The sequence below is a fragment of the Chroicocephalus ridibundus genome, chromosome 20 (assembly GCF_963924245.1).
Source record: "Chroicocephalus ridibundus chromosome 20, bChrRid1.1, whole genome shotgun sequence".
Lineage (NCBI taxonomy): Eukaryota > Metazoa > Chordata > Aves > Charadriiformes > Laridae > Chroicocephalus > Chroicocephalus ridibundus.
The window spans coordinates 1,622,629-1,688,834 of record NC_086303.1 but is presented as its reverse complement, the minus strand read 5'-3'; the positions used below and the strand labels follow the sequence as shown (position 1 = coordinate 1,688,834).

General features: G+C 55.7%; 6 protein-coding genes across 14 annotated transcripts in view; 3 read left to right on the top strand and 3 right to left on the bottom strand.

The window, feature by feature from the left end:
* Positions 1–11,426, bottom strand: part of LMOD1 (leiomodin 1) — a 23,097-nt gene extending 11,671 nt beyond the window's left edge. Inside the window, exon 1 of the mRNA XM_063356709.1 lies at positions 10,854–11,426. Coding sequence (XP_063212779.1) covers positions 10,854–11,114 — 261 coding nt within the window. The 5' untranslated portion in view covers positions 11,115–11,426. The remainder of the gene's footprint in view (positions 1–10,853) is intronic.
* A 5,796-nt stretch (positions 11,427–17,222) lies between these two features.
* TIMM17A (translocase of inner mitochondrial membrane 17A) lies at positions 17,223–27,704 on the top strand. 3 transcript variants are annotated; one of them, XR_010073795.1, is made up of 7 exons: positions 17,223–17,307; positions 21,402–21,501; positions 23,299–23,362; positions 25,188–25,316; positions 25,719–25,829; positions 26,665–26,748; positions 27,139–27,704. XR_010073795.1 is itself a non-coding variant. In XM_063356402.1 (6 exons), the coding sequence occupies exons 1-6, from the start codon at positions 17,282–17,284 to the stop codon at positions 27,207–27,209; spliced, it is 501 nt and encodes a 166-aa protein (XP_063212472.1). In that variant the 5' UTR covers positions 17,223–17,281; the 3' UTR covers positions 27,210–27,704. The 3 variants fall into 3 exon arrangements, 1 of the variants encoding a protein (XP_063212472.1); XR_010073794.1 differs by having other exon boundaries at positions 26,662–26,748; XM_063356402.1 differs by lacking the exon at positions 26,665–26,748.
* Positions 27,705–29,497: 1,793 nt separating this feature from the next.
* On the bottom strand, positions 29,498–36,465 carry ADIPOR1 (adiponectin receptor 1). Its single transcript, XM_063356401.1, has 8 exons — positions 36,336–36,465; positions 35,943–36,146; positions 35,042–35,158; positions 34,139–34,310; positions 33,473–33,659; positions 32,175–32,362; positions 30,713–30,906; positions 29,498–30,383 (listed from the first exon to the last, which is right to left on the bottom strand). The coding sequence occupies exons 2-8, from the start codon at positions 36,081–36,083 to the stop codon at positions 30,255–30,257; spliced, it is 1,128 nt and encodes a 375-aa protein (XP_063212471.1). The 5' UTR covers positions 36,084–36,146; positions 36,336–36,465; the 3' UTR covers positions 29,498–30,254.
* A 711-nt stretch (positions 36,466–37,176) lies between these two features.
* Positions 37,177–41,839, top strand: LOC134525704 (tetraspanin-18-like). The gene is made up of 8 exons (XM_063356824.1): positions 37,177–37,287; positions 37,889–37,985; positions 38,133–38,327; positions 39,622–39,696; positions 39,997–40,095; positions 40,309–40,488; positions 40,744–40,827; positions 41,270–41,839. The coding sequence occupies exons 2-8, from the start codon at positions 37,929–37,931 to the stop codon at positions 41,315–41,317; spliced, it is 738 nt and encodes a 245-aa protein (XP_063212894.1). The 5' UTR covers positions 37,177–37,287; positions 37,889–37,928; the 3' UTR covers positions 41,318–41,839.
* A 129-nt stretch (positions 41,840–41,968) lies between these two features.
* On the bottom strand, positions 41,969–47,775 carry UBE2T (ubiquitin conjugating enzyme E2 T). 6 transcript variants are annotated; one of them, XM_063356826.1, is made up of 7 exons: positions 47,724–47,756; positions 46,104–46,395; positions 45,677–45,746; positions 44,975–45,080; positions 44,385–44,483; positions 43,879–43,962; positions 41,969–42,882 (listed from the first exon to the last, which is right to left on the bottom strand). In XM_063356826.1, the coding sequence occupies exons 2-7, from the start codon at positions 46,210–46,212 to the stop codon at positions 42,757–42,759; spliced, it is 594 nt and encodes a 197-aa protein (XP_063212896.1). In that variant the 5' UTR covers positions 46,213–46,395; positions 47,724–47,756; the 3' UTR covers positions 41,969–42,756. The 6 variants fall into 6 exon arrangements, 1 of the variants encoding a protein (XP_063212896.1); XR_010073835.1 differs by having other exon boundaries at positions 42,746–42,882; positions 43,879–44,483; positions 46,104–46,222; positions 46,320–46,395; positions 47,724–47,775; XR_010073837.1 differs by having other exon boundaries at positions 42,746–42,882; positions 43,879–44,483; positions 46,104–46,216; positions 46,320–46,395; positions 47,724–47,750.
* A 199-nt stretch (positions 47,776–47,974) lies between these two features.
* On the top strand, positions 47,975–65,514 carry LOC134525616 (cryptochrome-1-like). Of its 2 annotated transcripts, none has more exons than XM_063356622.1 (12): positions 47,975–48,162; positions 48,935–49,099; positions 52,481–52,915; positions 53,891–54,007; positions 55,724–55,871; positions 56,453–56,593; positions 57,436–57,606; positions 58,617–58,757; positions 59,247–59,398; positions 61,194–61,291; positions 61,850–61,960; positions 64,623–65,514. In XM_063356622.1, exons 3-12 carry the CDS (start codon positions 52,503–52,505, stop codon positions 64,784–64,786), a joined length of 1,656 nt encoding a protein of 551 aa, XP_063212692.1. In that variant the 5' UTR covers positions 47,975–48,162; positions 48,935–49,099; positions 52,481–52,502; the 3' UTR covers positions 64,787–65,514. The 2 variants fall into 2 exon arrangements, with proteins under 2 accessions (XP_063212692.1, XP_063212691.1); XM_063356621.1 differs by having other exon boundaries at positions 52,438–52,915.
* The last annotated feature ends 692 nt before the right edge of the window (positions 65,515–66,206 follow it).

The window sequence follows — 66,206 nt, the reverse complement described above, 5'->3', positions numbered from 1 at the left end:
AAGCCAACTGTGAAATACCATCCCCAGCTGGGAGACATCACCCCCTATGACAGCATCCAGAGCACGAGAGGGGAAGCCTGAGCCAGGATCAGGCCCACCCCAACCATCAGCACCGCTGGAAAATCCAGGGTTAGCTCTGAGGAGGCTGACGGCTCCAGCTGCTGCTCGCTGCGGGTGGCAATGGGGACACGGGCTTCACACACCCCCGAGCAGAGGGGCACGGTCCTCGCCGGCGCGCAGCTGCGGGGATGCCCGTTCTTGAGGAATACGAGGGGGAAACACGGAGAAAAGCAAGAGGCAAATGTCAGCGCCTTCAGAAACCGCCCGCACGCGGAAAGCGCGCCTATTTAGCCGAGTCAGTTGTGCTGCGGGTCCACTTGTAGGCACAAGTCTTGCGCCCACACTCTTGCAAGCACCAAGGGTTTATCACCGCTTGTCACCAAACTGCCCTGCACCCGTTCACGGCCCTCCTAAACCAAGATGCAGATGTGTGCTTAAGGACCCCTGGACCGGCTGAACTTAATTAATCCAGCAATTATTTCAGCCACACGGGGTAACTTCTGCATGTGCACTGGAACCCACCAGAGCCCAGGAGTCTTCTCCTTGCAACTCACCACCTCCCTCCTCTCCAGAAGCTCCACCAGCAGAGCCGTTTTGGCGTGCTGGCTGCTTGGCATGTGGCTTTTGCCACCAACAGAGACTCTCCACCCAGGGCCGTGCTCCTCGCAAACCAACCAGAATCCCTCCGGAGATGTAGTGCTGCGGGATAAAGCCCAGGCCAAGAGATTGTCCCTTTCTCCCAGCCTCTGCTGGGATAACAAATTTCTCTTGCAAGCCAAGAGGACGTTTTCTAGTTCGTCTCTTGGCAGGGCATGGCTTAGGCAACAGTTACCCACCAGCAAAGCTCCATCGGTCCCACACAAATCCTGAGTGACGGTGGGGCTTTTGGAGGTGGGAGAACAGGGAAATGGGGGAGCCCCAGGGGCAAGGGGAGACCTCTGAGAGACAGAGACAGCTCACCATGAAGTGTCGGTCAGCTGGGGGCTCCCAGACCAGACTGGTAAGGGAAGGAAGCTGGGTTTGGTTATTTGAAGTAGGGGGCTTAGGCATGATTACGCATCCATAACTAACGAGCCAATCTGGAATCACTGCCCGAGGGGTTTCAGTCTGTCCGACACATGCTACCAAGTCCTACAAAGGTCTCCAGAGCCACCACGAGACTTTGAGATACAACCCACAGCTCTAACCTTGGGCATCTGCATCTGCTCTGGAGACACCTACCTAGTTGCGTGGGCTCTAAAGGAGCCCCAGTGTCCCCTCGGTCCTGCACAGTCCCCCCAAATCCCAGCCAGAGACTGAGTGAGGCGCCAGCATCCCACCACCCCTCGGTGTGACCGCGGGTGAGGGGGGCTGAGGAGGCTGGGCACAAGCCACGTGAGAGCTCCCAGGGGACAGGGACATCCCCCAAGACTGTCCCACCGCACGGAGAAGTCCCTCGAGGTGGCCAGCAGGCAAAGGCAGGTTGTTCTGCACTTGGCGTTCCTGGGTATTTGGGTACCCGTTGCCATTATGCTCCAGGCATGCGAGAGGGTTGCTGGAGCCAAGCTAAACCACAACAAGCTGGCCAAGTTGCTCCTTCCCTCCGTTGCTCCGCCAGTTTTGAGTAACTCGGGGACAACTCAGAGCCAAGGACATTCCTGAAAAAAATGCTGTGTCCTTGGCCGAGTCCTGAGAGCTACTAAACCTGGATTTCCAGAGGCCACCGGAGGAAGCGGGACCGCGTGGCTTCTGCGGACCCTGCTTGCCCAGGACAGCCGAGTCCAGGTCTACATGACACCCACCCACTCACAAGGGGATCTGGCACGGTTTTACCTGCAGCAGCGCCAGGACAACCCTCCCGGTCCTGCGCAAAGAGCAAACACCGTGGGCCGGCGCCGTGAGATGCCCTGCTCGCAGCCCCCGCACGCCCCCGCAGAGCTCTGGTCCGGACGGGCTCCTGGTAGGACCATTCCCAGGCAGCACCGAGTTTCTCCCTTGGCACGTTTGGATTTTTTTGGCATGAAGCAAGGGTGAAAGGGCCTCGGCTTCCAGCACGGGGACACACGCAGACCTAGCGTGAACCCCCAGGCTCTATGTGCTAAAGCCCAGAGCGATGTAAACAACTTCTTGCCCTGTCCCGCCTCAGCTATAACTCTGTTATTTTAACGAGGAGCTCAGTTATTCCCCTTCCCTTCTGCTCGGACCCTTCTGACCCCAAATATCACTGTTTCTTTGCACTTCCCAGGCCAATGTTTTTGAAAACATCCTCCTCCTGAGATGCAGCGCTGCTCTCCAGAGACTGGACAACTTCTGGCCCTGACTTTTGTCTTGCTTTGCCTTCATTGCCGAATTAAGGCTGATAACAAACATTTCAACTGGGTTTCCTTTAATAGAATAGCTCCAGCCCTTCCACAGCGACACGCAGCCCTTTCCCAGCAAGCCCTTAAAGCGCTCGATGCTCTGCAAATGGAAACTTTTGCTTCTCTAACAAAATCTGGGTTTAGAAGTCGGGGGTTTTCGCCTCTATCCATCGTATTCCCAAGCCCCTTCTCCTGGCACTGCCATGGCTGAACTGCATATTCCCAAGACGAGACCTTTTCTCTGATGGCCTCCTCCTCGGCAGAGGTTGCCAAGGGCAGCGAGCCTCAGTGATTGACACCACGACCACCTCAAGGCTGGATTTCTGCCCGGCGCACTTTCTGTGGGCAGCCCACAAAGAGCGTTCCTCAGATTTTGAGGAACAGCAGAACTGCAATTCAGCCCTAGCGAGCCTTAAATCCTATCTCCCGTCCTCCTTGAGAAGCAGGACTCCGGTTCCCAGCCTCCTGGGACTACGCGGGAAACATCTCCAGGCCCCTTGCTCTCTCATGGGTCATCAGTCAGGCCATGGGACCACCACAGACAGCCCACGGCATCACCGGTGGCCGCGGGCACCCAGTGCGGGAGGATGAATCAAGGTCTTCGAAGCAGGTGAGATGAGCCGCAGCCCCAGGTGCCTACCTGCCCAAATCAGCGAGCTAGGTTGCCGCTCCAACCTCTTAAATAGCTCATGAGAAAGAGGAGCACTGGCTCCTTGGGCTCCTACACCACGTGGGAGCTGTAGCCAGACACAGCACTTGATGAGATAAAGCGGGGCGTGCCAGGAGTCACGATCTCTAGTTCGTAGAAACTGAAGATTTTCCCTGAAAGGAAGCAAACGGCAGCTCCCTTTCTGCTGCGGGCAGCTCTCCGTGGCTGTGCCGGGTGCCGGTTCCCACGCTGACCGTGCCCACCGTCTGCCGTGGTCCCCCCTGCCAGGAGGCAGGACCACTGGGAGCCCTTGGCAGCACCCGGCAGGTCTCGGCATAAAATCCGACCCAAATATCTCGGCCCTGGGCTGCACAACGGGCAGCAGACACCACAACACCTCCGTGACCCTGGGCTGTCACCTCTCCTCTCCCATTTCTGCAGCTCTTGTTCCTGTCTTCAACCTTGTTTGCACCACGCTCTGGGCAGAGGACAGGGCCGAGCAGGACTCGTGTCACCTCGCGGTGCGGCTGGTCCAACGCCGTCGCCGCCGTCTGCCTCACGGCTTCAAAACAAAGAGCCCTGGAGCCTCCCTCCCCTGCGCGGCTCGATCCTCTCGCTCCCATTCGTCCTGCCATTCCCACCACGGCAAAGGGTGGGCTGGAGTGACACCAACCCGCTAATCCCAGCGTCCTGCTGGGAGCTGAGTCACGGAGACCGTTTTAGCACGCAAGTGATGTCATAACGCTGCGAAAGAAAGCGATAACGTAAAGGACCCCCAGCTCTTTTTCCTCCTCCTGGTGACTATTATCAGCTCAACATAAAATAAACCTCCTGGGCAGCGCGGCCCATATAAGCTAAACACTCCAAGCATTTCCATGGATTTATCTGCATCCCAGTTGTGGTTTATGTAAATATAGAAGTCGGCTTTTTACTCTTTTTTTTTTTTTTTTCTCAGACTGACTAGAAATTCAGCTTTTTTTCCCCACTTGTGCCCTTAGAATGGACTGTGTATCTCCCAGACAGAGTGTGTGCCTTCGGCGCGACCGATGAGTCGCCCGGGAACGCTTTGTGCCGTCACTCGTCCCAGTCACAGCAAAACAAGGTTTCTGCCACGATCCCAACGGCGTTACAAAAGCACCGATCTGGCCGTGAGGTTCCTTCTTGCCCCCTTGGCTCGGAAACGCAGCTCCAACCTGGGTGCGTTGCCACCTCACTGGCTTCAGCCGTTCTCCACACTGCAGATCCTTCAGCTATCTGTCACGGGATGGGGTCCTGCTTCTCGTTCCGCCTTGGAGGTCTGTTTTATCGTCTGTTGCCAGCTGACAGCTCTCGCTTCTGATGCTCGTCCTCCTCGTTACAGGCTTGGGAGGTTTTCAGAAATGAAGAACGAAACATCGGAGGCGCAGGCAACGGCAATTTTCACTTCTGAACGAGGACAGGTGACAATAACAGGGCTCTCCTGGGCAGGCTGTTCTGCAGCAGGCTGGAGAGGCCACAAAGCAGAGACCATCCGCGGTCTTTTAGGACCAAACGGGAATTACTCGATACCTTCGGTTTCCTTCAAAATGTGGGGAGCGTTTTGGATACCCCTGGCTGTCGTAACGCAAAGACCGGGGAGCCGCCAGCTCCATTCCCAGCCTGTGTGCTGGTGGAAGGACCCACACCTTCGTCCTCTGCCCGCCCCAGTGTGGGCCGGGTGCTGCTGGAGAAGCACCAGGAGAAAGGATGCCCCAGTGAAACCCAGCACTTACACCTCTTTGGAGGCCAGGAGCTGGGCAGAACATGTAGAACATGAGGAGCGGCTGAGGGCGCTGGGGGTGTTCAGCCTGGAGAAAAGGAGGCTGAGGGGAGACCTTCTCGCTCCCTACAACTGCCTGAAAAGAGGGTGTCGCCAAGGGGGGCTTGGGCTCTTCTCCCAAGGAACTGGCCATGGGACAAAAGGAAACAGCCTCAAGTTGCACCAAGGGAGGTTTAGGATGGATATTAGGAAAAAATTCTTCACCCAAAGGGCTGTCAAGCATTGGAACAGGCTGCCCAGGGACATGGTGGAATCGCCATCCCTGGAGGGATTTAAAAGCCGGGCAGACGCGGTGCTGAGGGACATGGGGTAGTGGTAGTTTGGGTGGTGTTGGGTTGATGTTTGGACTCAATGATCTTAAATTTCCCTTTCAGTCTAGACAATTCTATGATTCTATGTTCTGCTGCGGGAAAAGCAGGCACCCAGACCTCTGAAGACCTGCCCAGAACATGGTTAAAAGAAAGGCAAGAGCTGGGAATTGGTGAAGATTCTTGGAAGAGAGAAGGAACAGTCTTGGCGTATCGACAGAACTGGTTGATAAACAGAACAGCAGAGTTTAAATACATACGTGTTAGTCACAGACTGGTAAGATGCTTCAGGAATGATACAACCGCTTCTTTTCCCTTGTTTGCAATTTCCCTTGAGTCTGTCCCAGCTATTTAAATGTGGAGCTTGTTTTTCCTCCAGGCACCTTCACGAAAAGATGACGGGCTTTGAGCACCGATAAGAAATTTAAATACCAACTCGTTTTTCCGTGGTGTTGTAAGAAGGGCTCGGTGGCAGGGATTGTCACTTTTCACGGTACGTCCCTCCACGTACAGCCACCAGTAAGTGGATTAAATACCACCCAGCAGCAAGTGCCAACCCCAGTAAGTTAAAAAGGAAGGCAGGACTTTTTACAAGACCTTTCCAAGGAGTTTTGTAATCCTCATCCGTGGCAATAAAACCTGCTGCCCTCTGGCATCAGCATCCTTCAAACATGCTGCATTTGGATGAAGTAAACTCCCTTCCGGGTCACTGCTTTTCCCACTGCATCAAAACCCGGCCATGAGGAACGTTGTCCCACCGCTCGCTGTCAGCTGTGTGCAGCCCACGGCCAAGAGCGCTTGGGGACACAAGGATGTCCCCAGGAGCTCTGGGCCAGGCAAAGCAGGGATAAGGACGCACGGACCTGGAACAGGAGGGTGTCCTGCCTGCGCGGGGGGAACGAGAAGAGGAAAGGTGTTGGAAGACACTTGTCTAAGCCAGCTCAGCTTCTCCTGCAGGAAGGGTGTTCAGCCGTCAGGAGACAAAAAGACAGGGAGCGTCTGCACTGCGCAGAGCTGGCCCTGGCTGTGCACATCTGCCCTGGCATCCAGTGTCTCCTACTCAGAGCCTTCTCCTCCACGGAGCTGCTCCCACGGCTTACGTGGAAAGAGGGATCCACTATGTGTTGCCAAAAGAAATGGTTTTGTGGCCCTGGAATGAATCCCCTCCAGTCGTAGGATAATATCCCCGCATGCAATTCCCCTGCGTTTTCCCAGCCATCCCCGCTTGAAGCAGCAGGAAATCAGTGCAGCCCTGTTGGGAGGCAGGACTGGGGACTCTGATGGGACCGGGACATCCATGTGGCCTTTCCTTACAGGCAACGTTGAGGGAAGACGGCTCCATCCACTCCCAGGGAAGGCGGTGGAGCTGGAGAAGGAGAGCACAAGGAGGAGCTGCCTCTGCCATTGGGTGCTCAGCATTTTGGAGCCACCAGGGGCCTTGCGGTGAGGGCAGGTGGGAATCCATGGAGAGCCAGGAACAGCAGCGGGTGGATTTTGTGGCATGCTTTGAAAAGCAAAACCTCCTGCTATGGATACGGCAACTGCTAAGGAGCCCTCGTTCGCCCAACCCCCTGGCCCCATGGCACGCGTGGTTCACAGGGAACGGGGGTCCTTCCCACGGGGCAGCTCTTCTCAGCCAGGTCCCTCCCAGCAAAAGTACCCCTGCGGGGGTTTAGAGTGACCAAACGCCAATGGGAAAGATGGGGGTATGTCCGGGATGTGTATCGTAGTGCTGTATGCATAGGTACGTGCTTTGTAAAGAAGATGTCACCAACAGCAGAGGCCAAAACCAGACTAGATCTCACAAACCCACCTCCTCATACGGCTCAGCTGCCACAGAAACCCGTCCACCAGAGACACGTGAGCCCCCGGCACAGACAGCTTTGCCTCTTCTGAAGAGAAATCCCAGGCACGGTACAAAGATTTCAAGCGATAGCTGCGCCCCCCTGCCCGTAAATCGTCCTTCGGCTAATGCCGCTGCTTCAACTTTACAGCACGTTTCTACCCTGAATTTCTCTCTCGTTATGTCTTTGCCCGCTGAAGAGCCACGAGCTATTGGAAACCGTCTCGTCATTTATCTGCTCGTGAATATTAGTTTACCTTTGGCTCCCGCGACAACATGGACCTACAAGAAGGCCTTGTTGAGCGCATCCGAAGAGACGCGCTGTCCCAAGCCCCACTGTTGAACCGGGGTATGCTTTCACTCGCTAGCAATACAAAATGAAGATGAATTAATTAATGCCTGCATCACCAAGACGTGAATTTGGCTCCCCGGCGCAGAGAAGTTAGGGCAAAGCTCACGGCTATTTTGGGCTGTTTATAAACTGCTTCCTAGTTACCCAAGTTTGCCCTTTTCATCACTAAGAAGACATGCTATTATGTAGTTACAATATTTCTAAATATACCCACTCCTCGCGAGATTGAGAAGGGAATGGGGGTGCCCGGAGCCAGTCCGAGAACAGAGCAACGTCTGCAAGAAGAGCCGTGAGGCGGGCACAAACTCAACCTTTCCCTTTAAAATACCTTATTTTGCGCTTCGGAGCAATTCCCGCACATCCCAGCTAACAGCCAACGTCCCACCAGCCGCTGCACAACGAGGGGGCAAAGGAGGGAGGGAAGAACAGGAGGGAAGAGGAAAAATAGGTGTGGAGAGAGGAGAGCAGCCGCGCGGGTCAGCGTGGCCCCGGTCCCGGCGGGCTGCGGGAGCTGGAGGGGCCGTGGCACGGCGGGGGCTGCCACCCAGCCACCTCCCAGCTTTGCAAAATGAGTTTTAGCAATAACGACACAGCCCGAGGCGCCGCTGCGGAGCTGGGCTGGCAAATCCCTCGTATTTTCTGTCCTCGGTGCCTTCATGCAAGGCAACTGCGGACCTGTAAGCTCTCTGCGGTTCAAGGACAAGAATCTAACCTCCTGTCCCTCCCCACGGAAGAGACATCACAGACGCAGCATAACATCTTCCAGATGTCCAGAGGGCCAGTCCCGCTGGAAGGACCTCCCATTCCTTCCCTGCCCTCGTGCCCGCGCTTCCCTTCCACGCTCACGAGTCTGCCTCTCGCTCGCAAAGGTTTTGCTCGATGGATTCAATGAGGGATGCCGGGCGCTGCGTGGGTTTGCGATGCACGATGCTGGGAGCCATCCAGGGAGAGGGGCAGGGAGGGACACGGCCGGGGCAATGCCACCCCCGTGGGTGTGCAGCCACAACGCCGGTGTTGGCAGGCACAAGTGCTTCGCTGCCTGCTGCGACGCGAAATCCACTGATAAGAGAGAGGGATTTGTCATCAGAGGCCTGAGTGCTCTGAGCAGACGGGTGAGCGCTCGGGAGGTGCCTGGGATGCTCCGGGTGGCTCCGTGTTCTCATTCCATCCTGCAGCAAAACACAGCCCTGTGGTTCCTTGGGTGGAGGGGATCATCGGCTTCCTGGGCTGGTTGCTGTGATTGCTTCTGTGGTCCAGTGATCCCGTCCCACCCTTTCCTATGCCATGCCATGCCATCCCACCCCATCCCATCCCATCCCGTCGTCGTGCCCCACGGTGGAGCAAAGGCCCTGCTCCACCACCGGCATGTGCTGACCTGCCAGCGCTGCGAGCTGGCATTTTCTCGGTGCTAATCCCAGGTCCTAACAATGCCAAGGAGGAAGGGGCGGAGGATATTTTTTTCTTGGCCTCCAGGGATTGAAATAGAAGAAGAAAGTCAGTTCTGCTATATCTAGTTACTGCAACGCAATCTAACCGGGCCGGTTTCACTGACAAATTTGACCGGCTGCCAACTTGCTTTGTCTTCCACGGCCCGACGCTACCGAGGTTCGAAGGAGAGCACAACGAGCGCTTTTCTCAGGACCTCCGTGTCCTCCATCGCTGCCCTCCCCGCCGGCCGGAGCTCTACACCCTCTCCCGAGCACCTCTCCTCCCCGTGCCATCCCCTGCCGCCATCCCGAGTCCTCTCCCGCAGCACAGACACGCACACACCCCCCCACACGCAGCTTCCAAATAACGTAGTGTTTAACCAGCCAATTTCCCAGTTTTCCAATTTCCTCCCTTTCTCCTGATCACGGACACTTCCCTGTCCCGATTCCCACTCGGCTCCTCATCTTCCCACGGCGAAAAACACAATAGCATCACTACCGATGCCGAACGCGAGTTCCCCCCTCCCCGGCCTGAAAAAAGCAGCTTTTTCAGTGCCAGCCGGGCACTGCGAGCCGGGACCACCTGCAAACCAGTGCAAACCCCTGCGGCGTCACTGGGATAACTGGTCCCACACGACACCACTTCTCTTTCCCGACGGGTTTGTCCTGCAGCGCCTGCAGTTCCCCACCGCGGGGGAGATTTTTCCGCCCGCTCGCTGGTGGGAAAACAAACCCAGCGCTCTGGCGGCGCGGGGCACGGCGCTTTCTGTCCCCCGGCCCACGCCAAACGCCACATATAGAAGGTGAAGGCTGTGAGTGCCTCGTCCTCCCAGCCAGACGAAAGCTCCCAGCTTGGAGAGGGGTGGGGGGAACTATTTAACCCCTTGTTCAGGTCTCCAGAATAAACCTTCATTTATTTCTCCTATAGCTGCGATTTTCATCTCTTTCTCTCTGTTTTCCCCCAGGACCCAGTCAGGAGAGGACCCTCCTGGAATACACATCCATAAAGAGCTGTTTCCAAGTGCTCACGGGCCAGTTAGAGCTCGGTTACTCAGCTGGGAGGTCCAGGTTCCTGCTGGGTGAGCTGGAATAGGTAAGGAATCGGAGCCGCAGGGGTATCCACATAATCCTCTGCTCTGCTTACGCTGCTGATCCTCCCCAGCCCCGTCCTGTCCCGGCAGACGCGAATCCAGCCTGGGCTATGAAATCTGCCCGCGACTCCACAGATAAATAGCCGAAGAGTCTCCTTCTTTCACCCTCTGGCTCAGCCTAGTGAAAAACTAGGGAAACCAAACGCTTCCCAGCCTCCCACGCACGGGGCACATACCAAATATTCTCAGTGCAGAGGTTAATAAACGTTAGAGAGAAGCGGGACTGGCTCCCACTGAGGCAAAAAGATGAGAGGGATGGGCATGAAGCTTTCTCGCTGAAAGCAAGCTATTAAAGGATTTGCCAGGGGCAAAGGAGGAGATAAATGTACTCAAATCAAAACAAAAGAATTAATTTTAACCGAGCAACAAATATGAAACAAACGGTTTGGGGCAAAACCTGCTTCTCGGGGTGATTTCCACAAAGCAGCGAACTTTTTTTTTGTTTGTTTTTTTTTTTTATTCCACAAGAACCAGAGAGAGTTGAAGCTTTTGCACAAGCGGAACTGAAGGGACTGACAGGCCGCAGCTCTTCAAAGGAAAAAAAAAAAAAAAAGAAAAAAAAAAGGCGGGGGGGGGGGGAAGGAAAAAGAAACGCAGCCTGTGGGATCGCTGTCACTGCACCGGCCCCTCCGGCCGCCTTTAGAGCAAAGGCAGAGAGAAAATCCCTGGCACTGGCACAGGATTTGGCTTTGCGCGTAACACCAGGATTTCAAGAAATACCCCGTTCCCTCCCGGAGTGCCTGGACGAGCTCCTGCCTGGCTCCTCCGGCCTCTACACGACAGCTATTCCTCTTTAACGGGCACGGCAGCCTTTTCTCGGGGTTCGTGTTTTCCATCTCGTCCCCCACAACAGCCCAGCGGGGTTCCCAGGTGTTGCCCCCGCATTCCTCACAAAACCAGCTCAAGCGCGGGGAGATGTGACTTACGTCTATCGACTGCTCCCTCTGAAGACGTTTCCTGGTCTCCTTTTCGCAGTGATTGAGCATGGCGTCGCAGTTTTGCGGGCCAGGCGGGGAATTTTCAGTTTGGTTCTTCTGACCGGGCTCCAGAGGGATGCTTCCATCCGTATCCACCACATCCAGCTCCTTTTCCAGCTCTTCCATCTCCTCCGGAGACAGAGTAGACAACAAACTGTCAATATCTGGATCTTCACTAACTTGTCGCCGATATTTGGCCACTTTGGACATCTTGGCTCGCTGGCGAGACACGGTTGCGGTTGTGTGTGGTACCCAAGGAAGGAGAAAAAACAGAAGCCGAAGCTCCACCACTGCTTCCCCCAGCGGCAGCAGGTGCTGAAGTGTTAAATCTCAGCAGCTCTCAATCCCTGCAGCCCGGGATATAGTAGTTATAAAGAGGGGACACCCCTCGGTCCAAGAGTTGGCCAATAACAGGATCCAGCCGCGATTCGGGTGCTGGGAAGCCAATGGAGCCCAGCGGGAGGCGGGGAATGGTGCTATCAGAGGAGCCTGAAACCCGAGGACATTCCAGGGAACCATGCAGAGCTGCATGACCAAATTTAGTCCGGAGCATTTAGCCTTTTAAAGGCAATGGGCCAACCTAGTGAGAAAACATGCAAAAATGCACAAGCTGGCAGGCTGGGGATCTGGGGGTGGGGAGGCAGAGCCCTAGCACGTGCCCATCGGTGCCGGAGGGCTACTAAAGAGGTCAGCGTGGCTCCGAAGATATGGGGTGTCTTCTCCGTTACAGGAGGGGAGAGTTTCTGCTGTGACAGTGACAGCTCTTGGCTGAAATCGGCAATGAAGGGCCCAACCAGGGGAAAGTTTTCATCTTTAACCCGCTGCCCTCCCGGATCCGTGCGGTTAGCCAAAGCGCACAGCCCTTCGGGAAAGAGGTGGCCGGTGGTTATGTTCCTGGTGCCGACCGGTTTCTTTACGAAGGATGTGCAAAGTCGGGCGCTTTTGAAGCGGGGAGGAAGGAGGCAGCGAGTGCCAGCCCAGCCCGGGGCCGGCTCCTCGCTCGGCAGAGCCTGACCCCAGCGCCGTCCCTGGGGCGCTTTATCAGAGCTGACACCCCATCCTCTGCAGGGCTGTTTCTGCAGCTGCTCTTCAGCACGACACCCCCATTTCCCCTCGCCAAGCCCCAGAGACGGCCCTCCTTCTGCACAAGACTAAATCCCTGAGTCTCTCCTCCTCCTTGTTCAGACGGCGCCCTAAGCCTGGGCTTTGGCTGGAGGCACCTACTTTCCATCAACCTTAATCCATAAAGAAGCTTACTGGCACCTGCAACTTCTCCCAGAGGGAGAGGGGCAGACGGGCCCTTCTCTCCAAGTCTGAAGGCAGCTTTACCCCGTGCACAGCACTTTGTACCCGTTCGTTATGCCGCCAGCTTCATCCTTTTTTCTTCATCCTTTATCATCCTCCTAAAATTTACTGTCTGCTCTCAGGCCTCACCCTTTGCTAGTCCAAGCAAGCAGCCCTTTGGCTCTCTTCCGTAAAATAAAGTCTCCTAAGACTTTCCTCGTCAGCCTAATTACCTTCTCTGCCCACCTCCTTAGCTCAGATCCCACCCGGAGCAGAGGCACAGGGTCTTCTAGGTGAGTTTCCCAATGCCTTGCATTACAAACTAGACATTCCCCATCTTGACGGGAAACGCACATTCTTGTCGCATTCTAGGATTTCACTTATCTCCAGCATCACAGCGCCTGGCTCCTGCTCATAGCCTTCCTGTGATTCACCAGCACCACTGAGATTTTTTTCCAGGCTGGAGAAAAAAAAAACCTGTTGATTTTAGTTTCCAAGTGCATAACCTTAAACATCGTCGCATTGAGTTTCATCCCACTTCACCCCATCACTTCTGTCGCCCCGATATCATGACCCTCGTCTCGGTGCTCACTTGCGCCAAGGACTAGGAGGGACACGGGCATCCCCTTCATCATCTTCTCTTGGTCTCAGCCCAGTCAGACTCTCCTCCGTTCCTCACCCCAAAACTGCCATGGCTGCAACAGCGCGGAAGGCAACAGGAACCAGAGTGAATTTAGCATATTGGTGTCCTTTTGGTGCCCTTTTTGCCTGAAGAAGCCAAATGAGTGTCTTGCTTGTTCCACCTTGCTACAGCCCTGGACCTCTCTAACGCACTCTCTGGTTGCTTTTCAGGATGCACAATTCAAAAAGGCTTTAACACCGCGTCTTCTGGAAGAGAAATTTGAGTTACCGGAGTCTGGCGATGGAAGAAATGGCCAAATGCCTGGTGTTTCTATGCAGTGTCGCTGCCCTCGGTCACCAAGTGTTTGTAAGCGGTAAGCAACAAACTGGAAGCTCAGTTCCCAACTGGAGAGGGCAGGGAAAAAAGGAAAGAAGGAATCATAGCTACGTGTCTCCCTCTTCCAGGAAAGATCGGAGCTTTGTCAGGTGTGCCACCCCTGGCCCCAGGGACAGGGTACGCGTGCAGCCCCAGGGACAATTTGCAATGCTAAAACAGAGAAAGAACTTTTTCCACCACTGAGTAAACCCTGGAATTGTCTTTCTGTCTCTCTGCCTTTCCTTCATGACTGTTTTGTGTGCTGCAAATTGGTTTTCAACAGAATAAAATCACGATCGACACCCCGATGAGGTCTCTGTTTTGTTGTTCCTGAATCTTGACTCCTGTGATGAGAAGCACCAGGCACCGAGTTCCATAAGAAACCGTAAACGCGACCTGGGAGGCTCCGAGTTTCTCCTGAAGCACCGCACATCCTTCCCCGATTTGGGAGCCCACGTCTGCCGGGCTCTGCTCCGCTGAGCTGCAGAGCTGGCTCCGCACAGATAACACAGAGTCAGAGTTTTGCAGAGAAATAAATATTCCTTCCTTAGCAGAAAAAGCGGGAGAGAACCAGGGGTCACTCTAAACTTGTCGTGGTTTATAGCGGATGGTCTTCCTGCGGTTTATCTTGGCTGTCACACGTCTCTCTTTAGACGGGGATATTAGCAGAGCTCTCACTGCACCGTATTCCACAGAGTTCTCGTTGCTGCATGAAAAAAAAAAAAACAAACGACCCAGAAAGAAAATCTAGTGTTTTCACCCCAGAATAAGAGGAGCTCTGGATACGTCTGCACTGGCGGCTCTTTCAAGGGCCACCAGCAACTGGGACCGGAGACGTGCGTGGGGATCCTTGAGCCTTCTCCGCAGCGGCTCCGGCCACCGCGGGACGATGCCGTCCCTTTGAAGCTGTGCCAGTCACTGGAGTGCGGTGCGGTGCGGCACGGTGCGGTTTGGCACAGAGCAGCTCCCAGCAGCTCCGAATTTCCACCGAGGCTCCGTCAGTCTCCGCATTTATCAGGATCCCCATCTCCATAGCAACTGAGCGCCTCGGAGGCACTAATGAATATTTCTGCACAACGCTCCTTCGAAACGCGGCAAAACGATTAGCCACGTCTTAGAGACGAGGAACTGAGACAGAGTCAGATTAAGTACGAGGCACATGTACAGGATCTATGGCAGAGCTGGGAAAGCCTTCCGTGTCCCCATCTCTTCTGCCACCACCGAGGACTGTCCATCTCCCTTTATTTTTTCCTATTAGCTGATAAAGGACAACTGCAAATTGAATGGATTCCTCTAATCTGTTTTATTTCCCTTTCCTTCAGAGCCTGCAGGAGGGAAGGTTAAACACACTGATCTTTTTATCATTTCAGAAGATGTTCCTTGAGAAAGCAAGTGACATCTGCCTGCCTGCTTGTGACACGTGGTTGCTCTGGAACATGTTGGTCTCTCCACCAGTGAGAGAAACCGCTCCCAAACCCAACTGCGACTTCACCCAAATCCTCCCTCTGCTAGCACGAGAGCGGAGGAAGTGTGGAAAAGACATTATAGATCAGGAAAGGAACCAGCTCTTGGCCACAGGGAAATTCTGAAAACCCCAGGAATGCGGCCCAGGGGTGCCACCAGTGCCCCCAGCTGATCTACTGGGGGTCACTTTGGCCACTGCAGCTCAACGACTACACGAGCTCCGCAGGGAGTTTCGCAAGCTCTCCCATGCCTTGTGGAAGGGATGAGTATCGTTGAGCCTGATGTAATTAACCTGCCACTCATTAGGGGGGGAAGGGCAAGGGCAACTGCAAGAAATTGCCACCCTAAGGAGGGTCAGACCAGTGTGAGCAGGAACAGAGGATGGGAGAGTGGAGAGACCAGTTGGGACCAGGCTGAGATTTTCCACTCTTCCCATCTCCCCTCCTTGGCCAAAGCAGAAGCCACAATACCACCTCCTGGTGATCTCCATTACTGCAGCCCTCTCCGCTCCCATTCTGCCCGAAGCACAAACCTGCCGCCGCTGCACGCAAACCACGAAGGCTCACATTCACAAGGAGTCTTTTAAAGCCTTCAAAACCAACAAATGAAAGCCGGGGGAGCATTTCAGCTCCTTCCCATTGCTTCAGCCCATGATTTATTAGAGCAATTAAGCGTCCCGGTGCGCAATCCACGTCGCCTGTTGCAACCGAATGATTTACCGCCCGTACAAGAGAGCGCGGTGTGTAAGGTTAAATGAGGAGTGTGAAAAGAATAGGCGATTTACAACTTAGAGTGCTTGCAAACATGAAAGGCTTTGGGGGCTTTGCAGGCTGCCTTGGCATTTGCTGCCAGGACAGACACTAATTCTGCTGTTTTCAGCTCTGCCTTCCCGGCCTCTCCGGAGAACTGCCCTCTCGCAGGCACCATGTCTTGAGGGGGAGCTCAAAGCCCAGCTCTCATCCACGCTGCCCGGCCCACAGATGCGTCGCCAGGGACACCCCCAGGTCAGCCCAGCTGCTTCAGCAGTGCCAGGAGCGAGGTGGGTGCCACTCCCGAGCGCCTCAGCAGCTCCGGTGGGATGGACGCCCTCGGCCGTGAGCCCCGCACCGACCCCTCGGTCACCGGCCAGCCATCCTCCTCCCGTTCAGCCAGGTGCCGCCAGGCTTCCACTTCCAGGGCGCTCATAGCATTTTCCCTCAGGATGCATTTACAGACAGAGCGGTCGCCTGAGGACTGGCAGAGCAGATCCCTGCCCCCCAGATTTGCTCACGCTTTTACTGCAGGCACGATTTATTAGAGGGCTAAATAAAAGCTGCTTTGTGTTTCACGCGGCTGTCAGTGCTGTGACACAGGCCTAGCCCTAACAGAGGCAGTATATATAGAATCAGAGAACGGTTAGAGTTTGGGAGGGACCTTAAAGCCCAGCCAGTGCCACCCCCTGCCCTGGGCAGGGACACCTCCCACCAGACCAGGTTGCTCCAAGCCCCGTCCAACCTGGCCTTGAACCCCTCCAGGGATGGGCACAACATCATTCTCACTCAAGCTGCAGTTTTGTGATTTTTAGACTTTCACGCACAAAATTCACTTCACAGAAATGACTGAGATTTACCCAGCTGACCCCAGGCGAACAGTCTGAAATCCTACCAGACACCCCCCCCCCATCCACTTCACTCTTTTTCCAAGTTTGATCATTTCTCTTAATGAATCAATTTTGTTTATTTTAAAACCCTGCGCACAACGCACAGGCTCCCAGGCAGCTCTGCACAGAGCTGCTTAAAACATTGTAGACCCATAGAATGGTTTGGGTTGGAAGGGACCTTGAAGATCATCTTGTCCCACCCCCCTGCCCTGGGCAGGGACACCTCCCACCAGCCCAGGTGGCTCCAAGCCCCGTCCAACCTGGCCTTGAACCCCTCCAGGGATGGGGCAGCCACAGCTTCTCTGGGCGACCTGGGCCAGGGGCTCACCGCCCTCACAGCAAAGAGTTTCTTCCCGATATCTCATCTAAATCTCCCCTCTTTCCCTTTGAAGCCATTCCCCCTCGTCCCATGGCTCCCCTCCCTGATCCAGGGTCCCTCCCCAGCTTTCCTGTACGGCCTTTTCCCCCACTGGAGTCTCTCCGTAGCCCCCCACCCGCACTCACGGGGTACCACTGCCAGCCCTGGAGAGCCCTGTGGGGCCAGCCCCCTCTCCGTGCCCTCTCCCCTTCCCCAGGGACACACGCTGATGGCTGTGCCCGAGGGCGGCACAGCGGGGCCGGCGGGTGACCCCGGCAGGTGAAGAGGGTCCAGGGGATGAGGCGGGCCTGGCAGACCTAGGGGGCCTGGTGGACGGAGCGGGCGCGGCAGGTGGAGCGGACCCAGTACACAGAGTGGGCCTAGCAGGATGAAACGGACGCAGCAACCGGAGCGAGCCCCCGCCCCCCCCCCCCCCCCCAGCGCGGCCCCACGGCGGGCGGAGGCCCCGGTAAAGCGCCGCCGCCGCCAGTCAGCGCCGGGCGAAGGGGTCACGGCGCATGCGCAGCCCCCTCCGCGCAGGCCTTAGTCCCGCCCTCCGTCGCCATTGGCCACGCCGCGGCCCGTGAGCCAATCAGGCGGCGGGAAGGCGGGCGAGGGCGGTGGTGGCTGGCAAGATGGAGGAGTACGCGCGGGAGCCCTGGTGAGGGGTGGCTGCGGGGCTCGGCGCGGGCCCGGGGGCACGGGCGTGGACCGGGACCAGTGCGGGGACACCGGGGAGAGGGAGGGACTGGGGAGAGGTGGGGAGAAAGCCGGGAGGGCGCTCCGCGGTGGGAGGGTGCGGGTGTGACCTTGGCTGGGCCCCTCTGAGGGAGCGGCGGCGGGGGGAGGCCGGGCCGCGCCGGCCGAGGGGCTCCCCCGCGGCTCCCCCTTGGCTCGGGGCCTGCGTGGGCAAAGCGCTGCCGGTACCGAGTCCTGCGGAGCCTCCCTGAGGGGGAAAAGGTACCGCTTGGCGGTTAGGCCCTGCGGCCTGCCCCGCGCCTGCGCCTCCGAGGGCCGCAGACGCTGCGGGGTCGGGCGCGCTTCGTCCCCTCGGGCCCGGTGACTCTGCCCTTCTCCTTCCCCCGCTTCCATGCGGCCGGAGCACACCGGCCTGGCCGCACAGGCGGCCTTACTACGGAGCTGGCGACATCTCACGCCCATCACGTCTCAGCAGCGGCTTTGTAAACGTTCGCAGCCGCGTTGGTTGCAACCTTAAGGTTTTATTGGTAATAAAACATTTAAATGAAGGCTAGGCTCAGGATTTAGTATGCAGCCTGTACAAATAGAGACCTGTGCCTCTTTGCGAGGCTTTTCCCAAAGCTTTGCAGATTGCTCTGCGGCCACGTTTTAAGTTTCCCAATAAATTTCAGCTCTGCCTTTCTACAGCATGAAGTTTGGGACATCAGCAAAATAAATTTTATTTATTGATTGATTGCTGTGGCCTCCAGGTGATCTCATTCTGGTTTCAGTAGGGTCATGCAATAGGGATGTGTTATAGCTGAGCTGGGAGGGGGCTGTCGGGGGCCCCACGCTGTTTTGTCCCATTTGCTGCTGGTCACCCCGTTATCTCTGTCCCCTGCAGCGACGGCGGGGGGCGGGGGGTGGTGTTCAGCCCACTGGGAGCTGGTGTTTCTGGGAGCGGTGTGACCTCGCTGGAAGGTGACACTAATTTCCATCGCAGTCGCCTTCGTTAGAAGCACGGATCGTTGCGTAGTCTGGTCTGTGCTGGGAACGGCCCGAGCGGCTGACGGGGGAGGCAGGGGTTGGGCTGTTCAAGCTGGCGTGACACGACGGTTCGACAGCGAGGATGAAGTGCTGCCTCTTCTGCAGCGGAGCTGGTGTCAGGTTGGCGCCCTGTTGAACTCTCGGCACTGAGGAAAAGCAGCTTTGTTTATTTAAAATGCTTTAAAACGTGGTGGCCTCCGACTCTTGTGGTTCATCGACTGTTAGAGCTGCAGGCAGCTGTGGAGCTCGGAGGGACAATTCACCCCTCTGAGCGAGGGTCTTGGTCACGGACAGTCAGAGCTGGCGTGGCGCCTGCTGGCTGTCCTCGCTCCGCTGGCCCTGCCGCCCTCTCCTCTTTTAATCCAGGCAAACAGTGCCATGAGCAAACGCAGCTCCCTCGGCGTGCGGAGACGAGGTGTGGGGTATCCTCAGGCTCTCTCCGCTCAGTGGAGCTGCCCCGGGGCCCCGGCATAAGTGAAGTCCTGGCCTCTGCTCTCCTCATCTCTAAGTGATCTCGGTTGCCATCGGGAGTAGGAATCCGACCTTAGGGAATCCGACCTTATCTTGTGTGTAGCAGCGAGCACATCATTTCCCTGCTGTGAGGGCTCCCCTTAAAGTCAGGGAAACAATTAACAGTAACATTAAGCTTGTAGATAAGTGCCAAGTTAATAATGGAACAATCTCTTTTATTCTCTTCCGATTGTTCCCTCTACTGAGGTCAAACACTGACAGGGGCTGGGGGGTGTTTTGTGTCAGCTTTGAGGTGCATGCGGCATCTATCCGGGAGTTCAAAGGAGCTGACATATGAAATGGCTGTGCTGGTATCAAAGGCGTTTTCTCATTTAAAAGCTGCTTCTGCGATGGCTTTGGGGATAGTTTAAAAGGAAAAATTAAGAACCCCAAAGGTAACAGCTAATGAGCTTGACATCTGAAGTAGGGTTAAAGATGGAAAAAAATCTGGGAAAGCATTCCATGATTGGGGTCTAATTAACGAAGCTTCTGTAAAGAACGGTCGCGATTTGCTAAATTGGAATTCTTTGACCTTGTGGGTAAAGGAAGACCACTTTACATAATCTATTTAGATTTCCAGAAAGCCTTTTAACAATATCACTGTTAGCAAGCTAACGAAGGAAGAGAGTTGTGATGAGATGTTTTATTCATAACAGAGTAGATCAAAATCTGGACAGAAGATGTGGAGAAGAACAAAACAAGAAAAAAAAGCCCCAAGAAGAAAGGCTTTGTCGCTTTTCATCTCGGCATCTCCGACAACAGTGTGCCTGTAACCTTTTTCTGATCATTAAGTGCAGGAAATAGGGGAAGAAAAATAAAATGTGAAGCGGGGCTAAATTATTTAATTTAGTCAAAGCTAGAGGGGATTTGCAAGGAGTATGAGATGAAAGCGTGTTACAGGCAGGGCAATAAAGAAGAAGGGTGATGGCATGGTGGGATAACGTACAATCCTTCCACTGGTTTCTGAATCAGTGTGGGTTTGGGACTGGATGTCGCTGTCACTGGGGAAGATCACGGGTGACATTTGGGTGGGGTTGTGGTGCGTTCGGAACAACCGAGCGATGCCAAGATGGAAAAGCAAAGCAAGCGAACAATGCCATGTGTGCAAACAAGCAATTTACCATCGTTTAGAAGGCTGCGGGGGAGATTCAGAAGTAGGTCAGGAAAGCGAGGAGGCAGGGAGAATGTGTAGGAGGAGGGACTGCAAGTTTGGGAATTTTTTGCAGGAATTAAAAAAAAAAACAAACCAAAACCAACCCTCGTGACAAAATATGCCGTACAGCGCGGGGTCTGGGGAAAAGAGATGGTGTTTGTCACTCCTTACGGCAGAAGAGCATTAGCATACTCTGTGAAGTAGAGAAGTGGCAGATTCGGAAGGCATCGGTGAAGACGTACTCTCACGTGGGGGAGCTGGGTGCCGTGGGGAGTCCTCACGGACAGAAACGTGAAATTCAGAGTGAAACTGGAAATGCACATCGACGCTCAGATCTGAGATTCGCTAATGCGAACGCTGAGCTTGCCCCGGCGTTCGGTTTTGTCACCCTGCGTGGTGGTGTAGTCTGTTTTGTGCTAGGCTTTCTGATTATTGACAGCGCAGGAGCTGTAATCATCTGAGTGCTTGGCTTCTGCTGTAAGATTTTGATATAAGATGAAAGAAACAAAATAACTTTGTTATTTTATGCTTCAAAATTACCCGCAGTGGCAACAGAGCAGGTTAGCGCTCACCTAGTTTAGGAGTTCAGTTTATGGCGGTGAGTTACAAGGCTCTAGTGTTTGGCAATGGATTTTGAACCCCAAATGAAAGCTCATCTCACTGGTGTTGAAAGCATTTGCTGCGAGGGAGTTGCTTTTTCTGTTGCAAAGCTTTTGCTCGCTGGTCGGAAACACTCGACGCTGCGTGTCGTTGGAGGCAGGAATCGTGGCCCTCTGGCCCTCTGACTAGGTCTGTGTTTTGTCTGAATGAATTTCAAAGATCCAGGATGCATCAGGAAAAACCTTTTCAGTTTAACGAAAGACGACTTTGAAGTCTCTCGTTTAAATAACCAGAACTAATGAAAAGCAGGAGTGATCCAGGAAAGCGGTGTTTTGTGCCAGCTGTGAGCTGAGTCTCATTGAATTTGCCACCTAAGTTTTTTGTAGGTCAAGATGAAATTGAGAATAATAAATTTAAAGTATTTACACTCCATAAGTAGGGCAGAGCCAGAATTCTGCAGAAGTTTTCCATGACGGAAATACGTCTTTCTGCCTTGTGTGAGGAGTTCAGGCCATTCTTCTGCGTATTTGATGCTGCCACTCAAGGGAGACGGGTTGGTAGACTCCGCAGACCTTGAGTTTGTTTTGCTGTAATGTTACCTGTGTTTTGTTGATGTCTGCTCAGCAAGCTGGATGTGAGACAATCCAGCTGGCAGGCGTGATTTTCGCTCCGGTTACCCTCAGTGCATGAGTGGCGGATTTGTTATTGTCGCTTGCGTGGTTTAACGTGGTGGAATTTAGTATTTTCATCTTTATTTTTCTTTATAGTCCCTGGAGGATAGTAGATGACTGCGGAGGTGCTTTCACGATGGGAGCGATAGGAGGTGGCATTTTCCAAGCTATCAAGGGGTTCAGAAATTCCCCAGTGGTAAGTAAAATCATTTGAGAGTGCATTCCGAGTGCGGTCCTGCTTTCTCTGTCCGTCAGCGGCGAATCTGGCCAGCTGAAGGTAGAGGAGAAGGAACGCCTGTGCAGGGAGTGGGACCGATTAACGGCCTGCATGTTATTAATCCAAACCAGGGGGGTGCCTCTGGTGCCTGGCTCAGGATCCAGATGGCTCCTTCGTCTTTCTGGGGAGAAGTTCTGCTTTCCCTGTGTGATCCGTGGGCAGCAGTGGGACGCTGGCAGCCGGCTGCCCTCCCTGGCCAAGAGACGTCTCCCTTGGGATGGGGAAGTGGAGGGCGCAGCAGAATACGTCTGTCTTGGCTGATCTTCCTCCTTTGGTTCTGTCTGCACGGAAAGATGTGGAGCCTGGGCTTTTCTTCCTTTTCTGGCCCACCCCTCTGCCTTCCTTTGCAGAAATGGAAAGAATCAAAGAAAGGATCTTTTTTCTGCTTCAGATTTATATTAGGGGGTGTTATTTTATTTAATTACTCTCTTATTTAATCATTAAGATTTTTTATTAACTGGGGTTTTTTTGATAGGTTTTGTTTAAATGCAGAAGTGTGCGTAAATGTGAAAGTTGAAGTTTAGCTGATGCAAATCAGTTTTCACTTTCAGGATTTCCGCTGCAAAATTTTGGCTATAAACCTGTTGTAGAGATATTTGCTAAAATAAGATCCAATTTCTACTAGAATGTTTGTTTTAAAACGTTTCTCTGGCTTCATATAAAAGGGATTTTTGTTGAGGTTTTTTGGTGTTACTATGTGACACTTAATAAGCCATCAGTTTGAGGTAAGTTTTGTAAATAAATAACTGTTTCCAAACTAGTCAGACCCTGCAGATACTTAACATGAAAAGGATTATATGCTTAACTACATTCTTAATTTTGCTTAAGACTTGTTAAATAAAGCTGTCCACACTTCTGAGTGGTGGTATCAAAAATAAAACTTGGGCGTGTGTTCTTTAAATCTTCTTAAAGTGTAGGAAAATATCTGGTGATAATTCTGTGGGGTCCTGGATGACGTGTTTAGCATTAGACTCTGGAAGGCTCAGCACCACATTTAGAAGCTGAATTCCTCGCTTCTCTCGGCTGCCGAGGCTGGGCTGCCGAGACAAGGACTAAATCCACCACCTGAGCAGCTGGAATGACTAAATTCGGGACAACTAGTGAGGTTGCTGCTGCCAGCCGAGCACAGTGCTCCTGGCACATGGGCATCTGCGATAGGGTTGAGGTGCTTGTACCGAATAGATAAAATACTGATGGAGGTGTGACCTACCAGCATGCAGTTTTCCTCTAGCGCAGCGCCCCGGCACTCTCATCGGCTGGATTTCCCTGTCCTCCTCCTCGGACAGTCTCCTCCCTGCGGTTACCTGCGCCTGATGCTGCCGTTTGCCACGCTGGTGTCTTTTGTACAAACTGCGTGGAGCGACCGGGCATCAGATAGGAGCAAAGAAATGATACACGTGAAAAATAAATACGCTTATCTTGCTAAAAGTGTTAGTTTAAATGTCACGTTCGATCGCCACTAGAATCAAACAAACTTTGAGCTCAAATTGTTTAGTGCCTGATGGCTGTAATTCATTTCTGTAGTTGGCAGGTATATTATAAGGGAGTGGTAAATACTAACGTATGTGCAAAATGCAGTTTCTGTCAGCTCCTGCTCGCGGCTCTTGAGGGTGCTTAGAAATATGCCGGGCCTGTGGCAAGTTTTTGCTCTATACAGGCAGATCGTCTGTGAGACTTCACTCTCTTATTTTACCTGTTGTTTCTCTTTTATCGTAGGGTGTAAACCACCGGCTGCGGGGAAGTTTGACAGCTATTAAAACGAGAGCTCCACAGCTGGGAGGTAATGAATTTTGTGGTGGTGTTGCGGTCAGTTGACTGTTGGTAGATAACCCAGTAGTGGGTAGATAAGCCAATTTGGGAATGTAACGTGGTACAAGAGCCTGTGGGGCAGCTGTGCTTCAGCGGGGTTTTTCAGTCCAGGGAGTGAGTAAAGGCGGTTCTCATGCATGCAGGATTAGTTTACGTGGGGAGGAACGATGCTTGTGTTCATGGTGTGATAAGCCAGGGCTGACGGACAGTGGGACTGAGTGTACCCTCAGCAAGTTTGCCGATGACACCAAGCTGTGTGGAGCGGTCGACACGCTGCAGGGAAGGGATGCCATCCAGAGGGACCTGGACAGGCTGGAGAGGTGGGCCCATGCGAACCTTATGAGGTTCAAGAGGGCCAAGCGCAAGGTCCTGCACGTGGGTCGGGGCAATCCCAAGCATAAATCCAGGCTGGGTGGAGAATGGCTTGAGAGCAGCCCTGGGGAGAAGGACTTGGGGGTGTTGGTGGAGGAGAAGCTCCACATGCCCCAGCAACGTGCGCTGGCAGCCCAGAAACCCCCCGCAGCCTGGGCTGCATCCCCAGCAGCGTGGGCAGCAGGGCGAGGGGGGGATTCTGCCCCTCTGCTCCGCTCTGTGAGACCCCCCTGCAGTGCTGCCTCCAGCGCTGGGGCACCAACAGCAGAAGGACACGGAGCTGTTGGAGCGGGGCCGGAGGAGGCCCCGGAGCTGCTGGGAGGGCTGGAGCCCCTCTGCTGTGGGGACAGGCTGAGAGAGCTGGGGGGGTTCAGCCTGGAGAAGAGAAGGCTCCGGGGAGACCTTCCAGCCCCTTCCAGTCCCTAAAGGGGCTCCAGGAAAGCTGGGGAGGGACTCTGGAGCAGGGAGGGGAGCCATGGGACGAGGGGGAATGGCTTCAAACGGAAAGAGGGGAGATTTAGATGAGATATCGGGAAGAAACTCTTTGCTGTGAGGGTGGTGAGCCCCTGGCCCAGGTTGCCCAGAGAAGCTGTGGCTGCCCCACAGGGTGCCTTTAAGGGACCTTAAAGCCCAGCCAGTGCCACCCCCTGCCCCGGGCAGGGACACCTCCCACCAGCCCAGGTTGCTCCAAGCCCCGTCCAACCTGGCCTTGAACCCCTCCAGGGATGGGGCAGCCACAGCTTCTCTGGGCACCCTGGGCCAGGGGCTCACCACCCTCATAGCAAACAATTTCTTCCCGATATCTCATCTAAATCTCACCTCTTTCAGTTTGAAGCCATTCCCCCTCATCCCATGGCTCCCCTCCCTGATCCCGAGTCCCTCCCCAGCTTTCCTGGAGCCCCTTTAGGGACTGGAAGGGGCTGGAAGGTCTCCCCGGAGCCTTCTCTTCTCCAGGCTGAACCCCCCCAGCTCTCTCAGCCTGTCCCCACGGCAGAGGGGCTCCAGCCCTCGGATCTGACATGCTGGGAGCAGCGTTAGGATAAAGTGCAAAATTACTCTGCATCATTCTCTATGTGGAAATATGTTTTAAAAATGAAAAACGTGAGAGTTCCCTGAGCTAATCTGGCTTTATTGGGATGGAAGTTCCATTATAATCACTGTTGGATAAACTTCCTGTTATTAAATATAAATTAGTGGGGTTATATATAAGGGGGGTGTGTGTGTGTGTAATCTATGTGTCACCTGGCAAGTTGAGAATTTATCTCAATATTGATTTTAGCCGATGTTTGATTCTTTGTGGGTTTGATTGTACTTTGGTGTCTGAAAGCCAGCGCGCTCGCGCCGCACCGTCTCTTGACTGGGTGGCTGCAGCAGGGCCGGCTCCGCCGCTTTCTCTGAACTGCTTTCTGTTCCTTTTTTACCAGGTAGCTTTGCCGTCTGGGGAGGTCTCTTCTCCATGATCGACTGCAGTATGGTCAGAATGAGAGGGAAAGAAGATCCGTGGAATTCGATCACGAGCGGAGCCCTGACCGGAGCCATATTGGCTGCCAGAAGTAAGAAACCAAACGCTGGGGAGGATGTTAATTGAAAAACTTCTGTATTCTAAACGCGCGGTGCTCCTCGGTCACAGCGAAGCAGCAGGCTGCGATACCCAAATTGGGATTTACTTTCTCAGGGAAATTGAAAGATAATCTGAAACTTTTGTCCTGTGCTTAGGAAAGTAATAATTACGTTCCCAGGCATTACCGGCGTTCCTTTGTTTCCTTGAGGAAGAGGGGGGGGAGTTGCGCAGTAATTATCCTTTTACTGGTGATGCGAATGAGGCTTAATGGATGCAAAATTGCTGCTTCTGAGTCTGCTTATAGGAGAGATTATAACTGAAGAAAGAGGGTTATAATATGCAAAGTAATGCAGCAGAGAAATAAAAAGCGTTATTTTGTGCTTTGTCTTTTTAGATGGACCTGTTGCCATGGTCGGATCTGCCGCCATGGGAGGGATTCTCCTCGCATTAATTGAAGGAGCTGGTATTCTCTTAACAAGATTTGCCTCCACACAGTTTCCGAACGGTGAGGAACCGTCAGCCTCCGGTATCGCGAGGCTTTTGTAGCGCAGTCTGTGCTAACGGAGCTCTTCCAGTCCTCAGGCTTATGGCAGGGTCCATCTGCTCTGCCGGCTGCTAAGGCTGCAGAAAGCCGAGGAGGAGCCGCGCGTTGCTGATGAGACAAGAGCATCATCAGCTCTGTCCCGCTGCGTGACCGGAGGCGAAAGCAGGGACGTCCCTGCTGTCCCGCCCCGTCCCCTGGGGCAGCTGTCGGGCGGTGGCAGCAGTGTTTTAGGGGGCGGTGGGTGACCCAGCGGGTCTGAGGGAAGGGCTGGCTGTGGGGAAGGGATGGCTCCGGCGGGCCAGCTACGCCCTGTGTGCCAGCGTACGGGTAACCCTGGGTTCAGCGGGGTGATCGAGATCCGTGGACAAATGCAGACAAAAGGTTTCAAAGAGGGGGTGGTGGCGGCGGCATTTTTTTTTTTTTTCTAAACTGCTTCAAAAACTAGATGCCTTTTGTTTTTTCGAAGTAAAATGCCGGCTGAGGTGTCAGTTAGCCAAGTTGGGAACCATTTGTGTTAATACCTGTGCAAAATCCTCAATACCTCTGTCGCCCCACCTGATTTTGGGAGGAATACGGACAAAACCACTAGTCTTGAAAGGATTAGTAGCAAGCCACTAATTCCCGAGAGGTTTCCTCTCACTCGTGTCCTTTGTTCAATTTAAATTGGAAGAATTTCCGTTCTTAATACGACGGCGTTTTGAAATTCAGCTGCTTTAGAGAAAGGGTGTCGTTTGTCTGTTACGATTTATTCTCTCTCGAATTGGCGTACAGTAAACGTATTGCTTCCCTCCAGCAGAACGTCAGCAAGAGGAGTCGGGAAGCTGACTCCACAATGATTTGTTCCGTTTCACTGGCTTGCTTTATTGTCGGGCAAGTTACGGTGGGTAAACCTTTACAGGGTGGCTAAGTTCAACCCCAGGGCAACGAGGCATAGGTTTCAGCTCCTTTAGGTGACTGAAAACGTCTCCTTCTCGCTCCTCTGATTCATTTCCCCCTTAATAAAGGAGATAAAAATACGGGCCTTATTGGGCTGAGGCTCCGTCAACGCGTAAAGCTCTTGAATGTCTTTGAGTGGGGGAAAAAAAAAAATAAATCAAACGTAAAGTCTTGTCGTTGGCCTCGTTAATTTTAGAGGGGATTTATATTAAAAATGCCGTGGATGTGTTTTGTGCTGTGAGCGGGAAGAATCTCTCGTCTTTCGGAATTTATGATCTGCCTTTTTTTGTTGTTTTTTTCTTCCCCCGCCCCCCCAACCTCGCCTTATTCGCAGGCCCTCAGTTTTCAGATGACCCCTCGCAGTTGCAGCCCTCTCCGTTTGGCGACTACAGACAATACCAGTGATGCTTCTCCTCGTTCTCCTGGTTCACGTTGTACCCGAGCTGAAATTTCAAATGCTGGAGGAGCCAGAGGCGGTATGGTATGTCTTTACAGCGGTGGTAGTCTCTTACACGAGCCATGCCGAGGGGACCTTCAGCGCTTTTCAGTGTCAAGCCGCGCAGGAGAACTTTTAGAAGATGACAAATCTATTTATTCCCGATAGATTCCATTGCTGTAATGTTAACACATGTCTGATAGAATACACGGAGATTTGAGACAAGGACCAAATGGAGTCTTGTCATCCTTTGGACACGGACCGAAGTGAAAGTCTTTGGAGTCTTCTCTGGGATGTGGCAGCGACAGCGAACGCAGCTGGAGTTTAGCCTCTTCCCCACCGGATTTAGGTCGCCACACATATTTCAGCTTAAGGAAACTACTTAATCCACACGCGGTTTTACATTCCTAAAGTGAATATTATTGGGAGAATGTGCAAGCCAGTGAAAATTACTTCCAGCAATATATATTTCACCGCTGTTCTTTGTTTCCTACGCCTGCCGCCGTGCAGCCCCAGTTCTTCGGTCAAAGCCGAATCTGCCTTTTGTGGATGCGCGGGGCTGCGGCGTTCCCCCCCCTTCCCCTAAACCCGCAAGGCTTTGAGCCCCCTTTGGCAAGAGGTGGCAGCAAACTACTTCCTCACCTCTGCTGCTGGCCTTTCCACCTCGGATCCGGTCCTAAGCACAATTAAAACGTCTGCTCCGTGGTTTTGTTCTTAAACTCCAGGCGTGGAGGCACGTTCCCTCTTGCCAGCGGTTAAAAAATCATCCCGTGCGGTTTTCCGTTGTTAATGCTAGTTTATACTATTGCTTGCTGGCATCGTGCTTGCATGATGCGTTCTGTCGGTTCCTGATAGAATATCCGTATTCAAAAAGACTTGATTAATATGATCTGAGCCGCTTCATGGCTTTTCCTCCCCCCGGGAAGGCGTTTGATCCCTGCCCCGCGGCAGGAGCCCGTCAGAGCCGTGCGGTGGGAGGAGAGGAGGGAAATGAGGCAGAAGCGGTCACGGTAGTGGTTGACAAGGGGGTGAGCGGGGATTGTAGGAAGGGCGCACGCGAGTGCAGGATCCCGACCATCTCCTGCGTCCTGGTGCCCTGTAAAAGTGACATTTTCCTGTTCCCACCCCCCTGCCTGTCCGGGAACCGCTCCAGGGCTGCCGGGGCCTTGTGTCTCTACTCCCTTACTGTTCCACGTTGTTGCTGCTGGTGTGTCGTTTTCAAAAACCTGAAGCACAAAAAGCACTCTGTGTGTGTGTTTGGGGGTGAAGGCTCGTCTTCCTTTGCCGCTTACTCGGCTCCTCGGCTGAATTTTAAAGACCATTTTCTCGATCTGTGTCACGCGGCCAGCACGCTCTGCTGTTCGCGGTTGAGACCCTCAGCCGTAGAGCCGGTCTCGGAGAGAGAATTACTCTCAGCAGCTGTGGGGCCTCCCCTGTGCATCCAGCTTTTCATTTTAATCACACGGGTGTTTTCCCGAACTCTTTATATGGGATTAGAGCACTCGGGTGTTGCTCAACTCCGGCCGGCTCGAGGGTTTTGGCCTCTGGCCTGGCCCTTGCACCCCAGGGCTGTCCTTGGGGGTTTGGTGGGAGGGGAGAGGACTCAGCGAGTCCCATCCTGGCCTGGGGGTCGTGGGTGACCTCTCCCAGCGGTGCTGTGGCCGGGATGGGATACGGGGATGCGCAGGAGCTGCTGTAGGTCGAGCTGCAGCCGGGGAACCTGCTGCTCCCCGCCCCGGGGGCTCCACCAGGCCCCCAAAGCCAGGCCACATCCAAACAGCTCCAAAAAGGGGTCACCACACAACCCTTCCCCACAGCAGGAGGGACAGAGGGAGGGTGGGGACGTGTGCCATGCGGTGGCCCTGGCAGGCGTTCCTCCCTCACCCCTCTGTAAGGTAACGGGCTCGGGCTGCCACAGAGCTTTGCTCAGCTCAGCTCTTCCCCCCCTAATCCCCCGTGATCACCCCAGAGACGTTGATTTGGGGTGCCAACCTCCCTCCCCCACGCACCAGCCGGGCTGCGGCAGCTCAGGGCACCCCCTCCTCATCCTCACCAACCCCTGGGGGGGGGGGGAAGCCCTTGGTCCTGACAGGGAAGAATTTCCTCCCCCGGCAGGGCTCCCTCTGCTTTATCTCACCCCTTGGGGCTGTCCAGTCACACTGCCCCCCTCATGGGTGCTCCTGGGGGTGCTCAGCACCCACACCCCCAGCCACTTCCCTACTCCCAACCCAAAAAACGAGACGGACGGCACCGGCACGACACTGAACTATTGACCTTTTTATTTCAATCAGCTACAGCAGCTCTACATTCCCCTAACACACTGTCCTTCCTTCACTACCACAGACAGCCAGGGAGCCGAGTACACTGCGGTGGCAGCAAGTCTTTTTAAAGCTTAGTATTAAATATTAAATATTCTCTCATTTATGTTTACATTACTTTGTCAAGGAAAACAAACAAACAAAAAAATATAAGACAATTAAAACTTAAGTTACACGAATCTGTGCCCTGGGCAGCGGAGCTGGGAGGGAGGGGGGGGGGGCTGCAGAGCTGCCCCCTCCTCCTCTGCTGCGAGGGATATGCAAAAAAAAAAATAATCTCTGGTAGTGCGTGTCGCTGCTGGCTCCGGCGGTGAGCTGGGGTGGTGGGGGGGGGCTCGGCCGGGCCGGGAGCTGGGGGTTCCGCGCCCTTGGCTTTAGGGAATCATGCCTGGGAAAGTGGGATCACCCCGGACTGGCCGGAGGAGGAGGTGAGAGCGCAGCCGGGGGCCGCCTCGCCTCCCCCCCTCAGCCCCAGCGAAGCGTGTGGCCACGGGGGTGAGGATTTGGTCGATAATGCTAAAGAATTTTTCTGTTTCTTTTTTTTTTTTTTTCTTAAAAAAAAAAAAAACCAACCAACCAAACACAAACAAACAAAACCCAACCAACAACCCCAAACGAGTTTTGAGTCTTCCTTTGATTTTAGCAAAGACGGAGTTTAAAAAGCACTTAGGAAGCTTGTACTAAAACCAGGCGCTCTCAGAGCAGAGAGTCGTCTGTGCACCCCCCTTCCAGTCCGTAGCGAAACTCCTGCAGGTTCGACACCCCGTAGAAGTGGACGAAGGCCGCCGCCACCACCAGCACGTGGAAGATCTGATGCGACTGAAACTGCAGGGAAGCGAAAAAGCCCTTTAGACGGGACCAAAGGGCACAAAGTAACGCCGGGAACATCTCTTCCTCCTCCTTGCTGCTTCTGCACCACCCCAGGACTGCCTGAACTCCACTTTTCCCCGCTCTTTGCTCCCAGGCAGCGTTTTCCACCCCTGTACTTTGCCTGCCCTGCCTGCTGGCAGCGACCAGTCAAGGTCTGGCTGCCTGACGTGTGCTGGGGTGCAGCAGGACACCCCCACCCTCCTCCTCCTCCTCCTCCCCTCGGAGCTCACCCCACCCTCCATCCGCTCAGCGCCCCGCACTTGCCGCCTCCGCTCCGCACTCACCCAGATGTCGAACTTGCCCGGGAAGAAGCGCTCGGGGATGCGGGCGGCGTAGAGCCCCGCGCCTGTGATGTACATGACGGCCATGAGGAAGAACCAGCCCATCTGGCCGACGGTGGTGGCTTTGACGAAGCCTTCGGCGATGGTGAAGTGCATGGTGGGCACCACGCCGCTCAGCCCCAGCCCCAGAAAGACGCCTGCGGCCGAGAGGAGAGATCAGCAAACCGCTGCTGCTCCCCTCGCCCCCTCGTCCTGGAGGCACCAGCAGCTTTTCCTCGCTCAGTCCTGGATTATCCAACCCCCACGGCATTTATCCTTCAAAAAATGAGGGATCTACAGCTCTACGGCCCAGTCGAAACCAGTGCTGATCCCCCCCAGGTGCTGACTGGGCAGAGCTCACCACCTGCAGGGTTGTGGCAGCTCCCGCTCCTGGCTCCGGGAATGGCCCTTCGGGAAGGTGCCAGCCCGTCGGATGGCACCGGAGCCTCGCAGGCGCGAGGAAGGCAGCAGCCCCAGCCAGCCCTTCCAGGAGGGGCTGCGCCAGAGTCATTTGTTGGGTGAAGCTGCCTGGACCTCAAGGCGAAGGTGCTAATTAGCGGTGATGAAATTTTCAACTCTGGCATCTAATTAGTTCGGCGGAGAGCAAACGGCACCGCAGCGAGACACCAGCCCAGAGCGGCTGCGGCTTGTGCTCACAGCAGGCTTTGGCCCAGCCAACGCTCTCGTTTGGCACCGGGGGAGGCCAGCAGCCCCCTCCGGGAGCCGCAGCTGGGGCAGCGGTGGGGCTGGCAGCCCCCCCTTGTCCCCTGCCCTCCTCCCAGGGGGTGTCCTGCCTCATGCGCCAGCGCTGCTGCCCGGCCCCCAGCTCAGCACATCGTCTCTCGCCAGGCAGCGACGAGCGCGACGCTTTGCTGCAGGAGCCCCCCCGGGAGGGGAGGGCGGGCAGAGGCATTTCTCTGCGCTCACTGAGGCTGAGCGGGGCTGAGACAGGGCGTACGTGCGGAGCGGGCCGGGGGTGGCCTCACCCTGCCGCCTCCAGGAAGGCAGGAACGTGCCAGCGCGTAACTGGCAGGGGAGAGACGAGGGAACCTCTCCCTTCTCCGCCCGAGCTGCAGGTTCACGCTGCCAAACTGCTTCCCGGAGAAGGTGGCTTCGCGCGGCACAGCCCCAGGCCACCCGGCCGCCGCTTACAGGGCTATTTTTAAACAGTGTTTGTCTGCTCCAAACCTCGGGCTCGCCGAGTGCCAGGCGGAGCTCGGGCCCTGCTGAGCCGAGGATCTAAACCCCCGAGGAGGAAGGAGACTCTCCCTGCCAGGAGCTGCTGCAGGGCGGCGTAGTGCTCTGGGGGAGTTCGTTCTGCAGATGCCGGGAGCTCTGCCCGGAGGGGAAGAGCCACCCCACAAGGGGATCTTCCCAAAGTCCCTCCCGGGGCTGGGGACTCGGGGTGAGGAGGGAGAACTCCTACCTGCTCTTGTCTGCCTGTGCTTGGGGGTGGCAAACCGGTCCCACTGCGCAACGATGATGGCAGAGATGCCCAGGACACAGACGATGGAGAGGTAGATGAGTCTTGGCTGCGGGGAGCAGTAGAACGAATAGTAGAGCCATGGGACAAAGCTCCCCATGATCAGCAGTGCAATTCCTGAATAATCCAACCTGCAGCCGGGGTGTAACGACAGAGAGTCACTGGTGAGCCCTAAACTCCACCCCCCTGTCCCCCGGTGTCCTCTCAGTAACGGTGTGTCAGTGCCCCAACGGAGCCCCCGCGGCCCGGCAGGCAGCCACAGCCCCGCGGGTGAAGCCGAGTGCCCAGAGAGGGGAGATCTTGGGCCTCACCAACGCCATTTGGGGCAGGAGAAAGGGCCTGGGCGCGTACGCGGCTTCTGGGGATGCCAGCAGCGCTCGGCAGGAGCGCAGGGGATGAACAGGAGCCGGCTGGATACGAGAGGGGCCGGGCGCTGAAACCACCATATGGATTTCGCTATTCTCCTCCGCTGCAAAGTGCTTTCGATCTATCGATCCAGGAACCATTTCAGCACCGAAAGCACCCGCTTGCGTTACCCCCCCCCCCACCGCGGCGGCCGTGGCAAGCGCCTTCCCCGGTAGGCAAGGACATTTCTGCTGAGGGCACGGCAGCAGGGTTTGTTCTACGGACACGATCTCTGGGAGACCCGCCGGATCTCCGGGGTTCACGCAAAGGAGATTGGCAGGATTTCCCAGCAAGAAGCACCCAAATAAAGGCCTCTGACAGATCCTATTTGAAAGACTCGCTGCTGCTCCGCCTGACGTGAGCTTGCCTCTAAGAGCAGCCCGCGCACCGCCCTCGGGGAGAGGCACTGGCCACTGCCCAGCTTTTCCACTTTGCCGGGAAGCCTGTTTGTTTTCTTTCCATTTGGTTTCAATCCAAATTGGATCCGAACCAGCGTTTTTAAAAGCAGCCGGTAAACTGGCAACGGCCAAAGTGCCGTGTCTCATGAGAGCGAGACCCCTCCTCAGTTCACTGCTACGAGGGGCACAAAGGCTGCTCCCTTGGGAGCGGCGGGTTCCCACTCTTTATTATCCACCTCATCGTACGAGCGGCGGATTTAAGGTGCTCAGGCGCAGGGCAGAGCCCTCCAGCACCCAGCTGTGGTTCACAGGATTCGGTGACCGCTCCCTTCCCCGCCAAGGATCAAACTTTTGGGAACGCAGCGCTTTCCAAGAGGAAACGCTGTGACAACTCGAAACCTCCTACGAGACCACACAACCGCCCTTGTGCTGACTCACTTTGAAAAAGTCCGTGAGACCTTCTCCGAGTGACAGTAGACAGTGTGGAAAAGCCAGGAGAAGCTGAGGCACAGCACTGCTCCCAGGAAGAACATCCCGAACACCACCTTCTCCTGGAGAGGAGCCATGAAATACATGTTGGGCCGCAGCATGGTCAGGATCCCCAAGCAGAGGAACAAGACAAAACCTGCAGGGAACACACCAAACGGACAGTCAGGCAGAAGGCAAGTGAACGAATTCAACAAAACGCAAAGAAAAACAAGGCCCTGGGGGCAAGGGCACGGTCAGGCGCAGGGTGAAGAGCCACCGACCATCCCCGGGTTTCAGAGGAACGTGCTCCGAGGCTTTCCTGTCTTGCCCCAGGACACGTTTTTCTGTCCCACACAAAAAGCAAAGCCACAAACGGTCGCTGAGCCCAGCCCGGGGGCCCTGCTGTGAGGAAATGTCCTGGTCGCTTCCCCCAGGGAGCTCCGGGAGCCCTCGGGCACCTCGCGACCAGCTGCCTGCGCACACCGGACCAGGCAGGGGTAAGGTGACCCTCCAACGGGAGGCCCCAGGCACGGAGAGGACCCCAGCACCAAGCAAGTCCTGGCCATAAAAGGCCACCCTTGTGCGTGGGGGACAAGCCCACCTTCAGCCCCAGGGCTCCCAAACCCCCCCAGTCACCTAGCAAGTGCGTCCAGATGTTGCCCGTCTCGGTGTGTATTCGGAAGATGCTCTTGAAGCAGGCTCGGAAAGACGGCATGGGAGGCCTGTGGCCGTGCAGGAGGTAATCGTTGTCCTTCAGCCAGTCAGGCAGCACGTCGTAAGGGATCACGCGCCAGCGCCCTTCCCACACCTGCAACATGCCAAGCTGGGCTGGTGGCCCCCAGAGCATCGAGCCAGCCCAAAGGCTCACGTTTACTCACACCAGGAGCCAAAAGTCACACGCGGAACAAGCCCAGCCAGGGCTGAAAATGCCCCGTAAGGCTCCTCGGAGAGAGGGAATTTAGCCCTTGCGAAATCAGGCACCCCCTTAAGCCACCCACATCCTGCAGAGCGCTCCCCACACGCACCCCAGGGAGCCAGAGCCGATTTGCACCCTCAGGTTTAACCCTTCTGTGCCCAAAGTAACTGTTCCCTGCAGTGGGGAAGTCCCTTCCTTTTCGGTCAGGGAAGAGGGAGCCCTGGCTGGCAACAGAACCGGGCTGGCCCTCAGCCGGTGCCGCTGCTTACTGAACCGCAGGGACCGCGGGCACAGGCACCCGGTGAAACCAGCAACAGTGCTTGGTCCCCGGTAGAGGAACGCAGACGCACTGGGGCGGCTCCCCAGGTCGCTGCTCATCCCGCACGGCTGGGCGCAACCTCCAACACCCAACGGCACCTCCCAGCTGCCGCCATCCCCTTCCCGTACCGTTCCCAGGAGACACTACCGGGAGCAGGCGGCCGGCAGACCCACGTGGAGCCCCGGGAACTTCACCCAGAGAAAGCAACACGTCCCAGCCCCTGCCTGTCACCCCGAGCCCGGGGCATCCCGGCCTCATTAATATTCCAAAATGAGGATTGGGGGATCACACCAGGCTCCCATACCTTATACACAAACTCTTCCATCTTCTCCATCGCGTGATGAGCCTGCAGAGGCAGAGTCAGCACACGGACCACCTCCTCCTCTTCCTCACGGGCCGCGGGGCACGGCGGGTCTTCTGCCTAAAGGGAGAAAGGCCGGGAGGAAGTCATTCCTGCCCGCGGGAGGAGGAACAGCGTGTGGAGAGCAGCGAGTCCCTTTCGAGAGCACCTGGGGCTTCATCCCTTCCCGAGGGGACAGGCCGGACCCGCCGGTCACCGCCACTTATGCAACACGCTGTTGTCTTAACCATCTCGGGCAGGCTAATCCCAGATTTATCCTTGCTGAAAAGCAGGATTACCCTGGGGGATTTTCATCCCTACACCCCTGGAACAACCATTTGGCCCAGCCAGGAAACCCGGCCCCCCAACCCAGCCACGAGCCCAAGGGAGAGCACGGCCAGCGGCTCCCTGGCACCCTCCCGAGCTGGGAACACTCTGTCCATCCTGCCTCCGCTCCCAACCTCCTCCTTTTCCGCTGGTGGGTTTGGGAAGGCAATTTCCAGCCCTAAAGCTGCCAACACCCCCTTCAAACACCCTCTTCACTCCGAGCAGCAGCACTGCCACGCAGAGACAACGCATCTCGGCCATCCCAGCCCTGCGCCCGCACGACGGGAATGGTTCTTGCGCCAGCTCAGCTCCGGGACCAGCCAGACCCTCTGCCCCTCACGGCCTCTGGCCCCTCACGGCCTCTCTGCGCTGACACAACGCGAGGAACAGCCCCGGGGCCCCGCAAAACCCACCCTGCCGCCGCATCCTTCAAGCTGCTAATGGGATAAGGGGCAAATTCCCCGGTTAATCCGCAAGGACGGAGCGGGGAGTCCCAGGACGGGGGCGCCGGGGCCTCGGGGGGCGAGGGAGGGCTTACACTGGCCGAGCTGGCGGCTCCTTGGTCCCCCTTCTCCTCCAGCAGCGGCCCCAGCTCGGCCAGCTCCAGGTGGGCTCTGTCCCGGCCGGCGGCCGCCAGCCCGTTGCCCTGCCCGGCGGCGGAGGCTTTGCGGGACGCCATGGCGGCGGGCTCGGTGCTGGGGGGCAGCCGGTGCAGGTCCCTCCGCGTCCTTCTGCCGCCGCGCTGGGGAGGGAGGAAGGAAGAAGGGAGTCACCGGGAATCGCGGGCCGCGCACCCCGCCCCGGCCCCTCCGCGGGCTGGCACGGGCGGGCCCGGACCGGCACCCCCGCGGGCTGGCACCGGCGGGCCCGCCCCTCCCCGGGACACCGTCAGGGCCGAAGTCGCCGCCCGCCCCGTCCCCCCCGCACTCACCGGCCGCTACATCCCGCGCTGGGCGGCGGCGGCGGCACCGGAAGCGACGCTGAGGGAACGGGCCGCTTCCGGCGGCGAGGCCCCGCCCCGCGCAGCGACAACGCTCCACCGGGCGGAGCGGCGGGGGGCGCTGCGCGGGCTCTGCGCTCTGATTGGCTGCCGCCGCTGTCTGTCTCTCTCTCCCCCCCACCCGCCGCTGCGATTGGCCGAGCCACCCGCCTGACGTGCCGGCGGGAGGCGCTCTAGCCCGGCCGCGCGTCTCTCTGCCCGCGCGCTCGGCTGCCCCCTAGTGGCGGGGCGGGACGCCGCGCCGGGAGCGCCACCTGCGGGAGTCCCGCGATGGCGGCGGGCGGGCCCGGGGGACCGGGGGGAGCCGGGGCGGTCGCGCACCCCGCGGCCCTACCGGGGAGGGGGCACAGACCCCCGCGGGGCGAGGGCCGGGCTCACACCGCCCTTGGGCCTGCTGTTAGTGACCCTGCTGCCCCATCATGGCCGCCCTGAGGGGTGCCAGGCCAGGCCCTGTCCATCCCCCTGTCCCTGTCCCTCTGTCCCCGATGGCCGTCGGCCACCCCGGCGCCGCGGGTCCCCTCTGAAGGCCGTCGAGGGCTTCCCCGGCTGCCGACAGCCCCGGCGAGCAAATGTCCGCAGCAATAATTGATGGCCGAGGTCGCCCTCGGCCTGTCGGGGCAGCTCGTCTTTCCCTGCCCGGAGGTTTAATTACCTCCGCTAACGACAGCCGGGGCTGGAGACTCCCCTCCGCCGCCCAGCACAATGGCGGATCCTGTTCCCCATCAATCATTCATGTCCCCACCGATGGAAGGGGTTTCTCGGGGGGTGCTGGTCTGGGAAAGGGGGGCGGGGGGGCGGAATTTCCGACCTTCCTGCCGTTAAATAGGCGCTGCCGGTGCCGAGGTGGGCTGGAGGCGGCCGGGTCACCCGCTGTCCCCGCAGGGTGAGTGGTGGCGGGGCTTGGAGGGGACGTGAGGTTTGGAGGGGACACGGGGTTTGGAGGGGACATGGGCCTTGGAGGGGACACGGGGTTGTAGGGGACACGGGGGTTGGAGGGGACGCAGGGTTTGGAGGGGACACGGGATTGGAGGAGACACGGGGTTTGGAGGGGACACGGGGTTGGAGGAGACACAGGGTTTAGAGGGGACGTGGGGTTGGAGGGGACGTGGGGTTGGAGGAGACACGGGGTTTGGAGGGGACATGGGGTTTGGAGGGGATGTGGGCTTTGGAGGGGACACGGGGTTTGGAGGGGACACGGGGTTGGAGGGGACGCAGGGTTTGGAGGGGACACGGGGTTTGGAGGGGACACAGGGTTTGGAGGGGACGTGGGGTTTGGAGAGGATGTGGGCTTTGGAGGGGACACGGGGTTGGAGGGGACGCAGGGTTTGGAGGGGACGTGGGGTTTGGAGGGGACACGGGGTTTGGGGCTCTTTGGGGGTGGGAGGTGCTTTGGGGATTTTGGGCACCCCCGTGTCCCGCTGGAGCCGGGGGGCCAGGCCGGGTTGGGGCTGGTGGTGGCCAGGGCTCTGCTCTCCCCTCTGCAGGGACAAACACTGCGCTGTGTCCCCCCCCGCCGGTGTCCCCATGGGTGTCTTGAGCTGCATGAAGTACCTGATGTTCATCTTCAACGTGCTGGTGTTTGTGAGTCCTCGGGGGCCCGGCGCGGTGGAGGGGACCCGTCCCCTGGGTGGGGGACACCAGTCCGTGGGGGGGGACCCCAGCAGAGGTTAGAGCATCCCCGAGTCCCCGTGGGGTCCCTGCGCCCCATAACCCCAGCGTGTCCCACAGGCTGGGGGGACGTGCCTGGCAGGTGTGGGGATCTGGGTGGCCGTGGACCCGGCTGGTTTCCAGGACATTGTGGCTACCAAGGCGGTGCTGAGGGCGGGTGCCTACCTGCTGCTGGCCGTGGGCATCGCCCTGGCGCTGCTGGGCTTCCTGGGGTGCTGTGGGGCCCTGCGCCGGAGCCGGCCCCTGCTGCTGGTGGTGAGAGAGGGGAGACGGGAGGCGGGGGGTGGGTTGCTGGGGGGCTGGAGCCTGCGGGATGTGGGGAGCAGGGGATGGAGGGTGCTGGGGGACGCAGGGACCGGGGGGTGGAGGGTGCTGGAGGTTATGGGGAACAGGGGGTGGAGGGGCATGGGGGATGAGGGGACCAGGGGATGGAGGGTGTTTGGGCACGTGGGGCCCAGGGGATGGAGGGTGATGGGGGACGCGGGGACCAGGGGGTGGAGGGTACTGTGGAATGCAGGGACGAGGGGATGGAGGGTGTTGGAGGACGCAGGGACCAGGGGATGGAGGGTGCTGGGTGTGGGGACCAGGGGATGGAGGGTGTTGGAGGTCGTGGGGACCAGGGGGTGGAGGGGGATGGAGGATGGGGGGACCAGGGCATGGAGGGTGTTGGAGGATGCAGGGACCAGGGGGTGGAGGGGGATGGAGGATGGGGGGACCAGGGGATGGAGGGTGTTGGAGGATGCAGGGACCAGGGGGTGGAGGGGGATGGAGGATGGGGGGACCAGGGGATGGAGGGTGTTGGAGGATGCAGGGACCAGGGGGTGGAGGGTGCTGGGGGTGGGGACCAGCGGATGGAGGGTGTTGGAGGACGCAGGGACCAGGGGGTGGAGGGTACTGCGGGACTCGGGGTCCAGGGGATGGAGGGTGCTGGGGGATGCAGGGACCAGGAGATGGAGGGTGTTCGGGGTGGGGACCAGGAGATGGAGGGTGTTGGAGGTGGTAGGGACCAGGGAGTGGAGGGGGATGGAGGACGCAGGGGCCAGGGGATGGAGGGTGCTCAGGGATGTGGGGACCAGGGGGTGGAGGGGGATGGAGGATGGGGGGACCAGGGGATGGAGGGTGTTGGGGGATGCGGGGTGTCCCCGGAGGATCCAGAAGCCCGGTGTTTCCCATCCTGGCCCTGTCAGATCTCAACGCCTCCCCCCTAATCCAGCCCCCACCTTGTGAGTCTTTCAATTTAGAGCCCAGAGGATTTTATAAAGCCAGCGAGTGGGGTCACTTCTCTCCGCAGCCGCTGGCTTGTCCCATGTGGGACAACTTTTCCCCCCAATGGCGAGAGCTAGAAACCCCTTTCTGAGCACCGACACCCCAATTTCTTTGGCATCCCCAAGCTCTGGCAGCTGGTGGTCCTCAGAGATGTGGCACGTGTCCCCTGTGTCCCCACGGTCTGAAGGGCGCAGGGCTCGGGCAGGGCTGGGGAGGAAGAGCCGGAGCGAGCTGCCGGCGGGGTCGGGCTGGTCTCTGACTGCTCCATCCCGCTGCCTTCCAGTTCTTCATCCTGGTGAGCCTTGTCTTCGTCACGCAGCTCGTCGGGGCCATTCTCTTCCTGGTGCACTGGAAACAGGTACCGTCCCCGCGTCCTGATGCCGTGCCCGGGATGGCCACCCCCTCTCCTCCCTCCGTCATGCCATGGGTCATGGCCCCAAAACCCCCAGGGTAGTGGACTGGTACAGGGATGTCCTTTCTCACCCTCATCTTCATCAGCAACACCCTGATGCAAGCCCGAAATCGTGTGGGTGGGTCCCATGGGTGGGTGCCCATGTCCTCTCGAAGAGAGCCAGCGCCCCGGGGTGGGTGCGCAGCCCCCAGGGCCCCGTCCCTGGCACTGGTCCCCCAGTGCTCACAGGTGGCACCGATCCCACAGATCCAGCCCGAGCTCTTCCTCTCCAAGCTGCGGAGGAACTACCGTGGGGACGAGGGCGCCGAGGTCTTCTCCACCGCCTGGAACACCCTCATGGTCACGGTGAGCAGCCGGGAGGCTCCTGGTGGGCTACGGGGCTGGGGGGTGGAGCACCCACAGGACCTGCCGAGGGTGACCCCGAATGCAGGCGAGGGGCTCGTGGACCTCAGACACCGAGCTCCACGCTGGGCTGTTCCTCCTCCCTCCGTCACCTCCCCAAGTGATGTCCCCCCCTCATTTTGAGTGCGTGTTGATGGCATTTCCCTTCTGTTTCAGTTCTCGTGTTGTGGCGTTTTAGGACCCGAAGACTTTGGGAATGGCTCCTGCTTCCAGGAGCTGCACCCGGGGACGCCCTGGCCACGGGCTTGCTGCGCCCGGGATGGGCTGCTGCAGGCGGGCGAGCTGCTGGGCTGGGAGCAGTGCCGGGAGAGGAGCCCCGGCTACATCCACGAGCAGGTGGGACACGATCCCGCCGCCTCCCTCTCCCATCCCCAGCGCTTCCCAGGCTCAGGGCAGTGGGACAAGCACCGTCCTCTGCCCCCAAGCGTCGGGGACAGGAGTCTGGGACACTGCCCACCCGGTGACTCCCCAAGTCCTCAGCTCGTCCTGCCCCACCACGGTGCCCCCCACACCCCCCGATCTCACCCTCTGAGCTCCCTGAAGCCATGGGGAGCATGAGCGAGCGCCTCCGTCGTCTCTCTCCCCGCCCAGGGCTGCTTCTCCGCCTTCGGCAGGACCTTGCAGAAATACATCTCCGTCCCCGGGACTTGCAGCCTGGCCGTGCTGGGCATCGAGGTGCTGAGCGGGGCCGGAGGGGAGAGGGCGGATGGGAAGGGACGGGGTGGACGGGAAGGGACAGGGCAGGCAGCGGGTCACCTCGCAGGGGCTCTCTTTTTGCCGGGAGGGTGGTCTGAGGGTGAAGGGACCACAAATGGGCTCAGGGTGGACCCTCCCCAGGTGTCTAGCTGTCTTGGTCACAGCCAGAAAGCGGGTGCAGGTACAGCGGGTCTGGCTCGGGGTGTAAAACCAACCTCCCGCTGCGGGTGAAAGGGCTGGGGAGGGTTTATTTGGCTCCACCAGCCCGGGAGGGGAGGGGTGTCAGGCTCAGGAAGGTCCCAAGCGCCTCCTCCCCCATCCCTTAGTCTTTGGGCTCTCTGAGTCCAGCTGCAGCCGCAGCGAGGTGCGAGCGTGGCCGGGCAGCGGGGGGCTGACCCGCTCCCCCCTCCTGCCGTTTCAGATCTTCGCCATGTTCTTTGCCTTTTGCCTTTATTACAACTTCGACTGAGCAGGACGAGGCGCGGCAGAGACAAGCCCAGGGCTCCGGAAACAGCAGCAGGCGAGGCCTCCCCGTCTCCTGTCACGTTGGAGCTCAGCACCCCCGTTACTGCCCCGTCCTGTCCCTGCTCCGGCGGGAGCGTGAGGATGGGCCAAGGCTGGCTTTGCTCAGAGCAGGGACAGGACACAGGTTAAATTCCTTAGAGGCACCGGCAGGGCAGGAGGCTGAGCATCCCAGACTGGCCGGGGGGGTGGGAAGGGACCGCTGGGGATCACCCAGTCCCACCCCCGGCCAGAGCAGGGTCACCCAGAGCAGGTGGCACAGGAACGCGTCCAGGCGGGTTTGGGATGTCTCCAGAGACGGAGACTCCCCCACCTCTCTGGGCAGCCTGTGCCAGGGCTCTGCCACCCTCAGGGTAAAGAAGTTCCTCCTCACGTTGAGGTGGAACTTCCCATGGTCAAGTTTGTGCCCGTTACCCCTTGTCCTGTCCCTGGGCACCACTGAGAAGAGCCTGGCCCCATCCTCCTGACACCCCCCCTTTCAGTATTTATCAGTGTTCATAAGATCCCCCCTCGGTTGTCTTTTTTCCAGACTGAAGAGACCCAAATCCCTCAGCCTTTCTTCATCAGAGAGATGTTCCAGTCCCCTCAGCATCTTGGTGGCCCTTTGCTGTCCCCTCTCCAGCAGTTCCCCGTCCTTCTGCAACCACAGAGCCCAGCACTGGCCCCAGTGCTCCAGCTGTGGCCTCCCCAGGGCAGAGCAGAGGGGGAGGATGAACCTCCCTCCACCCGCTGGCCACGCTCTGTTTAACGCCCCCCAGGAGACCCTTGGCCTTCTTGGCCACCAGGGCACATTGCTGGCTCACAGGCAACTTGGTGTCCACCAGGACTCCCCCGTCCCTCTCTGCAGAGCTGCTCCCACTGCGCTCTGCCATCGATCTTCACAAAATTAAACAGTTCTGGTGACAGGGACCCCCCCCATCCCGTGCACCACCCAGACCTCTCCTCCTTCCTCCTCAGCCCCTCCGGCTCCTTGTCCCGCACGGAGAAGGATTTCCACAAAGTGGTCCCAGTGTGGCCGCTGCTCAGCCCCTGCTGTTCGTGCCGAGACAGGGACAGTAAAACAGGATCTGAAATACCTGGTGCTGTTCCCATTTCTCCGAGAGGAAGCTGGAAATGGGAAGCTGAACCGGTACTTCCAGTTTTCCCTTTTCTTCTCAATATTCCCAAAATTCCACACAACAAAACAGAAAAATAGATATAAATTAAAGCTTTATATTTTATTTATTTAATGGAACTTCTCACACACACACACAAAAAACCAACCCTAGGAAACAGGAAAGCAAAGCCAGCTACACGTCAGTTAAAATATTCAGGAAAACCGGTGTACAGGGGCCAAGGACAGGGAAAGCGGAGGTGCCAGCCAGCCACACCGCCACCACAGCCCGCTCAGGAATCCAGGCGAGATTTCTTCTCCTTCTTGCTGAGGTTACTCCCTTTTCTCTTCTGCACGGCAGAGCCATCGGCAGCACTCCTTTCGCTTTGGTTTATTTTCTCTTCCAAAGGCTTGGAAGCCTGGGAGAACGGAAGAAATAAAAGCCAGAGCCGCGAATAATTCAGTTTTACAGCCCTTGGCACCGCTGCGTGTTCCCAGCTGTGTGTGTGGGCACCTTGGAACGCCCTGCCTTCCGCCAAGATCAGAACTGAGCTTTCCCGACCCTTTATCCTGCTCCCAGGGCTGGGAAGTTTAGGAAGGAGATTGACAGGGGAGCAGGGGAATGACTGAGCCTGGAAGCGCCACGTACGGGTATGAGCCAGGCCGCTCCGGGGCCAGCGTGTTGCTGAGGGTCGTTGAACAGATCCCTCACCCCGAGCCCTTTAACAACCCACGCAACGAACTTACAAACGCATTGAGAGCGGAAGCAGCCGGCACCGCTCCGGAGCTTCCACGTAGGAGACATTTCCCTCTCGGAAAGCACGTTGTCCGAGTCAGGTGCGGGGAGGGAAAGGAGAAGGCCCAAACAGAACCGATTTTTTTGGTTTTGATCTGCTTAAATGCAGTTTGTTTTTATGTGACAACCCCTCCCCGCCCCCCGCCCCACCGGGAGATAAGCCAGGGGGCAGAAGGGAAGAGAGGCCAGGGGGCGGCAGGAAGGCTGTTCTCTGCCGGGAATTGGGGAGACTGGTCTGGGAAGGGAGAAGCAGGTGGAGCACGGGCGCAGCTGAGCGCGAGACACAGCCACAGCGGAACAGAGCAGAGAAATAAACAGGGCTGCAGCATCCCCGGGGAGGGGTTTTATCAGGTTTCAGCTTTACTCGTCCTTCCTCCACTGCAATTATTTGTGAATGAACACATTTATTTGGAAGGAGGGAACCTAATGATCTTAAAAAAAAAAAAAAAGTATAATGAAATTAAATACACCCCCAAGACACAGAAGAGAAGGGGAGGAAAGAACGAAAGCGGCCAAAGGCAGCGGGCACAAAGTGGTGGCGAAAGGCAAAGTGAGACGAGACGGACCGTTCGCAAAGACGGAGTTACGCTCAGCTGAGAAAGCGGAGCGCGTTCCTTACCCTCTTCTGCTGGCTCGCGTATTTCTCAGTCCACTCCTTGGCATTTCGCAAGAAGAGTTGCTTGTTGTACTTGTACTCTGAGGACTAAATGTAACGAGCAAGACAAAAAAGACAGAGATTTGATTTAACACAAACATCAGACCGAGGCGCTGGGACCAAGCTCTGGCTTTAGGACTCCTAGAACCAGACCGGAACCACTACAAGCACACGGCATGAAGCACAAAATTCATTTTGCTTGTTTTCGTTTGCTTGCAGAAGGTACGCAGTCGTTTGCGCTGGCAGGCTTGATGATAAAACCTTTCCCATCTCTTTTCCACCGCTGGCATGAACCCTGCGCCGCACGTCCCAACCGCTTCGGGGAAACACAGTCGCCAAGCCACGCTGCGACGGAACGTTCTAGCGTGTCAATCCGGAGCGAGCAAGGCGGAAGCACAGCCTAAATCTAGCCCACCGTTCCTTCCCGGCCTGCGCCCACGGCCACAAGAGAGGAAGAGGAGGTCACGTACTATGTCTGCCATGAGCGGGTCGTCAGGGTTGGGCTCCGCCATCAGCAGCTGGATGGAGGTCAGCAGCGTGGAGATGTTCAAGGCAGGTCTCCACGCGCCCTTCGAGAAAACAGGACAGAGCAGCAGTTCAGCAGAGCCCACGGGCTGCCTAGAGACACCTCAGGACGTAGGGCATTTAAACCCAACCTGCCCACAAGCTGCCTCAGGACTCAGAGCACTTAATCCCCCCCCCGAAAACACCAGATCCGCTCTCGACACACAGGCTGTGGCCTCTCCGAGGAAGCCTGACTGACAACCACAGGCCGTAGCCTGCGCCTCTCTGCCGGGTCGGCATCGGGGTAGCCCGTTTTCACAGGGACACCTAATGCCTTCTGACTCCAATCCTTAAAACCTTAGAAATTTATCTGGAACAAAGAAGGTCATGTTCTAGTCTCTAAACAAAGGAGATGCCGCTCAAAAACTTTACTCCCGTGCTCCTATGTAAATAAGTCAGTAGCGAACAGACATTCAATAAGGCTTTTACAAGAAAAAGATAAGGAGTTCATTTTCCTCTCCAGGCTCACTTACCCATGCCCAAGTGGCTATCTTACCTTTGGTGGTAATTTAAGAACATCCAGGCAAATCCTTCCAGCAGAGTCAATGTTAGGATGATAGATAGGGGTCAGAAAGCGAATCTTTGGGGGCTCAAACGGGTACCTTCAAGAGAGAAGTGTTAAGAAACAAAAAAATTGTTTTTATATTTGTCTGCCAGTTGCTTCATCACGCATGCAATGCTGTCGTTTCCTCCTCCCAGCCATTTACTGAGTGACATCCTTCCTCACAAGCTTTGGGAGGAGACAGTGCTCTGCCTTCGATGCTTTCGGCTTTCGCACTTCCCTGCGTAGCTTTCCCCAGAGCAGCAAACACGACAGGAAGCTTTTTACTCATGAACAAGCTCCTTTCCAGAAAGCTTTGAGGCAACGCAATCAGGCAGAGATCTTCTCATAACGCTTTTAGGCTGTTAATCACGCATCTGAGGATGCCCAATGTGAAATACGCGTATCAGCCAATGGAAATAACAGTTACATTCCTTAAAGGGTCTCGCACAATCAACCACGTTCTTTGCTGGGGGCCTAAACAAAAGACCAAAATGGTAGCACTTGTATAAAATACCTTACATCAGTTAATTTATATTTCATAGAGTTGTCTAGGTTGGAAAGGACCTTTCAGATCATCAAGTCCAACCATCGACCTAACACTGACAAAACCGTTTGAAGGAAGCACTACTTAACTAGATGTCGTTGCCCGCTTACCTTTCAGGAACAACTATTTCCAGGTCGAATATTCCTTTCTCATACGGTGTGTCTGCACCTCCCAAAATTTCTTTAAAAGAAGATTAAAACATAAGCATTATATTCAAAATTCACTTGAAATTATCCAACAGCCTCTGCATACCCTCCAGTTACAGAGCTCTAACACTGCTCAGAGCCAGGAATAAAAAAAATGTCATCTGATCTGAGACCAATTCCACCCCATGGCCATCAAAGCCGTAGGCAGACTGGCTGAGCCATCAGCCAGACTATGTTTAAAGAAAGACAAGAAAAAAACCAACAGTGTTTTCCTAAAATTCCATGCTTCCATGAAACCTATAAAGCACCCACCACCCAGTGAATCCAAATCCGTCAGCAAACTCTAACGCAGCCCTTGCTCGGAGACAAGCCCCAGCGGAGAAGTACGTACGTGCTCGTAGGTTATCCAGCTGGTTTTCATTTTGCCAGCAGGTGATGCCTGGAGGCGGCTCTGTGGTCAAGAGGGAGAGCTCCCTCTTCAGTCGCGAGGCTCTTTGCATTGTGCTGAAACTGAGAGGCTGGATTTTATCACTGGCAAAATTAGCGCTTCAAAAAAGCACTTAATATTGAGGCTTTTTTTTTTTTTTTTTGGCTAAGAAGAAATAACCTGGGTTTCAAGTCGTTATCCTGGTGTGATAACCAGAGTCTCAGGAGCCTGTTCCTGGAGCTGGTCTCGCATCCAGCTGGAGGAAAAGAACCAAATCCCCCACTTTATAACCAGTCCCACTCCTCAGTCCCCAGCTGAATCTAACAAATCCTCCCGGTCCAGGGGCTCCACACCCCTAACAGGGCTGCAACACCTGGGACAACCCTTGTCCCTTCAGGGTGAAATGCTGTCCCTTCATGGACAGGGGCACCCATTGCCCTGCTGGGGCCACCCATGCCCAGAGGAGCCTCAGACGGGGACACCCACCAGTACCCCGTCCCTCCAAACCTCCAGCAGACAGGGACATCCCTCCCGCCTCAAAGGCGCCCTGCTCTCCCTTTCAGTGCAACAGGAAAACCCAAAACTGCCTTAGAGATGGGACACCCCCCCAGGCAAGATCTCCAACCCCAGCTCTGCCCTTCCCATCTCCATGGACAGGGCACCTCTTCCTGAGCGCACAGACCCACCTCCCATGGACAGGGGCCCCGAGGGGGGGGAACAGCAGGAACCTGGTTCACATAACCCACCCCAGCCTGACCCACTCGCCCCTAAGGAGGGGAACCCCCTCCCTGGCTTAACCACCCCCCAAGGCCTCACCTCTTCCCCCCGACCCCCAGCACAACGAACCCCACACAGACCCAGCCACACCACCCCCACGGCCTGAACCCCCCAAGGAACTACATAACCCCCCTCAGCCCAGCTGCACCCCCAGCCTAACCACCCCCAAGGGGGAGCAGTTGCACTCCCCTCCCTTAGCCTAATTATCCCCTCACACAGACAAGGACACACACACCCCGGGCCTAACTGCCCCCTCACAGGGGCGACAATGGCCTCCCCTGGCCTGAGCCCCCCCGCCCTTGCAGAATCCCCCCAGGAACAGACACCTCCCCCCCCCGGGCCTTGCTGCTTCCCTCATGCTAATTACCCCCCCTCAGCCTAATTATGCTAATTATTAACCCCTCACACAGACAAGGATTACCCCTCCTCTCCCTCCCCAGGCCTAACTGCCCCCTCACAGGGATGGCAACAGGCTCCCCTGGCCAAACCCCTCCGGGAGCCCCCGCCCTCACAGAGTCCCACCAGAAACAGACTCCCCCCCAGCCTCGTTGCTTCCCCCACACTAATTACCCCCCTCATTCTAATTATCCCCTCACACAGACAAGGATTACCCCCCCCTCGGGGCCTAACTGCCCCCTCACAGGCATGGCAATGGCCTCCCCTGGCCTGAGCCCCCTACGCCACTCCGCCAGGAACAGCCTTCCCCCCTCCCAGCCTCGCTGCTTCCCCCACACTAATTACCCCCCAACCGCCTAATTACCCCCCTCACCCTAATTACCGCCCCGGTTTAACGCCCCCCTCACACACCCGCGGCGCGCGGCGGTCCCGGCTTGCGCGCGGCGGGGGCGGGACTTCCCCGGGCGCCTAGCAACGGGGGGCGACGCCTCGCAGGCAGCCCCGCCCCACGGCCCGCTACACCGGCGCTGATTGGACACCGTCCAGCCCCGCCCCCTCGGCGGCGGCTCTTCGAATTCGAAAGGAAGGAGCGCTGCCATTGGACCAGGCCGGCGGGCGGGAGCACAAGCCCCGCCCCCTGAATAAAACTCCGCTATGTGGGCGTGGCTTGCGCAGTGCGGGGCGAGCCGCGGGCGCTGACAGGACGGCGGGGGAGCGGGGCCTGAGGCGGGCCCGGCCCCATGGCCCGGCCCCGCCTCTCCGCCCCTGGCCGGCGTTGTGTAACGGGGCATGGCGAGGCCAGGGGCTGGGCGCCGGCCTCCGGGAGGAACCACGGGCCGCGGGGAAGGAGGTAAAGGCGGAGCGCGGGCTTTGGGGGCCGGGCCGCTCACCCCCCGCCCGCCTGAGGACCCCACACGGGCTCCCCTGCTGGGGAAGCGCCGGCCAAGCTCCTTCAGGCGGGTGGTTTTGGGTCCCTATTCCTGGTGCGACTTAAAATGTCATTTTCTTGTATCAAGTGCTATATATTTATCACCTAAGCTACCAGAACAAGAGGAAATAAGGCGGAGGTGTTGGGCTGACAGCAGCCTCAGGTCCGGCTCGATGCGCAGGCTGGGATAATGTAACCAAATTAATCCAAAAGACTGGGGTTCTTCTTAAATCCTAATTGAGGAATTGTTCTCCAGCCTGTCAAGTCTGAATACCATTAAGCAACTTGATGGTGATAATTATTCTGCTTCAAAAGCCCAGGCTGCAGTTTCAGAGGGCAGTCGCGAGGCTGCTTTTTCCAGCTGGCTGACAGGTGTATTTAAAGCTTTATAATTGCATTACTGTCGCTTCCTAAGCAGCCAGGCTTATAGTCAAGGAGAATATCCGTGGTTTGACTTAACTGGACAATCGAGAGTGCCCGCAGAGGAAATTAAACTGTTAAAAGTTTCCCTTCCCTGCGCGTTCCTCAGCCCCTGCGTGCCCCGTCTTGCCCCGTCCGCCCTCCTCCGCGCGCAGGAATTACACAAAACCTCACATCGCTCAAACCGTCCTTGGTGCGGAATCCACCTCGATGCGTGGATTTACGCTATTTAGGAGTGTTTAAACCCGGGCGACTGATTTCCCAATGCTTGTAGGAACAGGATGGTGACGCTCTGACGACGGCCGCATCCCTCCAGCACATCTCTGCCCGCAGAGAGAAATGCTTTCTGGTGGCAGAGCCATGATCGGCGCTTGCCTGGCATCCTCTTCTCGGGGTAACGTGTAAAGATCCCAGTGCATCAGCCAGGTAAACCCTTGAGGTAAGGCCCTGTTGGCTGATTTGGGGGTTTCCCTGCTTTCTGTCTTGTACCTCTCCCCAAGGGTGGGGATGCAGCAGGTGCGAGGGGTATTTTCTGCCCGCGCTGGTTGATTTTTGATGAGCAGACGTGGCACAGAGGTGGCAGGGCGCCTGTCCGGCCTTGCTGGGGGAACGGGCTCAAGCCACCCATTCATGGAGACTTTGAAGATAAATCCTAATACAACATCTGCCAACAGACGGTGCCTGCTCTCCCTTCCCCCACCCCAGAGGATCTTCCCCTTCCTCCTGGCGGGGCTGGAGCATCTGAGGGTGCCGTCCCTTGGTGTTGAGCCACCACCTCCTTTCCGACACCACCCGTCCTTCCCACCCATTGGTGAGTCCCAGCTCCCCACCCAGCGCTGACACCCCCTTGGCTCTGGGCTCAGCTGCTCCCCAGCGTGCCCCAGTCCCTTTTAATGGAACCCCTGCTCCCCGCCAGCTCCGATTCCCCCAGTCCCCTGCGCTGGGATCCCCAGAGCTACCCCTAACCCTCTTCCCTTCTAGCCCTGGCCTGGTGTCCCCCTGCCCTGCTCCCAGTCCCTGCCCTGGTGTGTCCCCGCTCCCCACGGCTGTGCCCCACTGGCCCTGCAGGGGATGGCACCGCTGGAAGGTCTGGGTTGGACCCCCGCTGGGACACCCTGGGCTTGGGGCCATCCCATGGGCTGGGAGCCCCCAGGCTTTGGCTGGCCCCATGGACTATGTGGGACCCCAAGTTTGGTGCTGCCCCACAAGCTGTATGGGGCATTGGGCTCAGGGTGGCCCCATAGGCTGTGTGGGGGTGTAGGGCCCCATAGGTTGTGTCCTGAGATGGCGGAGTACTCAAAGGCTGTATGAGAAGACCCCCCCCAGGCTGCCCAGCCCTGGGCTCAGACCAGTCCTCGAGGCTGTGTGGGGCTGTGAGGCTCCACAGGCTGCCTGGGGCTGTGGGGCACTGGCTTTGGGGTGACCCTGTGGGCTTTATGGGGCCCTGGATTTGGGGTGGCCCTGCAGACTGTGGGGCCGCAGAGCTTGGGATGGCCCCAAAGGCCATGTGGGGCCTCGGAGCCCTGGGCTCAGGGCAGCCCCTCGGTGAGGCCGGCTGGTGCAGGCTGGTCCTGTGCTCCCGCCACAGGATGCAGGGGGCTCATCCAGCACCCTTTGCATGTTTTTTTTTTTTACCCCAAAGTGCCATCTGGGTGCTCCCCAGAGCAGCAGGAGAGTCGCCTTGTTTTTCCTGTTCTCCTGGGAGGTGCGGGCAGGGCGGTGCCGGAGCCGGGCCGCGAGGCAGAGCACCCCGCAAAGCCCCAAACCCTGCGCTTTTTGCCGTGAATTTGCCGGGTTCACTTATCAGGGGGTTGCGACGGGCTGTGTCACAGCCTGGGAGCGCAGCTGGGTTTGTCTTGGTGACGCTGATGAGCGTTTTTGGGGACAGGTCAAGGAAAATTATCTTTTTTGATAATAAAAGCTGTTGATTGTGGGTCGTGCGGGGACAAGGGGCCGGATCACCTCTTGCAGCCATTTGGGAGGGTGTGAGCGGAGCAGTTTGGCTGGAAGAGCTGAACTGGATGAGAGATTGTTGTTTGGTTCTTTGCTAATCCCTAATCTCTTAATACTTCTCTGGGTGGTAACGCTTGAATCGGACGCGGGTGTGGACCCGGGTTGGAGGTGGGTGTTGAGCTTCCCCCCTTCGCCGTGGGAGAGGACGAGGTGGGGAGACGTCGCTGGGTTTGGTACAAACACAAGGTGGCAGCTGGGCTCGTCCTTTCTGTTTGCTGCCGTCTGCTGGGTCCGTCCCCTGTGAGCAGAGCAACCAGCAGCTGTGGGGCAGCTTCTCAGGCTCTTCCCCGAGCTACCCCAGACGGAGAGCCAAGATCCGGCCTCCTGCCCGTCAAATTAATGTGTGCTAATCCGTACAGCAGCCCCATTTTAGAAAAAGATTAGTTTTCTGCAGTTATCACCACCCGGCTCTGCTATGGAGAGAGAAGGGTTTTTCTCCTGATGCCTGGAAGCACCACGAGGTCTCCTGGCATTAGGAAAGGTGGATAAAAACTACGGCAAACTGATGGATTGAGATATTATGCTCCTGTTTCGGTGTTGGTTGGGCTGTGCTTTGCTTTCCCTTGTGTCCTGGTTTGGGCGACACAGGAAAAATTTCTCTTTAATGCTTGGGAACGCTGCACTTTTAGAAGGCCCTGGTGTCTGAATTCATGAAAATGTTTGCTAGGCTACGTGCGATTCAAGGCTTCAGTGTTTTTCAGCTCACCAGGTGTGGGGACGAGGAGGAGCGAGACCCGGGCACTCGACCCAAGCTGCCAATGGGGTTATTTCATACCATGAATGGCACATTCAATAGAAATTAGAAAGTTTGCTGAGGAGTTCCCTCTCTCCCCCCTGATGGCTGCCATCCTGAGCACTCCTCGCCCCGGTGTCGGAGCCCGGAGCCCTTCCCTTCTTCCCGAAGCCACAGCGCTCACAGGGTCCCGCATCGGCTGTCCCTGCGGGGAGCGCACGGCTCCTGCTGATGGAATGGTCTGAGTACAGTCCTCGTGTATTTTATATTGGTATCAGGATCAATACTGGTTCTTTAGTATTACTAATGTTAATTATTTAGTCTTATCCTATTAAATCTATTTATATTTCAACCTTTGTGTTTCCTTTTTTTCCCCCAATTCCCCTTCCAGGGTGGGGAGGGGCCATCGGGTGATAGAATAATTGTCTAAACGACAATAAATTGTTATGGGTTTCTCAAAGCATGATGCCTTGTTTCACCTGGCAGCCTTAACAGTCTGTTCGTGAGGAAACACGCCGTGTCTTTCAGATGGCTCCTGCTGAAATCCAGAAAAGGCTTTTCAGTGCCCGAGCGAGGGCCGGGTCAGGTCTCCGATGAGCTGTTCTCCCCGCAGCCTGCTGCGGGCAAACAGAGACAGAGCTCCCTCCGTCATCTTCTCGCTGTTGACTTACGGAGGGTTTGCTGATGGGGTGGTAAAGTGTTTCTGCAGTAAATGGACCTCTGGCAGCTCTCATCTGTTTTGATTCCTTCCTGCTGGTGAGCACTGTTGGGATGTAATTTAATTTAGGGATTTAACTTAAGGACTTGCGTGACTCCTTTGGGGAAGAGGCCGTTCTCTGTGGAGCAGGGTAGTGATACAGCTGCTGGATGGTGGGACCTGGCAGAGGAGCCTGAGAAGAGCGGTTTGGTCCTGCTTCTGCTTTTCTCACTGACAAAAATTTACCAAAAAGCAGAAGAGATTGGCAGTAAAAAGACCTGGGGGCTGTTTGCAGCTCCGTTTCTAATTGCTAATTGACCTTGTTCTTTAACAGGGATTGTGTATCCCCAAAGCCAACGGTTCCCTTCCTCTCTCAGAGCTCTGGTAAGAAGAGCCAGGATGCCGCATCGCACCATTCATCTTTTCCGAAAGGGACTTCGGCTTCATGACAACCCAACACTGCTGGCCGCGCTGGAGTCCTCGGAGGTCCTCTACCCCGTCTACATCCTGGACAGAAAGTTCATGACGTCCGTGATGCACATAGGGGCCCTGCGGTGGCATTTTCTGCTGCAGTCCCTGGAGGATCTCCAGAAGAACTTGTGTCAGCTGGGCTCTTGCTTGCTGGTTATTCAAGGAGAGTACGAGTCCGTTCTTCGGGATCACATCCAGAAGTGGAATATCACACAAGTGACTCTGGATGCGGAGATGGAACCGTTTTACAAGGAGATGGAGGCCAAGATACGATGTCTGGGAGAAGAGCTGGGGTTTGAGGTGCTTTCTCTGGTGGGCCACAGTCTTTACGATACCAAACGGTATGTGATTACCCCAAAGACCAGTGAGGTGTCTCCAGGAAGGTTTATTTTAGATTTAGCAAGCATCAGGCCAAGTATCTTGGTCCTTCCAGATCCTAATGTGTTCCTTTTGAGAAAATTGGGCTATCTGAGATGGACATAGCTCTGTTTGCTGGAGATTTTTTCCTGTGTTGGTCTGCTGGAAGTAGCAGAAGAGATTTTGGAGGGTTGCACAGGCGTTAGGATCTTGGGCTGTGATCTGAGCCTAAAGAGCTTGTTAATTTTTTTCCCTTTGGGCAGTTTAATTCACTTCAAAACGTACAATAGCTGCTCTTTTAAACAGAGTGGAATAAATTATTGAACGCATTTAATAGGACTTCTATATAATTTTTTTGCCAGATTTTTTTTTTTAATCTTTCTAATGGACTTTCACTGGTGTCTAGATACACTTGGATCCAAGCTGGTATTCAGGGCTGAATGACTGAAGATATTGAAATTAATAATAAGGGGGTGGTAATCAGTAGTAGCTAAAACAGCCTTAACAGTACAGTCCTGGGAAGCCCCTAATTTACATAAATTAATGGATAACTTGCCATCTTGAATTCAAGCTGTCTGTTTGCACAGGTCATTGCTCATATAAAAGAATCTTTTAGTGCCCTGAAGCTGTTTTTTGTGATCGGTCTCCCTCTGGCAGCCCCAGAGGTGTCCTGCACCTTCCTCTGGGCAGTCCTGGCGATGTCTGGCTCTGCAGAGCCGCCCAGTTGAAGCCATCGTTGGCATCCCAGTCCCAGTTTTGTTGTCTCGGGTTTTGAGAGTCTCCTCTCGGGACGGATGTGTGTTCACTCAGGGAAGTTTTACTTGTCAAATCTGTAATTTCCACATCCAGTTGCACAAAACGGGGCTTTTCCAGCCTCTGCTGTCACCTTCCTATCCACTGGCAGCTCCAGCTTCCTTCTTGCTTTACATTATGTTGAAAAATGATCTTGTTTTATTTAGGATTTTGGACCTGAACGGTGGCACTCCCCCGTTAACGTACAAGAGGTTCCTTCACATTCTCTCTCTGCTCGGCGACCCTGAGGTGCCTGTCCGAAACCTCACCGCTGAAGACTTCCAGTAAGTACCAGCTAGCCAGCAGGGAACTGCAGGTTCCTTTTCTCTGCCCCAAAAAAGAGCCAGGGCCAAACGCTGATGGGGTGTTTCGGCTGTTACGTTGCATTATGTCTATGCACGGAGGGTTATTGCTTTTATTTACAGGGGATGTGACTCTGCTGTTGGGAGGGGAGAGCAGATGAGAGGTGGCACAGTCCAAAGACTTCAAACTTGCAAGGCACATCGAGACAAACTTTTAAGATATGTAAAAGTTTAACAGAGGAATCACTAAGGAATGACAAGTCTCTTTCTCAAAGGCATGTTCTAGGTTCCTCTCAAATTGAGATGTAGGGCAGGAATTGGATGAACCACTATAGGTTTTTTTATGCAGGAAGTTTGGTGGAATAATCATACTGTTCCCTTCTGGCTTTAAATCTCTTCTCTCCTCCCCTCTGCTGTGTGGGAAGGAGGGACGGAGCTCATGTCTCCCGGGAGTTGAGAAGAAGCTCAGAGTCAAGGATGTCTTATGATTAGCTCTGCATGAGGAGAGGTCAGTGATCCGAAGGGAGGTAAGGCTGGGGTAGGAGAGAGGTGGCCGCTGGGGATGGGACTGCAGATCCTTGGGGCTTCTGTGCCAGGCGCCTCCTGCGTGGCCTCAGCTCGGTGTCCGTAACCCAGGCTTGGGTTTTCCCATCTTGCGGGAATCCCATTAATTCCTGAATTTTGTCCTCGGATAATCCCATTATAAGACCCATGTAAGTACTGGGATAGATCAGTTCCTATATTTTTTTCTTGCACTGTTTTTTTTTGTTTTGTTTTGTTTTTTTTTTTTGTTTTTTTTTTCTTTTTTTTCCCCCCTAATTTGTTTCTTTACACTTTTCAAATTAATGATGATGAAAGATAAGTGGTTGACATGCTTCCCAGCAGGCCTCTGTTATGCTCTGAGAGCTGCACTGGCCCCTTCTTCTGTAGGTGTCTGCAACAGAGCTGAGCTCAGTTTTTCCAGGTAAGCAGAAAGATCTCTCTTGATCTCTTGAGTTCATCCGTGGTTTTTGAGAAGCCTGCATACCACTGACGTTTCCCTGAACCTCCTCTGTGTTTTACAGGGGGGGGAAAAAACATACCTTGGTGCTGTTCCAGCCTCGCAGGGGGCAGAGACCTTGGGGAAGCCTCAGCAGCTGAGGCTGCAGAGGAGATGGGGGGGGGCTGCTCAGAGGCGTGGGCTCGGGGAGCCCCCACCTTGGCTGGGAGGTGGCCCAGGGGGCTATTCTGCCTCCTCCCTTACAAAACCTGTCTCAGAGCGACCTTTCCCCAGAGGCACGGGAGCTGGAGCGGTGGAGGCAGCAGCAGTGCCCCGTTTAGAGTCTGAGGAGGCTCTTGGCTCCCTCCCCGGGATGGATGAGGCAGCTGGGGGAAGGAGAGGAGGCGCCTCCGAGTAGGGGATGGGAAGCGAGAGGGACGTCTGAGCTGGGGGGGCTGCAGCGACTGCTCTGACCGCTGTAATTTGGTGGGTCCGTGCCTCTTCCCCCAATTCAGGCTAGAATTACCCGGAGCGATTGCAGGACGAGCTCTTTCTTCCCCAGGGAGAGTGCAGCCTGGGGGTTCTGGCTGTGCTTTGGTTCCCCCTGTGCTCTGGCTGTGCCACGACAGAGGAGATCTTGGCCTGTGCAATGGGCGGGGGTCTTCCTCCCTCTTCTGGGTCCGGTTCCCCCTTTGAAAGAGGCCTCTCTCTCACATTAGGAGATGTAGGCCCCCTGACCCAGGCCTGGCTGAGGGTTACAGGGTGCCTCTCCCCGTGGATTTGAAGATCCCTCCGGAGAGCCTTTCCCCCTGGAGAGGAGGGGAGACCGAAGGGCTACAGCGCCTGGAGCAACACTTGACTGACCAGGTCAGCCTTGATTTTTACATGGGTGATGCTGGTGGCTCGAGGTGGGCTGAGGTTAGTGTCCTCCTTTAATGTCTGGTTGTGTCTGGACCTCGAGAAGCTGCTCAGCCTGTTCCAGCTCCAGCTGTGTTTTTCCCCACTGGGGTTCAGCTCCTGGCAGCCGAGCCTGCCTTGGTGCCGGCCACTTTTACGCGGATGCTTTACCCGCTCCCAATTTCGTAAAGTGGAAAAGATCTTCAATGTGGTGCTCTTGGACCAAGAGAGCAGTTCCCTGGTTTACAGAATCCCCCGGCTCTCTGGGGAGGGCAGAGCTTCACAGCACCAATGGGTGGGACGTGGCCTTGACCTTGGGCTTGGAGGTGGTCTATGTATTTGGAAATCTTGGGGGAAGATGGCGGCCTGGTCTCAAGATGATGTTGTCCTTGATGGTGGCATTTGTGGGTGGATGGGCGGTGGGAGTATTTTCCCTGTGGGACATGGTGATGTAGAAGCCAATTGCCAAGAGGGTTTTTTTCCCTCTCTTTCGTTAGCTGGACGTTTGTCACCGTGTTCTGCCTGAACCTGGATTTATGTTTTCATTCTAGGGTTGGGTGGCCAGTTTTACTAAACCGAGAACAGTCCCAAATTCGCTGCTTCCAAGCACCACGGGCCTGAGCCCGTATTTCAGTATGGGCTGCCTGTCAGTTCGCACCTTTTTTTATAGGTTGTCAAACATCTACGCTCAGGTAAGAAAAATAATTGGTCGTGGTTAAGCAAATCCAGAACTCTCACGCGTCTGGCATGTGAGGCTAGGATTTAACACTCGGATCATCTTGGGAGAGACCTGGTGTATCAGAAAAATGTTACTTTGCTAATGTCTTCTCACAGCATCTTGTGAAATCTGTGAGTGGCTTTCTATGTTGTGTGAAACACCGGGGAACGTATACAGCTTTTCCCGATCAAGTCTTAGAAATACAATAAATAGGGAGCAGTGAGACCTGGAAGTTGCAGGAAAGCCCAGGAAAACCTCCCTAAAATTCAAGGAGTTCAAGGCGTCTGCCTGGTGTCGAAGTGAAGTTTTTGATCAGTTTAGCCTGTTCAAGCAGTCTTGTTTTCAGAAAGCATCTATTTTCATCTTAGACGAGTTTTAACTACAGCATAAGCCAAAGCCGGCTTCTGAAAACTTGTTTGACTCTTAAAAAGTGTGGTTGAAACCAAGCCAAGAAGAGCAAGGTCTCCCTGAACCTCCGTCTTATCTCTTGAGAGGTGGCTGAGCCACCTGAACTCAGCTAGCCGAGCAGTTAATATGTTCATAAACACGTTTGGTTTAAGAAGTCCCAGCGTGACACCATTTTGGAAGGCAGATGGAGAACGTTTGAGGTGACGCTGATGTCTGACAGAGTTCGGCTTTGCTTTTGGGCGTACAGCATTGCTTCAGAGCTTTGATTTCTTTGGCTTTCGTGGTAAAATGCCATGAAGCCAGTAGTGTAGTTAGATGAATCTTTACTTTATGGGCCTGACGGTCAAAAAACAAGTGAGACTGCAACAGTGCGTATGAACCGAAACGTTCACCTCGTGTCCTTTGCAGGCCAAGCATCACTCTCTGCCCCCAGTGTCACTCCAAGGGCAGCTTCTATGGAGAGAATTCTTCTACACGGTGGCATCAGCAACACCAAACTTCACCAGAATGGCTGGGAACCCCATCTGCCTTCAGATCAGTTGGTATGAGGACGCAGAGAGGCTCCACAAGTGGAAAACAGTAAGAGGATGCATTGCCACAACTGCTGCATTTGAGTTTAGAGTTTTTCCTGTTGCTCTGGGATTGTTCCCTGCTGTCTGTTTGAGGTGGGGCCTACAGCCCTGGGAGGGGTGGCTGACACAGCAGAAGGCCGTGCCACCATCCAGAGAGACCTGGCCAGGCTGGAGAGTTGGGCGGAGAGAAACCTTATGAAATTCAACCAGGGCAAGTGTCGGGTGCTGCACCTGGGGAGGAATAACCCCCTGCACCAGGACAGGTTGGGGGTGACCTGCTGGAGAGCAGCGTTGTGGAAAGGGACCTGGGAGTCCTGGTGGACAACAGGGTGCCCATGAGCCAGCGATGTGCTCTGGTGGCCAAGAAGGCCAATGGCATCCTGGGGGCATCAAGAAGAGTGTGGCCAGCAGGTGGAGGGAGGTTCATCCTCCCCGTCGGCTCTGCCCTGGGGAGGCCACAGCTGGAGCACTGGGGCCAGTTCTGGGCTCCTTGGTTCCAGAAGGACGGGGAACTGCTGGAGAGGGGACAGCAAAGGGCTACCAAGATGCTGAGGGGACTGGAACATCTCTCTGATGAAGAAAGGCTGAGGGATTTGGGTCTCTTCAGTCTGGAAAAAAGACAACCGAGGGGGGATCTTATCAATGCTGATAAATACTGAAAGGGGGGGTGTCAGGAGGATGGGGCCAGGCTCTTCTCAGTGGTGCCCGGGGACAGGACAAGGGGCAACGGGCACAAACTTGCCCATGGGAAGTTCCATCTCAACATGAGGAGGAACTTCTTCACCCTGAGGGTGGCAGAGCCCTGGCACAGGCTGCCCAGAGAGGTGGGGGAGTCTCCGTCTCTGGAGACATCCCAACCCCGCCTGGACGCGTTCCTGTGCCACCTGCTCTGGGTGACCCTGCTCTGGCAGGGGGTGGGACTGGGTGATCCCCAGAGGTCCCTTCCAACCCCGGCCATTCTGTGATTCTGTGAAAGAAGTTTCATGCGGGAAGGCTTATTTTTATTTTCTGCTGCAGGCACAGACGGGGTTCCCGTGGATCGATGCAATTATGACCCAGCTGCGCCAGGAAGGCTGGATCCATCACCTTGCTCGGCACGCCGTTGCCTGCTTCCTGACGCGAGGGGACCTTTGGATCAGCTGGGAAGAGGGAATGAAGGTTCACTTTCACGTTTTGGTTTTCTGTGTTCTGGCTGACCTTGAGAAACCCCCGCGGAGCGGGGGCCTGGCAGCGGGAGGTGGTTCTGTAGAGCAGCGCTTCGATACTGAGCCTCGCTAGAGATCGCGTGGTCTCTCGCTCGAGTGTGAGCCCTGCTGCACTGCGACGCAGCGGTGAGATGTCGTTCCCATCCCCAAGGGTTGATGATTTCGGATATTGGAGACCTGCTCAGCCTGCAGCAGGCCTCAAAGGCAGACCTTTGGGCTTTGGGTTGCTCTGTCACTGGGTCCTGCTCTGGCTTCCTTCTGGCAAACTGTCCTGCTGGAGAGCCTTCCCTCTGCCCTGTGAGAAGGGTAGCCCGGACGAGCACAGTGCCAAGCTTCACCCTTTGTCTCCCAGCCTGTCTGGTTGTTTTTTTTTTTTTTTGCTACGAAGGCAGCCAGCTCAGGGGTGTTTCTTTCTTTCTGTTCCCATCCCATTCAAGCGCAGGTGTTTGAAGAGCTGCTTTTAGACGCCGACTACAGCATCAACGCAGGGAACTGGATGTGGCTGTCAGCCAGCGCGTTCTTCCACCAGTACACGCGGATTTTCTGCCCCGTCCGCTTTGGGAAGCGCACGGACCCCGAGGGGCAGTACATCAGGTAGGGCCACGCGCGGCACCGTCTGCTCCGTTACCGCTTCCCTGGCTCCTCCTACAGCAGGAGCTGGTGAACTCGGTCTGTTTGAAACATAAACCCCCGTGAAACAGGGCTGCTAGCAATTATTTTGTTTAACACATAAGGAAGCTGAGGCACAGAGAAGCAAAGAGACATGCCCGTGGTTGCAGAGGTGGTGAGTGAGCAGGGCTGTGGACTGATTTGTGAGCAGCTGTCGGCTCCAGCACTGTGTTCCATCACTAGGCTGACTCCTCTTTCGAAAGGACTTGAGTAAAACTTCCCACAGCTCCCTCTACTCCAGTCAGTGCAGTGTTTCTTGGTTTTGTAGGCGGGTTGATTCATTTCAGACACTTCAGTTTTATTTCCCACTCTGAGTGAGTCCTCTTGGCTTCAAAGTCCCAGTTTCCTTCTCTCTAGATGAGGTACTGACAGGCGTCCTCGCAAGCAGTGGGTGATTTTGCCGCTGACTGCAGTTGGAGCAGGCTGTGTTGATGTCTGAGCAAACAACTCCACTTCCCCACTCCTCCTCTTCCTCGCATCCTGGCTCGCTGTGTGTCTTACAGAATCATAGAATGGTTCGGGTTGGGAGGGACCTTAAAGATCATCTCGTTCCAACCCCCCTGCCCTGGGCAGGGACACCTCCCACCAGCCCAGGTTGCTCCAAGCCCTGTCCAACCTGGCCTTGAACCCCTCCAGGGATGGGGCAGCCACAGCTTCTCTGGGCAACCTGGGCCAGGGGCTCGACACCCTCACAGCAAAGAATTTCTTCCCAGTATCTCATCTAAATCTCCCCTTCTTCAGTTTGAAATCATTCGCCCTTGTCCTATCATTACACTCCCTGATCCAAAGTCCCTCCCCATCCTTCCTGTAGGCCCCCTTTAGGGACTGGAAGGGGCTGGAAGGTCTCCCCGGAGCCTTCTCTTCCCCAGACTGAACCCCCCAACTCTCTCAGCCTGTCCTCACAGCAGAGGGGCTCCAGCCCTCTGATCATCTTTGTGGCCCTCTGCTGGACCCATTCCAACAGGTCCATGTCCTTCTTGTGCTGAGGACTCCAGAGATGGATGCAGCGCTCCAGGTGGGGTCTCACCAGAGCGAAGCAGAGGGGCAGAATCACCTCCCTCGCCCTGCTGGCCACGCTTCTTTTGATGCAGCCCAGGATGCGGTTGGCTTTCTGGGCTGCAGGCACGCATTGCCAGCTCACGTTGAGCTTCTTGTCCACCAACACCCCCAAGTCCTCTCCTCAGGGCTGCTCTCCAGCCGTTCTCCGCCCAGCCTGCATTTGTGCCTGGGATTGCCATGACCCAGGTGCAGGACCTTGCACTTGGCCTGATTGAACTTCTTGTCGAGGGGAAGCCCGTGCCGACGTACCTGACAGACTGGGGCAGAAAATGACTTTCCCATTCTGTAGGAATTTTTTAGATTTTTTTTCATTAGTTTGTTTTTGAAATTTACTAGAATTGAGGATGAAATGTCAGTGAAAATATTAAAAACACAAAATATTTTGGATAAAGTCAAAACCGAAGTAATGTTTAAATCAACTCCTTTATGCTTTTCTATAAAATTAACTTTTGGAAGATATCACCCTATGGAAGTTTCAGAACATAAACCAGTTGGTTTTGTTTTTTTTTTTTGGTGCAAAATGAATCAGAACTTTTCCATGGCTTGTTGTATCAATACAATCACCAAGAATTAACATGGTGTAGGTTGGTTTACACTTCTCTTAAAGGTATGAGTGTTTATCTGCAGGGTTATAAAAGCCCATATTATTCCTGTTTTGTAGGAAATACTTGCCTATACTAAAGAACTTTCCCTCCAAGTACATCTACGAGCCCTGGACGGCCTCTGAAGAGGAGCAGAAGCAAGCGGGGTGTATCATAGGTGATTCATTCGGATGCCTCGCTAAGGGTTTTGCTGCTGCTAACTGTCCAAAATAATTACATGCATGAGCTGGAAGCGTCACACTTCCAACACAAGCCATGCATTTATCTTCTGAAAATGGATTAATCCAGCAGTCTACCTTCTGTCAATTCTCCTTTCAAGTTTTTTACCGGAGAATAATCTCAGAGTATGTATTTTTGCCTCAACTGCATGTCCCAAAACTGTCGTATCGCTGTAAGTTGTTGCCTGTGCACTTATCTGTCTGGGATGCTCAGCTGTCTTTAAATAGTATCGGAACATCTTGTGCTTTTACACTTGCTCTAATGCATCTTTGAAGCCTGTTATAAACTTGTGGCCAAATGGGAGCTCTTACTCTTTGATGGAGAGAAACAGACACTTCTGAAGAGCGGGCCTCTACTTAGATGAGATCTACGTAGATCTACGTCTACTTTAGATGCCGTTTATTTTAAGAAAGGCTGCCAGCGTTTGCCCCGGTGCAAATCCAGCGCATTGTCCTTGATTAGTTCTGTAAAAGCTGCTGTCTCTGTGTCCCACCAGGTCGCGATTACCCCTTCCCCATGGTGAACCACAAGGAAGCCAGTGATCACAACCTGCAGCTGATGAGACAGGTGAGAGAGGAGCAGCCCAGAACAGCCCAGCTCACCAGAGGTAAGAGGGGCTGCAGCGCTGGATGTTTGGTGGACTGCGATGCAGAGGCTGTCACCGGCTTTGGGCTTTGGTTTTGTGTTGATTTCGTAGAATCACAGAATGGTTCGGGTTGGAAGGGACCTTAAAGCCCATCTAGTTCCAACCCCCCTGCCCTGGGCCGAGACACCTCCCACCAGCCCAGGTGGCTCCAAGCCCCGTCCAACCTGGCCTTGAACCCCTCCAGGGATGGGGCAGCCACAGCTTCTCTGGGCAACCTGGGCCAGGGGCTCACCACCCTCACAGCAAAGAATTTCTTCCCAGTATCTCATCTTAATCTCCCCTCCTTCAGTTTGAAATCATTCGCCCTTGTCCTATCATTACACTCCCTGATCCAAAGTCCCTCCCCATCCTTCCTGTAGGTGCCCTTTAGGGACTGGAAGGGGCTGGAAGGTCTCCCCGGAGCCTTCTCTTCTCCAGACTGAAGCCCCCAACTCTCTCAGCCTGTCCTCATAGCAGAGGGGCTCCAGCCCTCTGATCATCTTCATGGCATCCTCTGGCCCAACTCCAACAGCTCTGTGTCCTTCTTGTGCTGAGGGCTCCAGAGCTGCACGCAGTACTCCAGGTGGGGTCTCACCAGAGCGAAGCAGAGGGGCAGAATCACCTCCCTCGCCCTGCTGGCCACGCTTCTTTTGATGCAGCCCAGGATGCGGTTGGCTTTCTGGGCTGCAAGCGCGCATTGCCAGCTCATGTTGAGCTTCTTGTCCACCAGCACCCCCAAGTCCTTCTCCTCAGGGCTGCTCTCCAGCCGTTCTCCGCCCAACCTGTATTTGTGCCTGGGATTGCCACGACCCAGGTGCAGGACCTTGCACTTGGCCTGGTTGAACTTCATGAGGTTTGCACGGGCCCACCTCTCCAGCCTGTCCAGGTCCCTCTGGATGGCATCCCTTCCCTCCAGTGTGTCGACCGCTCCACACAGCTTGGTGTCGTCAGCAAACTTGCTGAGGGTGCGCTCAATCCCACACTACCAACTTCTTTCCTCTTGGTTCCCAACACCGTGCGCTGCTTTTCTAGTTACTGTTAAGATGGCGTCCCAAGAGGGAAAACCAGACGTTGAGCAGTGTCCCTTCCCTTCCGGCTGCCCTTGCAGGATGGGAGCTTGCTTCTGCCTGCTGGAGGAATGCCTGCCCAAAAGCAGACCTTCTCTACCTTCTGGAGGTCTGCACAAAGAGACACCCCAGCCCTCAGGGAAGCCAGGTGTATCTCCAAGGCGCAGAAATCTCTGCAGCTCTGCCCGCGCCTCTTGCGAGCCAGAGCATCGTTGTTTGTCCTTTTTACCATGCCCCGTGGCAAAATGATTTGAGATTCCCACTGACCGCTAATGAGTGAAAAGCCGTTTGGAGCTCAATTGCTCTAAGAAATTTACTGTTTGACCTTGTTTTCTAAATAGGTTAAGCATATGTATAACAAACTGGTAATTATCAGGTAAGGCTGGAACGCTCAAACTTTGGGGGAGCCTGAATTAATTAGGTATTTCCAGTCACGCAGATGTTTCACTTATGGTACCTGAGCTCTTAAAATTGAAATCCTAGGGCCTGTGCTGAGCTCTTAGCCTCAGGGGAATCCTCTGCAGGACTGTCAGTGAAGTGATGCTTTTGTATTTAACAGTGCGCCGTAGCAGCCTCTCTATTACAGAAATCCAACATGTAGCAACTGAGGGGAGTCTTAAGTATTCCTGCCTCAATTCCCATGGTCAGATGGAATTAATTGTTCCCAATCCTGTGCATACTAACGTATCCAGGAGGTTCCAGATATAACGAATATATGCTGACAGTTCTTGCACAAACCCCGCGGTACACAGAATCACAGAATCCAGAATGGCAGGGGTTGGAAGGGACCTTTGGAGATCACCCAGTCCCACCCCCTGCCAGAGCAGGGTCACCCAGAGCAGGTGGCACAGGAACGCGTCCAGGCGGGTTTGGGATGTCTCCAGAGACGGAGACTCCCCCACCTCTCTGGGCAGCCTGTGCCAGGGCTCTGCCACCCTCACAGCAAAGAAGTTCCTCCTCATGTTGAGAAGGAACTTCCCGTGGTCAAGTTTGTGCCCGTTACCCCTTGTCCTGTCACTGGGCACCACTGAGAAGAGCCTGGCCCCATCCTCCTGACACCCCCCCTTTCAGTATTTATAAGCGTTGATTAGGTCCCCCTCAGTCGTCTTTTGCAAGACCCAAATCCTTCAGCCTTTCTTCATCAGAGAGATGTTCCAGTCCCCTCAGCATCTTGGTGGCCCTTTGCTGTCCCCTCTCCAGCAGTTCCCCGTCCTTCTGGAACCGGGGAGCCCAGAACTGGCCCCAGTGCTCCAGCTGTGGCTTCCCCAGGGCAGAGCAGAGCAGAGGGGGAGGATGACCTCCCTCCACCTGCTGGCCACACTCTTCTTGATGCCCCCCAGGACGCCATTGGCCTTCTTGGCCACAAGGGCAGTAAATGTTGTGATTGCTGATGGAGATCTGGAAAACCAAAATCGGAGAACCAGAGTCCCCTACTGCCACCGCTGTTCTTGTTGCCTGTAAATAGAAGCGTTTTCTGCTGTACTTTGTAGCTTCAGCCACCACCATCATTGCGGGCTGTTGCACTGAAGTCGGAGAAGGACTCGCAAACCTTAATTCTTCTTTCCTTCTTGCCACAGATGATACAGACGACCCAATGGAAGTGAAGGTAAAGCGTGACCGCTCTGAAGAAAACGTATCAAAAGGAAAAGTGGCCAGGATGGCAGAACAAACCGAGATCCCGTCAGGGAGTACCCATCGGGAACGAAAAAATGGCAAGAAGGGAGAGCCAGAGGGCAGCTGAACTGCACAAACTGCACTCAGGGCATTGCCCTGCAGGTGGTGCCTCTGGTTTGTGAACTGACCGCCAGGAAAAGTGTCGGATCTTGAATGCGTTTGTTAGTGCAGTTATTTCAAATGAAATGGCCCGTCTGTGAACGGTTTACAAACTGTTCCAGCTGTTGACTAAATTCAAGAGGTGACTGTTTTTGACGAGAGGTGGTGCTTTAGTATCGTTCGAATCCGCTCGATGTTCGTGCATGTGTGTAAAGAGCTTTAGTGATAAACAGCGGTCTTTCCAACACGCCAGATAAACGTCAGTGGAAGAATATAGGCACATTAATGTGTTCACACGTTAGTGTTAAAAGCTTTACCTGTCTTGTAGAGACAGCGATTTAGGGATTTTAAGTTCACAGTTTGTGCTTGCAGTCCCCAGTTTGGGGAGGGACAGCAGAATCCAGCCCCTTGTAAGGTTGTCTGTAGTTCTTATGACTTAAATGAGATTCCTTATGCGTTTTAAGGGTAACGTTGCAAAATCTCTCACTGAATTAGGGCTGAGGTACGGCTTCATTCACCCTAACTCTGCTTCTTGGCTAATTCCTCTAGAACCGTAGGCTAAGTATTATTTCTGTCATGTACCACGTGTAAAAAGTTACCCTTCCGTTGAAGCATCTCATTGTGCAGTTTTACAAGGCTGGATTAGTCAGTGATCTTTGTTATGGTTGGGGTTTTGGTGAGGGTGGGGGAGGTGGAGTGGGGTTTTTAATTGCCGTAGGTACTATTTTTGTTTTTAAAAGAAATAAAAATGATTTCTGACAGGAAAAATGTAAGGTCTGGAGAGCAATCTATTATCACAGTTGGCCTCCATCGGTCCTCTACGGAAACCTGGCTGCAAGACGACTCCAGCAGCAACCTGGTGCTCCCAAACTCCTTCCCTTTGGAAGCATCCGTGGACGTGGCGCCGCAGCTGCACAAGACCCAAGTGCAACAGGAGGAGGCCAAACACTGCTCCTAACAGCGCCTTCCACCGCTGCTGGTGACCTGCAGGACCTGCCAGGTTGAGGGCACAATGGCACGAGGATACAAATACAAACGCCGCAGGGACTGTCAGATGGATCCGAGAGGCTGGTTGTTGCCTCCTGCCGTGCCAAGCCTGCATCGAGCTCCCGGAGGTGCTGATGTTACTCAACGTGTTAGCTCTTCAGGAAGCCTCATGCTTTGCAAGGACGACCAGGATGAGAGGCTGTTACTGAACCCTTGATGAGGGGACGAAGGCCAATGCAGTGCTTCTTACTTTGGGGATGATGAGTGCTGCTCTGGAGCCTCCTGGCATCCATTGTCTTTTTAATTGGGTTTTTCCTTCCTGCTGACGGGGATTTATTGCCCCCGGCTCGCAGTGCTGTAGCCCAGCGCAGGTGGCCACAGGAATGCAGAGCTGGTTCTTG

What these genes read in the sequence shown, in the direction of transcription:
- TIMM17A (XM_063356402.1), top strand. Translation starts at nt 17,282, where the DNA reads ATGGAGGAGTACGCGCGGGAGCCCTG. An exon ending in GAGTACGCGCGGGAGCCCTG is followed by an intron (nt 17,308 to 21,401) that starts GTGAGGGGTGGC and finishes TTTTCTTTATAG; the next exon opens with TCCCTGGAGGATAGTAGATG. An exon ending in AGCCATATTGGCTGCCAGAA is followed by an intron (nt 25,317 to 25,718) that starts GTAAGAAACCAA and finishes TTGTCTTTTTAG; the next exon opens with ATGGACCTGTTGCCATGGTC.
- ADIPOR1 (XM_063356401.1), bottom strand. Translation starts at nt 36,083, where the DNA reads ATGGCGTCCCGCAAAGCCTCCGCCGCCGGGCAGGGCAACGGGCTGGCG. An exon ending in CATCTGGACGCACTTGCTAG is followed by an intron (nt 33,660 to 34,138) that starts GTGACTGGGGGG and finishes TGTTCCCTGCAG; the next exon opens with GTTTTGTCTTGTTCCTCTGC. An exon ending in GTCTCACGGACTTTTTCAAA is followed by an intron (nt 32,363 to 33,472) that starts GTGAGTCAGCAC and finishes CCCCGGCTGCAG; the next exon opens with GTTGGATTATTCAGGAATTG.
- LOC134525704 (XM_063356824.1), top strand. Translation starts at nt 37,929, where the DNA reads ATGGGTGTCTTGAGCTGCATGAAGTACCTGATGTTCATCTTCAACGTG. An exon ending in GCCGGCCCCTGCTGCTGGTG is followed by an intron (nt 38,328 to 39,621) that starts GTGAGAGAGGGG and finishes GCTGCCTTCCAG; the next exon opens with TTCTTCATCCTGGTGAGCCT. An exon ending in TGGCCGTGCTGGGCATCGAG is followed by an intron (nt 40,828 to 41,269) that starts GTGCTGAGCGGG and finishes CTGCCGTTTCAG; the next exon opens with ATCTTCGCCATGTTCTTTGC.
- UBE2T (XM_063356826.1), bottom strand. Translation starts at nt 46,212, where the DNA reads ATGCAAAGAGCCTCGCGACTGAAGAGGGAGCTCTCCCTCTTGACCACA. An exon ending in GCTGGATAACCTACGAGCAC is followed by an intron (nt 45,747 to 46,103) that starts GTACGTACTTCT and finishes CTTCTTTTAAAG; the next exon opens with AAATTTTGGGAGGTGCAGAC. An exon ending in GAAATAGTTGTTCCTGAAAG is followed by an intron (nt 45,081 to 45,676) that starts GTAAGCGGGCAA and finishes TCTCTCTTGAAG; the next exon opens with GTACCCGTTTGAGCCCCCAA.
- LOC134525616 (XM_063356622.1), top strand. Translation starts at nt 52,503, where the DNA reads ATGCCGCATCGCACCATTCATCTTTTCCGAAAGGGACTTCGGCTTCAT. An exon ending in TGTCAAACATCTACGCTCAG is followed by an intron (nt 56,594 to 57,435) that starts GTAAGAAAAATA and finishes TGTCCTTTGCAG; the next exon opens with GCCAAGCATCACTCTCTGCC. An exon ending in CCCGAGGGGCAGTACATCAG is followed by an intron (nt 59,399 to 61,193) that starts GTAGGGCCACGC and finishes CCTGTTTTGTAG; the next exon opens with GAAATACTTGCCTATACTAA.